The 71,930-nt window shown below is 46.8% G+C and overlaps 2 protein-coding genes, 1 long non-coding RNA gene, 1 other non-coding gene and 1 pseudogene across 4 annotated transcripts; 2 read left to right on the forward strand and 3 right to left on the reverse strand.

Annotated features, from left to right (window-relative positions):
* The first annotated feature begins 7,847 nt into the window (after nt 1-7,847).
* On the forward strand, nt 7,848-11,662 carry LOC109769080 (uncharacterized). Its single transcript, XM_073495887.1, has 4 exons — nt 7,848-8,093; nt 9,016-9,929; nt 10,043-10,821; nt 11,637-11,662. Exons 1-4 carry the CDS (start codon nt 7,848-7,850, stop codon nt 11,660-11,662), a joined length of 1,965 nt encoding a protein of 654 aa, XP_073351988.1.
* Nucleotides 11,663-14,836: 3,174 nt separating this feature from the next.
* LOC109769082 (uncharacterized) lies at nt 14,837-17,028 on the forward strand (annotated as a pseudogene).
* Nucleotides 17,029-25,529: 8,501 nt separating this feature from the next.
* Nucleotides 25,530-26,688, reverse strand: LOC141042243 (uncharacterized). The gene is made up of 3 exons (XR_012204129.1): nt 26,339-26,688; nt 26,059-26,273; nt 25,530-25,958 (listed from the first exon to the last, which is right to left on the reverse strand). It is a non-coding gene; the product is annotated as an uncharacterized lncRNA (long non-coding RNA).
* Nucleotides 26,689-37,593: 10,905 nt separating this feature from the next.
* On the reverse strand, nt 37,594-40,917 carry LOC109769084 (uncharacterized). The gene is made up of 5 exons (XR_012204128.1): nt 40,515-40,917; nt 39,680-39,753; nt 39,475-39,556; nt 39,232-39,306; nt 37,594-39,150 (listed from the first exon to the last, which is right to left on the reverse strand). It is a non-coding gene; the product is annotated as an uncharacterized protein (transcript).
* Nucleotides 40,918-53,292: 12,375 nt separating this feature from the next.
* LOC109769085 (polyadenylate-binding protein 5-like) lies at nt 53,293-57,367 on the reverse strand. Its single transcript, XM_073495888.1, has 6 exons — nt 57,241-57,367; nt 54,191-54,480; nt 53,707-54,090; nt 53,558-53,635; nt 53,349-53,438; nt 53,293-53,313 (listed from the first exon to the last, which is right to left on the reverse strand). The coding sequence occupies exons 1-6, from the start codon at nt 57,365-57,367 to the stop codon at nt 53,293-53,295; spliced, it is 990 nt and encodes a 329-aa protein (XP_073351989.1).
* Nucleotides 57,368-71,930: the final 14,563 nt, after the last annotated feature.

Below are 71,930 nucleotides of genomic sequence, written 5' to 3' on the forward strand. Positions count from 1 at the left end.
GTGTGCAACACAAACACGCATGCAAAATTTTGGTGCGTTTCGACACTCGATGCATTTACTATGATTTTCTTCGTGGAAATACCAAAACAAGGTCTTCGGACATGACGCAACGTCCGTTCATACTCCGATTCCGTTGAAATTTGGCGTGGGCGGCGGTGGGGGTCACTCACACACGCATGCACAAGTTGGGTGCGTTCCGTCCATGTTGACATGTCTTTGCAGTAGAAACCTGAGGTATCGGTTAGGGGGGACGGGTATCCACGAGATGTTCCCTTTCGCAAAGTCATGAAAAGGCACCTTTTTTCACATGCTACAGTGTGCAACACAAACACGCAGGCAAAATTTTGGTGCGTTTCGACACTCGATGCATTTACTATGATTTTCTCCATGAAAATACCAAAAAACGGTCTCCGGACGTGACGCAACGTCCGTTCGTACTCTGATTCCGTTGAAATTTGGCGTGGGCGACGGTGGGGGTCACTCACACGCGCATGCAAAAGTTGGGTGCGTTTCGTGCATGTCGACATGTAGTTGCAGTCGAAACCTGAGGTATCGGTTAGGGTGGACGGGCATCCACAAGGTGTTCCCTTTTGCACAATCAAGAAACGGCACCATTTTTTTTTCCACATGCTAAAGTGTGCAATACAAACACGCATGCAAATTTTCGGTGCGTTTCGACACTCGATCATTTACTATGATTTTCTCCGTGAAAATACCAAAAAACGGTCTCCGGACGTGACGCAACGTCCGTCCGTACTCCGATTGCGCTAAAATTTGGCGTGGGCGATGGTGGGGGTCACTCACACGCCCATGCAAAAGTTGGGTGCGTTCCGTGCATGTCGACATGTAGTTGCAGTAGAAACCTGAGGTATCGGTTAGGGGGACAGGCATCCACGAGGTCTTCCCTTTCGCACAGTCATGAAATGGCACCATTTTTTTCTACATGCTACAGTGTGCAACAAAAACACACATGCAAAATTTTGGTGCGTTTTGACACTACATGCATTTACTATGATCTTCTCTATGAAAATACCAAAAAACGGTCTCCGGACATGACGCAATGTCCATTCGTACTCCGATTTCGTTGAAATTTGGTATGGGCGACGGTGGGGTGCGTTTCGACATTACATTAATTTTATACGAATTTCTTCATGAAAGAACGCAAAAACGGAATACATTAGTTTGTTTGCCAACGATATTATTTTAACTGCCCGCACGCGCGGCGCACACGGCCGGGCCCGGAAAGGCAACCCACCGTGTCCACTTGGGTGCCGTTTGCGGCGCACACGTGAGGGCCCACTAAGAAAAAGCCACGGCGGTCATCACTCAACCTGCTAATTGTTTAGTCCCACATTGCTTTTGTCACGCTTAATTACCTGTTTAAATACCGTTCTCTGCATACAATGTTGAATTCTTTAGTGTGGCGGCCTTTCCTCGATAGGCTATTGTAAATGATGCTCTGGCACTCCAAAATCATGGAGTGTCACAGCAAAAATTTACATTAGTCTTATGAGGTAAATCGGTCCACAATACAAGATTTTTTATTCTTGTGTTTTTTTAATCCTGTCTGCAGTTCCAGAATAGTCAAATATCATGTCTAATCTATATGACTTGACTTTACACTCAACCCGGACTGGCTGTGGGTGCCGGCAGATCATCGTCACTCAACCCGAACAGAAAATTTAATATCCTGATCGTCTCAAAGAAGTTAGCCTGCAGTGGCGACAAAAGGCATTGCGGGGCGGCCCACGGCGTGCACGGGCCATGGTGGAGTGGGCCTTCGTATGTGCACCGCCAATTGTGCGCTGCTAGGGGCGCCAACCGCCGACAGTGCTCTATTTTTAGTCCCACATTGCTAATTTTGCCGAGGAATTATGAATTTAAATACCTGCATCCATATATGACATCAAGTCCTCTATCGTGGTAGCCATACCTCACTATGCTTATGCAGGTTTTGCTCTGTCATTTCACAATTGTTGTGGAGTGATACAACATGACCTGCATCAGTATTGCAAGGTATGACTATCCACGCTGAAAGACTTTTTTACATGTCCGACGGAGTTTGTTTTCGACATCCTTTGAATGTACCCTATTTTTTTCATACGTTTGTACATTCATGGCAAGCAAGAATGTCAGGTTTCGGGCTATTTCGAACCTCCAAGAATTTTCTACGATTTTTCCGCTCTGAAACCAAAACACACTCCCCGGACGTGACGCAACATGAGTGTGTGCTCGGAACATGATGAAATTTTGCGTGGGGTCCTACGGTGGGCATGCCTACCCTGTCGCAAAACTTGGGGTCGTTCTTAAGATGGCCAAAAAATGACCTTCCTCTGCAAACACCATTCTGGTAGGAGCGAAGGCCCCGTCCCGATGGAGGTTTTTTTTCGACATCCTTCAACTGGACCCAATTTTTTTCATACGTTTGTACAGTCATGGCAAGCAAGCATGTCAAGTTTCGGGGCATTTCCGACCTCAGAGAATTTTCTACGATTTTCCCCGCTCTGAAACCAAAACACACTCCCCGGACGTGACGTGACATGAGTGTGCGCTCGGAACACGACAAAATTTTGCGTGGGGTCCTACGGCGGGCATGCCTACCCTGTCGCAAAACTTGGGGTCATTCTGAAGATGGCCAAAAAATGACCTTCCTCTGCGCACGCCATTCTGGTAGGAGCGAAGGCCCCGTCCCGATGGAGGTTTTTTTTTCGACCTTCTTCAAATGGACCCAATTTTTTCATACGTTTGTACACTCATGGCAAGCAAGCATGTCAAGTTTCGGGGCATTTCCGACCTCCAAGAATTTTCTACGATTTTCCCGCTCTGAAACCGAAACACACTCCCCAGACATGACGCGACATGAGTGTGTGCTCAGAACACGATAAAATTTTGTGTGGGGTCCTACGGTGGGCATGCCTACCCTGTCGCAAAACTTGGGTTCATTATGAAGATGGCCAGAAAATGACCTTCCTCTGCGCACGCCATTCTGGTAGGAGCGAAGGCCCCGTCCCAACGGAGGTTTTTTTTTTTACATCCTTAAGATGGACCCAATTTTTTTCATACGTTTGTACACTCATGGGAAGAAAGCATGTCAAGTTTCGGGGCATCTCCGACTTCCAAGAATTTTGTACGATTTTCCCCACTCTGAAACCAAAACACACTCCCAGGATGTGACGCGACATGAGTGTGTGCTCAGAACACGATGAAATTTTGCGTGGGGTCCTACGGTGGGCATGCCTACCCTGTCACAAAACTTGGGGTCGTTCTGGTAGGAGTTAAGGCCCCGTCCCGGCGGAGGGTTTTTTTCGACATCCTTCAAATGGATTCAATTTTTTTATACGTTTGTACACTCATGGCAAGCAAGCATGTCAAGTTTCGGGGCATTCCCAACCTCCGAAAATTTTCTACGATTTTCCCCGCTTTGAAAACGAAACACACTCCCAGGACGTGACGCGACATGAGTAAACTTGCGTAGACTGGCAAACGGTCAAAAATAATATAGGTACTAATGATGTGATATGAATGAGGTGTGGCAAATATTAAAAAATAATATAGATACTAATGATGTAATTTGAGTGAGGTGAGAAAAGTTGCGTAGAGTGGCAAACTTTCAAAAATAAGATAGATACTAATGATATGATTTGAGTTTACAATGCCCTAGCAGCACTGCCGTTGTTGCCCGGGCAGTGCAACATCCGTTTGAACTTTACACTGCCCGGGCAGCAACGGCAGAGCTGCCCGTAAAGTGTAAAGTCAAATCAAATTATTACTAAGTATCTTATCTGCCAGGGTGCAAGAGCGCGGCTATTTAAGTCGGTCGGGATGTCCTTCGGTGGGCGAGGTGGGACTAAACGAGTGCGCACATCCCATAGAGCCCATCGCCGTCGTCGCTGTCGTTGCTGCTGCTGCTGTCGTCGAGGGGCACCACGGGCGCTGCGGGCGTGACCGGCGTAGCCATCGAGTCCTCGGTCGTGGTGTGGTAGCCGGGGAAGTCCGTCGGGTCCTTCGGGTGGACGGCGACAGGGGCGAGCTGCATGTACTCCTGGACGAGCGGGGGTGGCTGCGGCACGCTCTACGACTCCCGGATCGCCGTCAGGTAACCCGACATGTCGTCCGGGTCGCCGGCCTCCGCCGCCAGCCGCCTGTACTCCGCCACCAACGCCGGCTCTGGCTGCTGCTTGGGCTCGGGCGGAGGGGCGTGGCTGGACCTAGCGACGTTCCTGCCGGCGGTGCGGCGATCGCCGGGGCCGAGGCGGACAGCGTCGCGGTCACCGCCTAGGCCGGCGCGAGGCGCGCGCGCGTCGAAATCGACGCGGGCGTGGGTGGAGTGCGCCTCGCCGGGGTGGAAGAACTCGTAGCTGTAGCTCGGCAAGGCGGGCAGGGCGCCGGCGGCCGCCTGCGTGCGGTACGGCGCGACGACCTCCTCGAAGGTGCGCCCATCCCAGAGCTGGTGCCGCCGTGCGCGGTTGTGCTTCACGGGCAGGCGCGGGCCGGTGTAGGTGTGGAGGCGGCGCTCGTAGTCATCGGCGAGCCGGTCCGCCCACCCGGGGTCGTTGGGGGCGTACTGGGGGTCGGCGAGCTCCTCCGGCGACAGGCTGGCTCCTCCGAAGTCGACGCGGGCGCGGGTGGAGCGCGCCTCGCCGCGGCGGAAGAGCTCGTAGCCGTAGCTCGGCGGGCGGGCATGGCGCCGGCGGCCGCCTGCGCGCGATATGGCACGACGACCTCCTCGAAGGTGCGCCCATCCCAGAGCTGGTGCCGCCGTGCGCGGCTGTGCTTCACGAGCGGGTGCGGGCCGGCGTAGGCGTGGAGGCGGCGCTCGTGGTCGTCGGCGAGCCGGTCCGCCCACCTGGGGTGGTTGGGGGTATACTGGGGGTCGGCGAACTCCTCCGGCGACAGGCGAGCCCAGTATAGGCGGACGGCGCAGGCGAAGATGTGGGTGCCGACCTCGGGCACCAGCGCCACCGGCACGCCATCGACGCTCAGGCGCCACCTCACCGGAAGGCGCACGTCGAGCGCGGCGGGGATGACGAAGTGGGCGAGCTCCTCCGCCTCCTCGAGCTTCAGGTTGGGGCGCGCCATCGCCGGCGAGAGGGAGAGGAAGGGCGCGAGAGGCGACGCCGACGACAGAGGGAGAAGGAGAGGGGAGGCGAGAGTGGTGCGAGCGACGGTGGGCGGGGGCGGCTTTTATAGGGCATCTGGAGGGGGCCGGGGGTGGGTCCCAGAGATTAATGCCGGCAGGCGAGGGGGCGGCATGCGCAGGGCGGTCAAAGCGACGCAGAAGTTCAGGCGTTGGTGTCGGAATTGACGCCGGCAATTAATGCCGGCAGGCGAGGGGGCGGCGTGCGCAGGCGGTCAAATGGGTGGCGTGTGCAGGCGAGCGGTCGGCGAGGGGCAGGCGGTCAGGCGGTGGGGTGCGAATCGGCGCCGCTCGCAGACCGACGCCGGCGATGGGACATGCCACTGCACCGACGTTAATGGCCTTCGCGTAGTCCGCGCCGGATTAATGCGGTAGCGCGGTGGTGGTTAGGGTTAAGTACGCGTGGGCCCGCCCTCCTCCTCACGCGGCGTACAGCGGACCGTACAGCCGCGCGCCTCGCTGCGCCGCGCTCACCTGGATTTCCCTTCCTACCCTTCCTCATGAAGGGGTATCTTCTAATCTGGGCCATTGATGTGTCTAGGGGGTTGTACCGAAGACGAAGTGTTCGAATGCTTAAAAGTACTCTCATAATTGAAATAATTTCATGTTCTTTAAAAATACATGTGATCTAAAAAAATGTTTACGTGTTTAAAAATGAATGTTGATGCATTTTGAAGCACAAATACACAATTTAAATGTGTGCGGGTGTATCCGCGGTAGTGTATGAACTAGGTGTAGGACGTAGCTCGGGAAACGCGGTCGTGATGTCAAGCTCGACGAGATTAGTTTTAAAACTGTTAGGCGTTCACTTGTGATGACGTGGTTCAATGACAGGTGTGCCGTGTGCGTGCGGTGCAAGATCATCACCTTTAGAATTGACCACGTTCAAACGCATTGTGATCATGTGGACACCGTGACCATGGTCCCTGGAGGTGGGAGGAAGGATAAGCCACAACACAAATGAGACGCTATATTTAAATAGATAATATGGACCTATGGAGGGATCTTGAGTCGCGCTTATTGTACTAGGAAAAAAATAGCATGTGATTTTTTGTTTCGTTGTAACACACGAGTATGTTTGCTAGTATATCATCATGTATTCATCTATATCTATACTAATATAAAAAGACCCAAAGGGGCAGATCCAAACCATCTCAACCGTCAAATCATGTTATCTAGCGGTTCAAATCGCTCCAATGTTAAGCATCAAACACGTTTAACGCTCTAATTACCCACCACTGCCATTGGTTATAAACACGTTTTGACTCAACGCTATCTCATAAAATCTGCCATGTAATTAATATCCTATCATTCCCGCAAAAAAAGTAATTAATATCTTACCAAGTACCACGTGCAATAAATATTTCTTACCTAATATAACATGTAACTAATATCCTACCTAATATAAACGTGCATTGCACGTACATTATTACTAGTAAAAGAAAGAGCCCATGATCCTATTAAGAAAAAAATAACACGCACGTGGGCTCGAAGAAAGAAAGACATGTACAAATAATGAATCCTGATGCTTCACGTTAGAGTATAAGACTATGACAGATTTTTTTTTTTTTGAGGGTGACTATGACAAATTGAACTAAAATAATTTTCCAACCGGTCATAAAAAAGAAAGCAGCCAAAATAAAAAAAAACCGATGTGAACATACAAAAATTCTTACTAATGGCTTTCAGATATATCTACGGCTATGCCCATTAATTTAATATTTGAAATCACCTAATTTTACTACAAGTTAGAAAATTTACGAAAATTGCCACACATAAAAAAATTATATATGAACATCAACCTATTAATAATAAATATCAATTGAAGGAATACCATTGTTTTTCTTATATGGATTGGCAAGGCAGACTATTGTGCATATCAAACACGGATAATTCGGAACCACATCCATTAAATTTATTTTTAGGATCGAAATAGTTTCCAAGTATTACGAAATAATCTACCATTTAATTTGATGCTAGGGTACATCATCAGTTCCCACGCTAAAGTAAGAATCTGAATTGCAATTCCCACAAAAACAAAATCACTTGCATGTCCTCTTGGACAAAATAAAATGACCCATAGAAACAAGATGTCTGCAAGCCTCACACTGAAAGAATAGCTGATGTCGATTGGAAAAGAAATTTCAATTCTAATGTACAAAAGAATACCTAGCCAAGATAAAATATAGCAAACACGAACATACAAAAATCTCTCCCTGATCCCTCCCTGATATCACTACTACAAAGATCATTCGTTCAATATAGGTCAAACCACCTAACTGTAACACAAGTAAGAAAATATCCATGCATTACAATGCATAAAAAAACATATATTAACAAAAAACTATTAGTAAATATCAATTGAAGGAATAGCATTGACATATGAGCTAAGGTTGGCAAGGCACACTGCTGAGTATTTCAAATAGGGATATTTCACAATCACATCCATTGAATTTTATAATTTTATTAATAATTATATATCATTCTACTATATAGGGGTTGATGACTAGTGACGTCAAGTTGTACAGTCCACTTATATTTAGGCGTGGTTGTTAATTTGCTTCCGGTGTTTCCGCCTCCGAAGTCACGTGTTGCGGTAGGAGTCCTGCAATTTTGGCAAGTTTTGCATCAAATCAGCGTGTATATATATATGCGTTCGTTTCTGGTGGGCTTCTCCCGAGCGGCTGCATCCTCTCATCGATCTCTAGCCATGGCGTCTGCGCCGCAACGCACGGCGTCGACGCACAGGTCGGCGGTCGTCCGTGGCACGCACGAGTTTCACATCGTCGGCTACAGCGAGCGTAAGCCGTTCGCCCGTCTCACCAACAAGGCGGCATCATATTTCGACCCCCTCTATGCCGACGGCCCCGGGAGTGACCCCTTGATCAAGTCTGCCGCCTTTCAGGTCGGCAACTACACATGGGACCTCGTCTGCATCTTCGGTGTTCAAGGTCAGGCCCGTTGACAAGGGAGGCCAAATTGGCCGACCGCACAGGGCCCCCAAATTTTAGGGGCCTCAGTCTAGAAAATATTATATGTATATATGAGAAAAGGGCCCAGTAAACCAGCACTTAGGCAGCCCATTCTAGCAACCAAATATATGCACGCACGCAGCCTCGTGCCTGCCTGTTGGTTTGCCGTAACTCCCGATCGCATCGCCAGTTTTATCCCTGATTTAGCTATCCCTAGATCGAGGAGAGGTCTCTAGCAGCACAAGGGGCGGCTGGCGACGGCAGCCGGCAGGCGAGGTCGGCAGGAGTAGGAGACGTGCGTACGCGGCCGCCGGCCGGCTATGCTCCACGGCGCCGTATTAGGTATTACAGCCGCTACGGCGCATCGTCCCTGCCGGCATAAATCCTTTTATAAGAAGCCCTATTTTATTTTACTAGAGTAGACTCGTTTTTGTTAAACAATTTTTTACAATGTTACATCAAGGTGAAGTATGTTTTATACAAGGTGGAATATTACATAGAATTCGAAATGATTCATATTATTTTTGTCTGTTTTGTAAAACAGAAAGAATCATGCATAGAAGGAACTATGATTCTGGTGCTGAAAAGCATATGAAGAAAACAAAACTATAAGTTGATGCTCGATCCCAAAAAGGTACTCTTGATAAATGTCATGAAAGAATCTGATTGCAAAAAGGAGAAGATTAATTATGAAGATATCATCAAAGATTATACTTCTTTTAGTACAAATGAGGCCAGTTTATTGCTGCAGTACCATCTTCACTATTTTACCATTAGTATTCGGTATATTTTCTAAATATTGTATCAAATAACACATATTTGAAGTTATATAATTAAATTAAAATTAGAGTATGCTTTACTTACATTAGTTCTTTAGGTATAGGTATATGATTTAAAAAAATTCAGGGCCCTACTTTGATCCTCGTCCCGGGCCCCCAAATTTCTGGAGACGGCCCTGTTCAAGGTCACCTCACATCCATCACCCTGGAGCTGCTCACCAAAACCATTACCAAGGATGTCATCGCCACGGCCAGCCTTCAGATCGACGACCCGCTTGGCCGGTGGCCGCCCGCCGTGTGGCGAAGCGACGCCGCCCACAGATTCTGCAGGAGAATATTTGCCGGTATGAGCTGGAAGCTGTCGCTACCGGATGCGTTCCGTGGGCACGAGGAGCGCTACGTCACCGATGATGACCGCCTCACCATCATCTGCACCGTCGACATTCTCCAAGAGGATACCCAGACCGCCGCGGAGACCAGGAAGTGCTTGGTCTCTGTGGTGCCGGCGCCGACCATCCCACGGGATTTTCAGCAGCTTCTGCTACTTCTGGAGAAGTACCCCAAGTTATCCGACGTCACCTTCCTCGTAGAGGATACCGAGTTCCGTGCGCACAGGCTTGTGCTTGCTATGCGGTCACCGGTCTTTGCCACGGAGCTCTTTGGTGACGCGAAGGAGAGCACCACAAGCCGAATAAGGATAGACGACATGGATGCCTCCACATTTAGGGCCATGATCCGGTTCATCTACACTGACGAGCTTCCCATGAAGCCAATCAACCATGTGGAATCAAGAAGCCCCCTTAATAATAATTTTAAAGAGGAATACATGTCCCTCGCCCGCAAACTCCTTGTGGCAGCTGATCGGTATGATCTCGAGAGGCTGAGGCTCATGTGCGAGAACATACTGTCGGAGTGCATCAATGTGGCCACTGTCATGAAGACGTTACTGCTGGTGCGAGGCCGCCAAAGGTGCTATCAGCTCCAGGATTCCTGCATCAAGTACATGTCGTCTGATCCTGATGTGTACAACGCGGTGACTCGGTGAGGGCGACCAAGGAGTATGAGGAGCTCAAAGAAACATGCAGCTCTTTTATAATTGAGGTCAGTGAGAGAGTAGCCACACACATCATGGCCAACCACCCTTCTTCCTCCAGTAGCACTCGACCACCAGCACAAGAGAAGAGCACATCCAGATATAATTTGTCGGATGTAGTCCGCGGTACGCATGAGTTCAGAATCCCCATCTTTAGCTCTTTGCAAACGAGCTACCGTGTTAGTCAAGTAATGACTTCCGATGTATTCAAGGTAGGCGGTTACGACTGGAAGATAAATGTGTACCCGTCTGGATATGATGTTGAAGAGCACATATCCGTCTACCTCTGTCTATGCACTGATCCTGGAACTGCTACAGTCAAGTCGTCGAACAGGTTCCGGATCGATGACCCTAACGGCAAATCACCGTCGATGGTGCTTGGTTCAGAAGACACTTTTACAAAGTTGCATCGAACCTCGGGATTTCAGAAGTTCATCGCCGTGAATTCTGCAAAGTCACAGTACGTAGGACACGATGGCTCCCTTACCATACATTGTGACCTTGACGTCCACAAGGAGGCATGCACTACTAGTACTAGCACCACCATCGCTAAATCCATGATAGTTGTGCCGCCGTCCAACATTGCGTGGCACCTCGAGCAACTGATGGTGAGTGGGCAATGGTCGAACGTGACGTTCATGGTTGAGGAGAGCAAGATTCACGCACACTGGCTCATCATTGCCATGCGGTCACCAGTTCTGTTCGAAACGGTAGCGGTGGAGACGTCCAATTGGGTCATACGGATCGACGATATGAAGGCCGCTGTCCTCAGGGCAGTGCTCCACTTTGTCTATACCGACGAGCTGCTTCCTGTGGATGATGCGGTAGCAGCCGAAGAAGGTCTTGCGGCGGCATGCCGGTTTCGCCTGGAGAGGATGAGGGCCATGTGCGAGAACTTGCTCGCCCATCTCATTACGAAAGACAATGTCTTAAGCATGCTGGAGCTGGCATGGCGTCACCAATGCGAGGACCTCAAGCTTTACTGCATCGAGTTCACCTCGCTTGCAATGAAGTGATGAAAACACTTCCCTATTCTTTGGTGTTTTTATGTTTAGAAAATGTTTCGTCATCGAATCGCTACACCTCCTTTACACAGATGTACTTATTTTCAAATTTTTACGCATCTTTGTTGAAGTCCTGTTCTCGTGCACTTGTTCCTTGTTTAGGATGAGTGATTAGTAGATGAGGAAAACTGAGAAATTATGTGCGTTGGTGTTGGTCATTTTCCTTTGGAGTTGTAAACTTGAAGCTAGCAGGTTTCTCATCGCGTAGGGTAGTTTTTCTTTAGTTGAATCGCGTAGGGTAGCTTGGTGTTGGTCATTATGTTTTCATTTTGATTGGCCTGTTCTGTTTGCATTGTTCCGGCCCAACCAAGCTAATTAGCAAGCGAGGGATTTGTTGGGTTTGTTGTGTGCCGGCTAGGCTAGCGAGCTTGCCAAGGGTAAGGCTATGAATCTATATGAGCCACCATTGCTTTACTAGCAAAAAAGCTTGTGCGTTGCAACGGTAGCATACATATCCTAGTGATTTAACATCAGTCTGTTCCACATATACCTTACATAAATCATATTCTAGATTTTGGCACACTCTCATATCTATATTAATTGTCGATGATTTAATATAAAATTGTACTAAATAAGTGACAATTAATATAGATCGGAGGGAGAAATATTTAATTTGATTTGAGTATGGGTAGAGAAAGGCAAGGCAAATTTTGTAGTTGAGTTTTTTTATAAGATTGATTTGATTTAAATGAGTTAAGCATTACATGGTTTTGGGAAAGTATCGATTTGGTTTATATTATTCCAAGTTAGTACATCAGTTGGGGTTAATAAAAAACCCAATAGAAACCCAAAGGGTGGAGGGAAGGCGACGTAAATAACTTCCCTTTAATTGTAGAGTTTACTAGTTGTTTCTTTTCTAATTTCCTAAAGTTAAATTCATGTAAAGAGGGGTTTCTTTTTTTTCAGACCATCCATCATAGGCAAAGTTGAAGCTGTACTTGCTTTTCAATCATCTTGTCGAGGTTGGATAGGTTTTTGCTCCATTGCTTTAATTTAATTCTCTTATAGTGTCTTTAAATCTAGCCACTAGATCTTTAGCAGAGTTGCTGAAAAGAGTAGTGTTGTTCCAAGCAAGTTCAACCACATCCAAGAATCCCTCAAAATCAGTCCAGAATTCCTCAAATCCACTTTTAGTTCAAGGGATTTTATTATCAATTTTGCACTTTCATGGATACATAATCAGAAGTAACTCTAAAAGGCGAAATAGCCATAGTATTGGGATATGAAGTGGTCCAGGATGGAGCGGTAAAGACCCAATCCAGTTTATTTAAGAAGGGGGTTACCCTACATATTACTCGAGGTAAAAGTCCTACCTTTAAAGGGTATCTCAACCAAATCATGTTGTTGAATAATAGAGTTGAAAAGAAGCATATTATTGTCATCACGTCCATGTCTGTTTCAGTTCTGGGGGCCCCTTATATAGTCTCCCATGATAATCCATGGTTCAATATTACTAGTATCCGGGTTATATATCCAGTTGGAAAATTTAATCTTGCCATCAGTACTACTTGGTCCATACACATTGGTCAGATACCATGCCACATTACTCATTTACTAGTAAATTCAATAGTAATCCGAAAGTATGACTGAGTGTATGAGTATTAGAGAGGAGAGAATTGGTGTAAGATGGTGCATGTTGTATTGAGCCTATAGAGCCCAAGGCATGGAGGGCAAGAAGGCTCTGCTAGAGATAAGGAAGGAGATGTTTACAAATCATAGTCTACCAAATATAGAGATATGCCTATATACTCTTGCATCCCCCCGAAGTCATAGCGGTAGCATCCCAGACAACAAAAGCATCATAGACGGTCAAACTAGAGAGAAACCGAAGGTAGAAGCCGACAGGCTGACATCCCCCCGCAATCATAGCGGGAGCATCGTGGACAGTGTCGCATCTTGGACGTGTTGAATATAGAGAAATCCACTGAGGTGCTCAAGCGAGGTGATAACCCTTTGTGTGGAAGTCGAGGTAGCTGAGAGCATGGGTGGTGGAGCCATGGTTGAGGTAGCCATGCAAGGGACGCCATGGTCGATATCGAGGTCGGGGGTAGCTGGTGTCAAGGTAGTCGAAGGTGGGGCCGGGGGTGAAAGGAAGCACCGACGAGCCAGGGACGCAGTGTTGCGCCAGGAAGAAGATGGTGACGTGATTGAGGTAGTCGTCGTGGAGGGCGTCGATGCCAAAGACAACCTTGTCAAAGCCATCGTAGATAAGGTGTCGCACCAGGTTTGCCAAGCCCGGGACACGTCGGGGGCGAAGGCACGCATCAGTGTTGCCAATATTGGGCATGCGTAGACGGGACCGGCACAGGATATACGCCATGCCGGAGGGACTAGTAGGGGAGGACTCGACAACAATTGCGGCGCAAATCCACGTGGGGTAGAAGGTGCTGATGGTGACCACGATTGTTGGAGTAGACGAAGTGGTCGGGAAGACGATGGCGACGCTGGCGATGAGGTGGTGTTGGAAGAAGACGAAGATGTGGTTGGCGGAACCAGAGGTAACTTGAGACTGGGCCACGTCGGATGCCTGTAGAAGCGCGTCGACAGTGCTCGAACTAGTCCAGGAAGAACTCAACAGCGTGACGAAGACCATGCACGGACGGTGGTGTTCCTGCGCCTAGGGAAGCGGCACGGCACATACCATGTAGACGTCAACGCGCTGGAAACGGCGAAGTAGACTGTGTGCCGCGACGCTAATGTCCGAAGGGGTGACGCAGTGGCAGCGTGCATGATGGTGCAACGGTGGGAAGATTTCCGCGTGGCGGTGTGGACTATATGATACGGCGCTACGACCCGAAAAGGCGACGCAGTAGCAACATGTGTGTCGTTGCAACCTCGTAAAGACCTCGGGCGGGGGCGCTGCATTCCGAAGGGATGTCACAACGGCAACCCGTTGCTCGATCAATAGAGAAGCTGCCATGCGGCCCAGCAAAAAGTAGTTGTTGCGTTCAGTGCTCTTACCAAACATGCAAGCTCGGTCCACTTCTAATGGCTATATTCCATCAAGCTGCCTCATGTTGTTTGTACAAGGGAGGATTCGTTCTTCTACTAAATAGTCCCATCTCGCTTTTTTCAAACATCATCTCTCTAATTTTTATACGTCTGTTTTTTTTGCGGGGTAATTTTTATACGTCTGATAAGCCACCATATTAAGAAATAAAAAACGGAGGGTGAGGAGTCGATCAGTTTGCCCACAAATATGAGCAGGAAGAAGGAAAGAAACTAAAGCATACCTTCATTTAAATTGTTTGTGCAATTTTAAGAAAAGTGTTCATGTATTAAAATAATGTTCATCTAATTTTAAAAATAGTCACCCTTTTCTGGAAAAAAAATCATGTAATTCTAAAAAATGTTCACGTGCTTAAAAATATATTCGTAATTTTATAAATATTCATGCTCTTTAGAAAATTTCATCTAATTTAGAAAGTGTGTTTATGTGTATTTTAGAAAGAAGGTTGATGCATTTTGAAAAATAAAATTTAAAAGTGAGTGGGTGTATGAGGGGTGGTGTATGGACTAGGTGTAGATCCTAGCTCTCCGTCATGTCCAGCTCCACGATAATGGAGTAGTTTTGAAATTTCAGACGCATAAACACATCTGTTTGCAATACATTATAATTAGGCGTGGTAGTTAGTTTGCTTCCGAAGTTTCCGCCTCCTAAGTCACGTGTTACGACAGGAGTCCCGCATTTTTTGGCAAGTTTTGCAATCATTGCTAAATCAAATCTGAATATACCGGTTAGTTTCTGGTGGGCTTCTCCCGAGCAGTTGCATCCTCATCGATCTCTAGCCATGGCGTCCGCGCTGCAAAACACGGCGTCGACGCACGGGTCGGCGGTCGTCCGAGGCATGCACGAGTTTCTCATCGTCGGCTACAGCGAGCGTAAGCCTTTCGCCCGCCTCACCAGCGACCCCGCCCGCGTCCTCCACGACCTCATGCACGGCAATGCCCACGTTAGGTACCACTCCATCAACTCCGGTGCCTTCCAGGTCAGCAACTGCACCTGGGATATCGTCTGCACCTTCGACGACCAAGACCACCTCACATCTATCAGCCTCGACCTGCTCGGCACCGACATAACCAAGGACGTGATCGTCACGGCCAGCATTCAGATCGACGACCCGCGCGGCCAGTGGCCGCCCGCTGTGTGGCGAAGCGACGCCGCCTATAGATTCTCAACCAATTTTATTTCCAAGAGTATGAGCTGGAAGCTGTCGCTCCCAGATGCGTTCTGTGGGCACGAGGAGCGCTACGTCACCGACGACGACCGCCTCACCATCCTCTGCACCCTCGGTATTCTCCAAGAGGATGCCCAGACCGCCGCAGAGGCAAGGAAGTGCTTGGTCTCCTTGGTGCCGGCGCCCACCATTCCGCCGGGATTTCCAGCAGTTTCTACTACGTCCCTCAAGGATACCCCCGTCATCGAAAGTGACCTTCCTGGTTGAGGATACCAAGTTCCGCGCCCACACGCTTTGTGCTTGCTATGCGGTCGCCGGTCTTCGCCGCGGAGCTCTTTGGTCACATGATGGAGAGCACCACGCAACGTGTTAGGATCGAGGACATGCGTGCCTCCACATTCAGGGCCATGCTCCAGTTCATCTATACTGACGAGCTTCCCATCAAGCCAAACAACGACGAGGAATCAGGAAGCAGTCGTAATAACTTCAAAAAAGAATTCATGGCGAGGGGCCGTGAAGCCATGGTACACAAGCTGCTTGTGGCAGCTGATCGGTACGATCTCGAGAGGCTCAGTCTCATGTGCGAGAACATACTATGCGAGAGCATCGATGTGGAAACTGTCATGATGACTTTGCTGCTAGTGCGGGGCCGCCAAAGGTGTTGTCTGCTTGAGGATTGCTGCATCAAGTACATAACATCTAATCCTGATGTGTACGACGCGGTGAGGGCGACCAAGGATTATGAGGAACTTAAGGAAACATGTAGTTCTTTTATAATTGAGGTCAACGAAAGAGTAGCCACACACAACATGGCCCGCCACACTAGCTCCCCTTCTTCCTCCTCCATTATCCGTCGGCCAACAGAAGAGAAGAGCACATCCAGGTACAAGTTGGAGGTGGTCCGCGGCACACATGAGTTTATGATCCCCAACTTTAGCTCCGTGCAAAGGAGCCATGGTGTTGGCCAAGTAATCACTTCAGACATATTCAACATAGGCGGTTACGATTGGACAGTCAATGTGTACCCGTCTGGGTACTCCGCGGAGGAGGGTGGGGAGCACATATCTATCTACCTCCGTTTACAGACTGATCCTGGAATTGCTAGGGTCAAATTGTCCAAGGTGTTCCGGATCGGTGATCCTAATGGCAAATCACCATCGATTGTGCTTGGTTCAAAAGATATTTTTACCAAGGTACGTGAAACCTGGGGGTTTCAAAAGTTCATTACAGTGAATTCTGCAAAGTCACGATACATAGGGCACAATGGTTCCCTTACCATACGTTGCGACCTTGAAGTCCACACGAAGGCGTGTACTGCTAGTACTAGCACCACCATCGCCAAACCTATGATCGTCGTGCCGCCATCGAACATTGTCAGGCACCTCGAGCAGCTGATGGTTAGCAAGCAATGGTCAGACGTGACGTTCCTGGTCCAGGAGAGTGAGATTCACGTGCACTGGCTCATCATCGCCATGCGGTCGCCGCTTCTATACGAAACGTTGGTGGCATTGACAACCAAAAGTGTCGAACGGATCGGTGATATGAAGGCCGTTGTGCTCAGGGCCATACTCCACTTTGTCTATACCGACGAGCTGCTTCCTGTGGATGACACGGTGGTAGCCAGAGAAATGCTGGAGGCGGCATGCCGGTTCCGCTTGGAGAGGATGAAGGCCATGTGCGAGAATTTGCTCGTTCATCTCCTGTCGAAAGACAACGCGATGAGCACTCTGGAGCTGGCGTTGCGACACCACTACGAGGGGCTCAAGATTTACTGCAACGACTTCATCAAACGTGCAATGAAGTGATGAAAAAACTTTTTAATCTTATATATTTACTGTACAGAAAAGGTTTCATCATGAGTAGCATATATACATTCCATAGCTTTAGTATTTCCAAAAAATTAAGGATCATTATTTTTGTCATTTGAAGTTGTAGAACTGAAACTTGCATATTCGAAACTGTATGCCTAAGAATTCTTTACTAGTTTCGTCCATGCATCTATCGACAAGTTATACTATAATGCATGTACAGTCTACATCACGAGCTGTTTTATGGTGATTGGCGAGTTACGAGTTGTAATTTCATGTAACTCCAGCTTCGATTTTTCCTAACCATTAGATCTGAGAAATTCATTAGAAGGTTTATTTTTGTGTAGAAAGGGTACGGTAGTAAATTAACATGTCAATCCCCTCGCACGTCCTTCCCTCGCGAGGGTTGTTCTCTTCTCATCTGCCTCGTCAGTCCCTCGCACAGCCACCGCCGCCGACCCTCCTCTTGATCGTGCCGTCGCCGCCGTCCCTCCTGTCGCTCGTGCCGCCGCTGCCGACCCTCGCAGAGCCGCCGCCGCCTGCTCTCCTCTGCTGCCCCACCGGCTCCAGCATCTTCTCGTCCGTCGAGCAGGCCCTCCCCACAGCAGCGCCTCCTATCTGGATCAGCTGCTGACGGCCATCAACGCCGGCTACCCAGTCCATAGGCAGGTAAACAGCAGCACCCCCTTCCCCTCCCTCTTCCCTCAGCAGCACCCCCAGGGGCTGAATCTTCCACCGCCGCCGCCTAGAGAGGATGCCATGTTTTCTCACGGGAAGCATTGGTCAGGCACAACTCGATAGATTTCTCTGATGTCCCTACTTAGTATTTTGAATCACTCTATCAGTCGCTTTGCTTATCTATGCTATCCAGTTCATGCAACCTTTTGATATCAGTTCAGTTCGGCCAGTTTAATCTGCTGCTGATATTTATGTTTAATTTTGGGAGAACTTGTTAGGTTGATCTCTTTCCGTGTGGGCCCAACGGCCCACCGGGCCCCTGATACGCGCCCTGATCGGGGGCGCCCAACCACAATATGGTTGACGGGCCCCTGTCACGCAGCGCTACATAAAGAGGTGGGGGCCGGCGGCACGCAGTACGAGGTTCACCGCGTTGCCAGTCTCCCACCGAAAACCCCGACCCGATCTAGGTCTAGCGCTGACAGTGACGGGAAGCTCCGCCGCCGCCACTGCCTACACATCGCCGCCACCTCCACCTTGCCCACTCTCCGCCATCGCCGTGCGCCCCAGCACCACGATGGCCTCCTCGAGTTCATCCTCTGCTGCACAAGGTAGGTGGTTTACCGGATCTACTAGCCTACTCCGATCTAAAGACCTATCAATGGTATCAGCCAGATCGGGCTAGTTGATTTTGGTACAAAGAAACAACAACAGAAAAAGAAAAAGAAAAGAGATCCTCTTCCTCAAAGAACCCTAGAAGGGCAAAGAAGAAAAGAGCGCCGCCGTAAGGCCGCGCCTGTTCCTCTCGATCCCGTCGCGCATCGGCAAGCCGAGGCGACAGGGACGAGGAACCAACCCCCCACAGGGGCAAAGTACAGGCACCACCACTGAGCCGTTTGACGGCGGCGCGTTCACCATCGAGGTGCTCGCGCACGCCGGCAAAGGGGACAGGGAGGGCGCCGCCGTATCTCGCACCGCAGCTCACCTCTCTCTCTCTATGACAAGGAGGTGGTGGATGGGTGAAAAAGAGAAAGAGAAAGAGAAAGGAAGGGGGAAAGGGAAGGCTCGCACAGCGCGGCTCGACGCCGTTGCCGGTGGCCGGCGTGGCTCGACCCGCCGCATCGGGAAGGCCGGCTGCGACTCTCTGCTCTCTCTCACGCTCTCTGTTGAAGGAGATGGGGAGAAACAGAGAAAGGGGAAGGAAGAGCACACCCGCGCGACGCGGTGGCGCGGTGGCGCGATGGCTTTCGTCGCCGGCGACCGGCGCGACCGGACCGACAGGCAGAGCCGCCGCGGCGGAGAGAACGAGGCGAGCGGTGCGAGCGATGGGGGAACGAGCTAGGTTTCCTCCCCCCCCCCCCCCCCCGACGGGGGCTGCCCATTTTGTTCCGCCGATCGGCGCGCGTGGCCGTTCGATAGGAATTGACGTCTGAGATGCAAACCCTAGCGCGCCGCTGGGCTTCTGGGTCGAAAGTGGACGAGGCCGGCGGCAGCGGTGCGCGCATAGGCGCTGGGCCCAGGCCACAGTCGCGGCCAGCGCGTAGGCCAAGCCGTGGGCCGGCTTTTTCCGCTACGGGCCGCGCGCGTTGGTTTCTGCTGCAGCTATTTTTTTTACAGAGAATAGAAAAAATTCCAAAAAAAAGAAAAGTTTATGTATTTTACAAAGTAAAAGTTCCTGTAGAACCAAAAAAGTTCTTGATTTTTTATTCGGTCATAGAAAAGTTTCTGTAAAAATTAAAAAGTTCGTGAATTTTTATTCATGATTTTCCGCTGCGTAAATAATTAATGCTCTTTTACAAAGAAAATAAAAGTTTCCATAGTATTAAGTTTTTTAAGAGCATGTTAAAGTGATTATTAAAATGAATATGATTATGTTATTTTTATGACCAACGTTGTTAATAACATGATCATGTTTTATTTAAAGGTGCATTTATTTCTAATTTTTGCCCAACGGTAATATAGATTTAATTGCATAGACAATTATATGTTTAATTTGACCAACGTTAGATTAATACATATGATTGTTATATTAATGTCACTTAAATTGTAATTTCAGGATGCTTTCATTTGATGAGTTGCCTAAAAAAAGTTCCGACACTCAGAGGTGACAACCACACTGAGTGGAGGAAGAAAGTTGAACTGGCGTTTGTTTGTGCTGATCTTGACTGGGTTGTGGAGAAACCACAGCCGGTCAGACCCACAGAGCCAGTAAGAGAGGCTACTGACGATGATGCTGCATGGGCTAAAAAGAAAGGGGACTATGCTCCTTTGGAGCAGTCCTACCTCATAGATAATCAAAAGTGGGTCAATGCAAATAAAAAATGCATGGCTTTTATAAAGAACACCATTGAGAGCGCCATTGTTGGCTCCATTGCAGAGTGCACTTCCGCAGGGGAGTTGCTCTCAAAGATAAAGAGCCAGTTCACTGGCTCTTCAAAGATATATGCCACCCAGGTGTTAGAGCAACTGGTGACAGAAAAATACACAGGTGGCAGTCATGGCATAAGAGAGCACATCCTCAGGATGAGCAATATGGCAGCAAAGCTCAAACCCATGGATGCGGATCTGGAGATCAAACCAGCGCTCCTGGTCCACCTTGTCATGGCTTCATTGCCGAAGGAGTTTGAAGCTTTTGTAGTGAACTATAATATGTCACCTGGAACATGGGACGTAGAAAAGACAATAGCAATGTGTGTTCAAGAAGAGGAGAGACTAAAAGCCGCACATGGTGGTACACTCAACTATGTGCATGGTCACAAAAGAAAGAATTATAATGTAAACAACAAAAGTTCTCCTTCAAAGCCACAAGGAAAAGTTTCCTATCAGCATCAGCGTCAGCAACAGCCTTTCTCAGTGGACAAAGACACTTGTCTCCACTGTAAGAAGACCGGGCATTACAAGAAAGACTGTCTCGTTTGGCTAAAGTCGATCATGGCAAAAAGAGGTAACAGTATAGTTTCATTTGTAAATGAATCCCTGTATTCACAGTTTTCAAAATCCACTTGGTGGATTGACTCTGGAGCAACTGTTCATGTTGCAAATTCTTTACAGGGATTCCATTCGACGCGGACTACGCTAAGAAGCGAAAGACGCATTGAAGTGGCGAACGGAATCGAAGCAGAAGTTGAAGCTGTCGGTGATATCTCCTTGGAGTTAGCTGATGGATTCAATCTTCTACTTAGAGATGTTTTATTTGTTCCATCATGTAATAGAAACTTAATAAGTGTTTCTTGCTTGGACAAAGATAATTATGAGTGTTATTTTGGACATGGCAAGTGTGCCATTTGGTTAAATAATGCTTATGTGGGTGATGCTTTACTACATGATGAGCTTTATTTGTTATCACTTCGTGAAAAAGTTTATTCCGTTTGCAATGTGAAAGAACATGTTTCTGCGTCGAATAAAGAACAAAAGAAAAGAAAAAGAACATTTGACTCATCGAAATTATGGCACTGTCGCTTGGGCCATATTTCGAAGGGGAGAATAGAAAGATTAGTCAAAAGTGAAATTCTTCCTCCATTAGAATTTTCAGACTTAGAACAATGCATAGATTGCATTAAAGGAAAGTACGTAAAACAAATCAAAAAAGGTGCAATCCATAGCACAGGCACACTAGAAATCATTCACACTGATATTTGTGGACCATTTCCGGTGAAAAGTGTGGATGGATATGACTCGTTCATAACATTCACAGATGATTACTCTCGCTATGGTTATATTTATCCAATCAAAGAAAGATCGGAAGCGTTGGATAAATTTAAAATATTCAAAGCTGAAGTTGAAAATCAGCACGATAAAAGAATAAAGATAGTAAGGTCCGACCGTGGGGGAGAGTACTACGGTCGACACACTCCATATGGCCAAGTCCCTGGACATTTTGCGAAGTTCTTGCAGGAGACTGGCATAGTAGCCCAGTATTCAATGCCGGGCGAGCCTCAGCAAAATGGAGTAGCTGAAAGGCGCAACCGTACCCTTATGGATATGGTGCGCAGCATGATGAGTTATTCCAACTTGCCATTGGGATTATGGATGGAGGCGCTTAAAACCGCCATTCACATTCTCAATAGAGTACCAAGCAAGTCGGTGCCCAAAACACCGTACGAGCTATGGACAGGAAGGATGCCCTCCCTACAACACTTCAGGGTGTGGGGGTGCCCTGCTGAGGCCAAAATGTTTAATCCAAACATTGCAAAGTTAGATCCCAAAACAGTAAGTTGCCACTTCATTGGCTATCCAGACAGATCAAAAGGTTTTCGTTTCTACTGCCCTGACAGATATACAAAGTTTATAGAAACGAGACATGCAGTCTTCTTAGAGGACGAAATGATGAGGGGGAGCTTGGTAGCTCGGAAAATTGATCTTGAGGAGAAGAGGGTGCATGCACCTAATCCGATGATTCAGGAGCCATTTTTCTCACTACCAGTTGCAACTCCACCCATGACAACTGTGGGGAAAGACCCGGAACCTGTCCGTCAGGAGCCGACTGAACCCGTTGTTGAGCATGAAAGGGAGGTGCAACAGCAAAATTTAGAAGAAGTGCCAGAAGTTGAGGCACAAAATGTGCCAGAAACTGAGGCCGTTAGAAGGTCTACAAGACCAAGAAAGTCAGCTATTTCAACTGACTTTAAAGTTTATAACACAGAAATGGTTCATATGGAAAAAGATCCCACCTCATATGAAGAAGCCATGAGAAGCCCTCATTCATCGATGTGGATGAAGGCAATGGAAGATGAGATGAAATCGATGAGTTCCAAAGATGTTTGGGACTTAGAGGAAATTCCCAAAGGAGCCAAAACAGTAGGCTGTAAATGGGTCTACAAAATTAAGTATGACTCTAAAGGGAATATAGAAAAGTATAAAGCACGACTCGTGGCAAAAGGATTTACACAAAGAGAAGGGATAGATTACAATGAGACATTTTCTCCAGTCTCATGTAAGGATTCCTTCAGAATCATAATGGCATTAGTTGCTCATTTTGATTTAGAGTTACATCAAATGGATGTTAAGACGGCATTTCTGAATGGTGATTTAAAAGAAAAGGTCTACATGAAACAACCCAAGGGTTTTATCATGGAAGGCAAGGAAAATATGGGGTGCCGCCTGAAGAAATCCATTTATGGATTAAGACAAGCCTCTCGGCAGTGGTATCTAAAGTTTAATCAAACGATTAAAAGTTTTGGATTTAAAGAAAATATTAAGGATAATTGCATTTATGCAATGTTTAAAAGTGGGAAATATATTTTCCTAATCTTGTATGTGGATGATATCCTGCTTGCTAGTAGTGATGTTAGTCTACTGCAAGAAACAAAGAAATACTTATCCTCAAATTTTGACATAACAGATCTTGGTGAAACATCATATGTTTTGGGCATAGAAATTCACCCAGATAGGAAAAATGGAGTCTTAGGACTATCTCAGCAAGCATATTTAGAAAAGGTTCTTAAAAAGTATAATATGCATGCGAGTAAAGCCATACCTGCTCCAATAGTTAAGGGCGATAGTTTTGGGAAATTTCAATGTCCCAAGAACCAGTATGAGATCGATCAAATGAAAGCAGTACCATATGCTTCGGCAGTTGGCAGCTTACAGTATGCACAAGTGTGCACTCGCCCTGACTTAGCTTTTATCACCGGGGTACTCGGTAGATATCAAGAGAATCCAGGCCTAGAGCACTGGAAGATGGTAAAGAAAGCATTGCGTTATGCGCAAGGCACGAAGGACTACATGCTAATATACAGGAGAAGTGATGCCCTAGAGATAAAAGGGTATTCAGACGCAGATTTTGCGGGGGACAGAGATGATAGAAAATCCACGTCAGGATACATATTCACCCTCGCTGGGGGAGCTATTTCATGGAAAAGCTCCAAACAGTCGATAGTTGCATCATCCACGATGTATGCAGAATTCATAGCATGCTTTGAAGCCACGGGGCAGGCGATATGGCTAAAGAAATTTGTACCCGACTTGAAAGTGGTAGATTGTATTCACAAACCACTAAAGATGTACTGTGACAACCAGCCCGCAGTATTTTACGCTCACAACAACAAGTCGAGTAATGCTGCCAAAACAATAGAGATAAGGTATTATGTTGTGAAAGATAAAATCCAGGATCAAACTATAAGTCTTGAGCATATAAGGACAAAGGATATGCTTGCGGATCCGCTAACGAAAGGCTTACCACCCAATGTGTTCAAGGAACACTTAGCCGTCATGGGTTTAAGGGAAAGCCTTATGATTCCTGGATAGGCCCAAAAGGAACAGAATTTGTTTCTGAACATAAAGTATGTTGTAGCTGTATGATTCTAACGGCAATTAAGCCGTGACGATGAAACATGCTCTATGTATCAATATGTGATGAAACAGATAAACTAGAAAGTGTAAAGTTAAAAGTAAAGTTGAGATCAAGGGGGAGAATGTTAGGTTGATCTCTTTCCGTGTGGGCCCACCGGGCCCCTGATCCGCGCCCTGATCGGGGGCGCCCAACCACAATATGATTGACGGGCCCCTGTCACGCAGCGCTACATAAAGAGGTGGGGGCCGGCGGCACGCAGTACGAGGTTCACCGCGTTGCCAGTCTCCCACCGAAAACCCCGACCCGATCTAGGTCTAGCGCTGACAGTGACAGGAAGCTCCGCCGCCGCCACTGCCTACACATCGCCGCCACCTCCACCTTGCCCACTCTCCGCCATCGCCGTGCGCCCCAGCACCACGATGGCCTCCTCGAGTTCATCCTCTGCTGCACAAGGTAGGTGGTTTACCGGATTTAATCTAGCCTAGTGATCCAGAGGGTCTATCAGAACTATGTCTATCTTAATTAGCTTCGTAAGGGGTAATGTTGATATGCATCTTATCTGGGATTTTGAACATGCTACAACCATGTGTTTAATCATTTTTCTGGGATGACTTTTGCTTTGATCATAGGGTACTAATCTGGATTAATGATGCGTGCATCCTCATTTGTTAGTATTTTTCTTTTCAAATGTTCATTGGTTAATCTTGTTCTGCAAGGCCTAAGAGTTATATATCTGGTATGGTTGTGAATTGTGATAATCGATCCTACATATGCTGGTGTTGGTTGGGAATGGGAGGATGCATCAGGCACATTATGATGTCCCTTTTCCAGCATATCTTTCAGTAATATTTTCGTCATATTGTTTTGTATCTAACCTTCTCCTACGTTCATTTATCATAGCTGCATCTTATTCGTGAACGATCCAATCCAATTGAACATGACAAAATTGGATTTTCAAACGTTGGAGCTCATAGCACTAGTAGAAAAAGGGCCATTTGTCCCGGTTCATAAGGCCCATCTGTCCCGGTTGGGGAACCGGGACTAAAGTGTCGTTACTAATGCCCTACGCCTTTAGTCCCTGTTCTTATACGAACCGGGACAGATGGGCCTCAACGTGGCCTCTCCGGCGAGCCCAGGCAAGAGGGCCTTTGGTGCCGGTTGGTAGCACCAACCGGGACCAATAAGCTTCCACGCGTCAGCATTTCAGGGGCTGGTTTTTTTTTTGAAAGGAGGTGGTTTAGGGGTTTTGGGGGTTAATTTAGGTTGTTATAGGTAGCTATAGAGATATGTGTCCTCTCTTATCTCCGTGCTACTGATACTGCTATGTCTAAACAGGACTTAGATTGAAGTGAGGCAACTTGTGGTGCATGTCGAAAGTAATACTAATCCTAACTTGATCAATTTTGGATTAATTGTACTACTTTCGACATGCACCACATGCATGTTGGCTTCACTTCAATCCAATCCATGTTCATTTCACCCACAGATATATAATAACTCTTGATGCTCTCATCATGCATCATCATAATAACAAGTCATACTAATCATCATCATACAACTTCTACTCGTTATTAATAACAAGTCATACGATCATCATCCTGATAGTCATTGAACCAACCCTACTTAATTGTTCTTAGCACATGATCATCAGTATTAGGCAGGACCTAAATACCCTATTTAAGGTAAAATAGCATAAAACAATATAGACCCTGATTCTCCATTATGGAGAATGGAGATCATCCTGTCTCCAATTCTAGCGCGACGCTTCCTTTTGCTTCCAAGAACCTCCTTACGACTGTCCATACATTTTTTTCCATTCTCTGATTAGCATGTCTCCACTTCTTTTAGAAATCCGGTATGGACAGTTGAGATTTGTAGGATGACCTGGTTGTATGTTCAAAACATGAAGGCTACCATACTCATACATCAAATGAGGCACACAATCCGTCGGGATTCTCTGTTAAAAAACATAGTAATAACTTCATAGTTAGCAATGATGTACTAGTTTTAAAAGTATGCAAAAGATGCAGGAATGTCGTAATAGTAGAAAATCTTACCAGGGTATCTCCATAGTAGTTACCGTAGTTCAACACGTGCACTAGTGGCACGTATTGACCATAATGTTGAGGAGTTTTACAATAGATATTGTAATTCTCAAGATCAGTACAAAATCCAACCAGATGATTTTTCTTCTTATAAGTTAACTCAGAGCCATCGGTGTAGTAGGTTCTGTCTGCCATCTTCCGCACATTCTTTGAACAATCAAAATAAGCTGTCAACTATTTTGAAATGAACAATATAAATTAGTTAATAATTAACTATGTTTGAGAAACTCACATAGCGGTAGAACTGGAGGCGTATCAACAAGGACCCAAATGTCCATATTGTCTTGGTTGATGTCAGGATCACCAAGATCCATGGTGACAAGCATACCCTCATCAAAACCATACATCTTGCAAAATGCTTCCCAATTTTTGCAACCAAAATGGGTTACGCTCTCAGCATTATATAGATTTACTTCAAAATCCACTTCATGATGGGTCCTTAGGTGAATTTTTTTTCGTTTCAAAATTTTCATGGTCTTCAAAATCCATCCTCTCCAAGACAGAGCGTCTTGCATGGCATGGGATAAGCTATACTCGAATTGTAAAAGATTAAAATTACACGTTGAAATAGTTGAAGTCATGCTTAATTACGAAAAAAACACTTGTCGTCGTTGCGTACCGTTTCAACATCGAAGGTCTCCTCGAGCTTAATGCTGAAGCGTCGATCATCGTCCAGGTGAGGCCTGTCGCACAGACCTCGAACGTCGTGGCACCAGCCGCACTCCCCCGGGAGACTTTCGTCGTCCAATGATGACATTTCCTACATTCATAATTCAAAGATTAAACTTGTACAATTAAATATATGTACTACAAAAACTAAATTAGATCATTATTATTCATCACGGGTTGACTATCGGTTTGTCGAGTCTTTTCTTGAAAACTCTCAGCTCATGTGGTGTATACATTCGACCGTTGGTGATGGTCGCTCCTCCATTCGTCCCCGAGTGCATTACACCAAAATGTCTAACACACAGGAACGAAGGAGAAGCGACCCCCACGACAACAGTCGGGATTCTTCGTCCTCTCATATATGGTGGAGACTCGACAGACTTAAAGTCAACCCGAAATATCGTTTAATTATCTTTCTAAAAAAGGATTTGGCTGGTCTCACCTCGAGGTCGGAGTGGGTCGGTGACGGGGACGATGGCGGGGATGATGGAGGGGGGCTCCTAGATTTCTGCGACAACAAAAACCCTATAAGCTATCAACAAATCATATGCATACGCCTTGCATAGTGCTCTCCAATTTTAGCATTCAAAGTAGGAGTAGTTTTCCAATTTGAGCATTCAATAAGCAAAATCAAATCACAAAATAAAGTAGTATTCATATTAGGATGCATTCAATTATAAGCAAAACTACATCATCTCTTGCGTCCGTACATCGTCGAATATTATCAGTAATACACCTCGAATACTATCATACATATAGCATCGCTAATACAGCTAGAACCGTAGCGCCCGACGGGTATCGGCGCGGGCGGTGGACACCCAAAGAGAAGGAACCATCATAGAATCATAGCTCCAGTGAGATCCCTGAAGAAGCTGCCAGGTATTATCGAACCTGCCCTCCAACGCAACCATGTAGCGACGGACGTGCTCGTCCTCCTCGCTGACACGGTGACGTACCACCTCCGCGGTGTCCGGAAGCCTCGGCACCGTCACAGGCCCACGCGACCGCCACCAAACAAGGATCGGGTCAAAGACGGGTTGGCTCCTCACCAACCTACGCCCCCCGGAAGGTAGCACCTCCCAATACCACCCCGGCGGAGCCCAGTCCCGGACATGGCCCCTCTGATCAAGCTGGCCTCCTCCGCCAAGTCGACGATGAGGATGCGGGATAGGCATCGTCGACATCGATGCGAGAATAATGGCTTGAACTAAAAAAATAAACTAGTTCTATTAATTTTCTAGCTAAAAATAAACTACTTCTATATATAGTAAAATAAAGTAGTTTTCTTAAATCAACTAGTTCAACTACTACTAAGCACTTAATTACTATAAATAAAATAAAATAGTACTTATTAAAAATAAACTACTTCTATATATAGTAAAATAAAGTAGTTTTATTAAATCAACTAGTTCAACTACTAAGCACTTACTATAAATAAAATAAAGTAGTACTTACTAAAAATAAACTATTTCTATATATAGTAAAATAAAGTAGTTTTATTAAATCAACTAGTTCAACTACTAATTAAGCACGTACTATAAATAAAATAATGTAATACTTACTAAAAATAAGAAGAGGAAGAAGGAAAAGAAGAAAGAAAGAAAAAAAAGAAAAAAAAAGAGGAGAAGAAGAAGGAATAGAGGAGAAGAAAGAAAAATAGAATAATCTATTCTATTTTTTCTTTCTTCTCCTCTATTCCTTCTTCTATTCTATTTTTTTCTTTCTTCTCCTCTATTCCTTCTTCTTCTCCCCTTTTTTTCCTTCTTTTTCCTCTTCTTTTTCCTCTTCATTTTCTTCTTCTTTTTCCTCTTCTTTTTCTTCTAAATATGAACATATACATAAAAGACTTTGATCATGCACAATTTTAATATGAGTTTTAACTTAGTAAATTCTATGAACAAAAAAAATTCCACAAACATCTCATCTCGTCTCCACAAAACACATCACATCTCATCTCATTTCATCCAAAAATAATTCTTTGCACATTCTTTGCATATGAACATACATACATTTACTTTTTTTTCTTGAATGTAACATATGAACATTTTCTTAAATGAGCATATGAACATACATATCACCAAAAAATAGACCTTTTTCTTTGCATATCTACATAAAAAAATCTATACACATCAATCCATCCATCCATCCATATATATAAATACATCAATCCATGCATCTATATATATGAAAAAAAAATTAAAGAAAAAAATTCTATGAACCTAAAAAATTCTAGGAAGCAGAGGCAGGGGCGGCGGCGGCAACGCGTAGGGGCAGGGGCGGTGGCGGCGGCAACTCGCAGGGCAGGGGCGGCGGCGGTGGCAGCGCAGGGCAGGGGCGGCAGCGCGCGGCGGAGGCGTAGGGGGGAGGGGAGCGGAGCTCACTGGGGGGCGGCGACGGCAGCGCGCAGGGGCAGCGGCGGCGGCGGCGGCGCGCAAGGCAGGGCAGGGGTGGCGGCGGCAGCGCAGGGCAGGGGCGGCGGCGTAGGGCAGGGGAAGAGGGGGCAGAGCTCACTAGGGGGAGCGTGCAGGCTCGGGGAAGGGCGGCGCAGCAGTAGCCTGGCGGCGTCGGCGTCGATCGGTGTCGGGGCAGGGCGTCGAGAGGAGAATGGGAGGTGGGGTTAAATTTCCTAAGTGCTGTATATATAGACAGAGCATTGGTCCCGGTTCGTGGCACCAACCTGGACCAATGCCCCCCTTTAGTCCCGGTTGGTGCCACCAACCGGGACCAAAGGTCTTTTTTCAGCAGACGAAAGGGCGGGAAGCAGAGGCCTTTGGTCCCGGTTGGTGGCACCAACCGGGACTAAAGAGGGGGCATTTGTCCCGGTTGTTACCAAGAACCGGTTTTAATACACCTCTTTAGTCCCGGTTGGTGGCATGCCCTTGCACAGCGGCGTGGTGGTGGGAGTTTAGTCCCACCTCGGTAGTTTAGAGGGGCGCGCAGTGGTTTATAAGCCCCACTGCCGCACCCCTCTCAACCTCCTCTCCATTGCAGGCTTACGGGCCTACTTGTTACTGCTATGCCTGATGGGCCTGCTGGCCCTGCTGCGGGCCTGAATCCTGGCCCATGGATGGGTTTCTAGTCGTATTCAGGCCGTGGTGGCCCAGTAGGTGGCAATTTTTTTCCTAGTTTTTTGTTTTCTTTTTTGCTTTATTTATTTTGTTTTGTTTTGTTTCTACTTACAACAAAATACTTATTTATTTTATTTTATTTTTTTTCTAATTACTTATTTATTTTATTTTATGATAATTCTTTATGCTACTAAAGTTTCTAACAAAAAAAGTTCTTTATGAAAATTCTTTTTGCTTTTAATGATTTTGAACAGAAAATACTTTGATAATTTTAGTTGCATCAATTTTATATAATTTTAGTTTCAATAATACTAGAGGTTGCTTATAACGTTTTGAACAGAAAATACGTTGATAATTTTAGTTTCATAAATTTAAGTTATGTTATTAAAGTTTATTTTATTTTATCATATTTTGTTTCTACTTATATATTTTATTAAAGTTTATTTTATTCTGTTTCTAATTACTTATTTATTTTATTTTATGATAATTGTTATTTTCCATGCATTTACTGATTATTTTGAGCTATAAGACCCTGAAATTGAAAAGCACTACAAATGAACTCTGAAAAGGTTGAAAGTTGGCATGGTATCATCATTTCACCCACATGGCATGTGCAAGAAAGTAGAGAGGGTTACGACAAAAACTGGATGCACTTTGCGTACAAAACGGACAATCTCTTTCGAAGTATCAGGGTTTCATACGCAAACCCGTCTGTTACAAAGGGATTTCATTTTTTAGAACTTATTTGAACTCCATAGTTTTTCTGTGTTCAAAATGCACCATTCAAAGCCACATCATCAATCTTCAACCCTTTTTGACTTCATTTGTTATTTTCCATGTATTTACTGATTATTTTGAGCTATAAGACCCTGAAATTGAAAAGCACTACAAATGAACTCGAAAAGGTTGAAAGTTGGCATGGTATCATCATTTCACCCACACAGCATGTGCAAGAAAGTTGATAGAGTTACGGAAAAAACTGGATGCACTTCGTATACAAAACGGACAATCTGTTTCGAAGTATCAGGATTTCATATGGAAACTCGTCTTTTACAACAGACATTTAAAATGAACTACGAAAAGGTTGAAAGTTGGCATGGTATCATCATAATAATTGTGGAGAGAAAGTCTTCATTTTTTTTGCTTGTGTGCTTTGCTTATTGCGCCGTAACCATGGATAATCTTCGTCGTTTATCAGGATGCTTGAGTCAGCCTTGACTTTGAAGGGAGGAATTTCATGAAACTTTTCATAATCTTCAGACATGTCTGTCTTGCCCTCCACTCCCACGATGTCCCTTTTCTTGAAAGAACTATGTGGCGCTTTGGCTCATCGTATGATGTATTTGCTTCCTTATCTTTTCTTTTTCTCGGTTTGGTAGACATGTCCTTCACATAGATAACCTATGCCACATCATTGGCCAGGACGAACGGTTCGTCAGTGTACCCAAGATTGTTCAGATCCAAAGATTGTCATTCCGTACTGTGGGTCTACCTATACCCCGCCTCCTGACAGATTGACCCATTTGCACTTAAACAAAGGGACCTTAAAATCATGTCCGTAGTCAAGTTCCCATATATCCACTATGTAACCATAATATGTGTCCTTTCCCCTCTCAATTGCTGCATCAAAGCGGACACCGCTGTTTTGGTTGGTGCTTTTTTGATCTTGGGCGATCGTGTAAAATGTATTCCCATTTATCTCGCACCCTTTGTAAGTCAATACAGTCGAAGATGGTCCCCTGGACAACGAGTACAGCTCATCACAAACAGTGTTGTCACCTCTGAGACGTGTTTCCAACCAACTGCTGAAAGTCCTGATGTGTTCACATGTAATCCAGTCGTCACACTGCTCCGGGTGTTTGGAGCGCAGACTGTTCTTGTGTTCATCGACATACGGGGTCACCAAGGTAGAGTTCTGTAGAACTGTGTAGTGTGCTTGAGACCAAGAATGCCCGTCCCTGCATATTATTGAGTCCGCTCCTAGCGTGCCTTTTCCAGTCAGTCTCCCGTCATACCGCGATTTAGGGAGACCTATCTTCTTAAGGCCAGGAATGAAGTCAACACAAAACCCAATGACATCCTCTGTTTGATGGCCCATCGAGATGCTTCCTTCTAGCCTAGCACGGTTACGGACATATTTCTTTAGGACTCCCATGAACCTCTGAAAGGGGAACATATTGTGTAGAAATACAGGGCCCAGAATAACAATCTCGTTGACTAGATGAACTAGGACGTGTGTCATGATATTGAAGAAGGATGGTGGGAACACCAGCTCGAAAATGACAAGACATTGCACCACATCACTCCTTAGCCTTGGTATGATTTCTGGATCGATCACCTTCTAAGAGATTGCATTGAGGAATGCACATAGCTTCACAATGGCTAATCGCACGTTTTCCGGTAGAAGCCCCCTCAATGCAACTGGAAGCAGTTGCGTCATAATCACGTGGCAATCATGAGACTTTAGGTTCTGGAACTTTTTCTCTGGAATATTTATTATTTCCTTTATATTCGATGAGAAGCCAGTCGGGGCCTTCATACTGAGCAGGCATTCAAAAAAGATTTCCTTCTCTTCTTTGGTAAGAGCGTAGCTGGCAGGACCTTCATATTGCTTTGGAGGCATGCCGTCTTTTTCGTGCAATCGTTGCAGGTCCTCCCGTGCCTCAGGTGTATCTTTTGTCTTCCCATACACGCCCAAGAAGCCTAACAGGTTCACGCAAAGGTTCTTCGTCACGTGCATCACGTCGATTGAAGAGCGTACCTCTAGGTCTTTCCAGTAGGGTAGGTCCCAAAATATAGATTTCTTCTTCCACATGGGTGCGCGTCCCTCAGCGTCATTCGGAACAGCTAGTCCGCCGGGACCCTTTCCAAAGATTACGTGTAAATCAGATACCATAGCAAGTACGTGATCACCGGTACGCATGGCGGGCTTCTTCCGGTGATCTGCCTCGCCTTTGAAATGCTTGCCTTTCTTTCGACATTGATGGTTGGTCGGGAGAAATCGACGATGGCCCAGGTACACATTCTTCTTGCATCTGTCCAGGTATATACTTTCGGTGTCAGCTAAACAGTGCGTGCATGCGTGGTATCCCTTGTTTGTCTGTCCTGAAAGGTTACTGAGAGCGGGCCAATCGTTGATGGTTACAAACAGCAACGCATGCAGATTAAATTCCTCCTGTTTGTGCTCATCCCACGCACGTACACCGTTTCCATTCCACAGCTGTAAAAGTTCTTCAACTAATGGCCTTAGGTACACATCAATGTCGTTGCCGGGTTGCTTAGGGCCTTGGATGAGAATTGGCATCATAATGAACTTCCGCTTGATGCACATCCAAGGAGGAAGGTTATACATACATAGAGTCACGGGCCAGGCGCTGTGATTGCTGCTCTGCTCCCCGAAAGGATTAATGCCATCCGCGCTTAAAGCAAACCATACGTTCCTTGGGTCACCTGCAAACTCAGCCCAGTACTTTGTCTCGATTCTTCTCCACTGCGACCCGTCAGCGGGTGCTCTCAACTTCCCGTCTTTCTTACGGTCCTCACTGTGCCATCGCATCAACTTGGCATGCTCTTTGTTTCTGAACAGTCATTTCAACCGTGGTATTATAGGAGCATACCACATCACCTTCGCACGAACCCTCTTCCTGCGGGGCTTGCTGTCAACATCACCAGGGTCATCTCGTCTGATCTTATACCGCAATGCACCGCATACCGGGCATGCGTTCAAATCCTTGTACGCACCATGGTAGAGGATGCAGTCATTAGGGCATGCATGTATCTTCTCCACCTCCAATCCTAGAGGGCATACGACCTTCTTTGCTGCGTACGTACTGTCGGGCAATTCGTTATCCTTTGGAAGCTTCTTCTTCAATATCACTACACCACAGCACCACATCCGTAACAAACAAGTTGGTCGGGAAAACAAGGTCTGACGACATACACTCGGTCGGGAAAGAGTATTGCCGACCGACAACGTTTGTTGGGGAAAGTCCAGACGGGAAAGCCTTTTCCCGACCGACAGTTGGACGCATATGAAGAGAATTGCCGGCTGACTTTCTGATGGCCCTACTCGGAATCTTTCCCGATCGACTACCCGATGGTAACATGTTTGCCGACCGATTTTCAGTTAGCGCTGCTGTTGAAGTTTTCCTGACCGACTGTTTGATAGTATAATCTTTGCCGACCGACTTTCTGTTGCCTTGTCCTGAAGCTTTCCCGACCAACTGTGCGATGGTATCCTTTTTGCCGACCAACTTTGTGACAGCATCAGCAATAATTTGTAAACCATCATATTCATAAGGCACGGTAGCATCCCTTCTAATAGCAACATTGACAAGAACCTCATAAGTTCCTGGTCCAAGGGTCTCTCCGCCCACAATAGTGTCTGGGTCAACTGAGATAATTGTTGCCTTGGCAACAGGAGTTTCAGGACCAGTCCATGCATATAGAAGCACATCCATACCAATCTGAATCAATGATTATTTTAGAAACATGAAAACAAAATAGAATTTCAACATATAGGTAAGGATGTGAAGATTACAAGGCTTTCATCTTCATACACTACTGGAATCAGCTAATTTGCCATCTGCCAGCTCTTTGCCGTCTGCTAGCTGACGGCAAAGAAGCTCTTTGCCATCAGCTACCCAGAAGCTGACGGCAAAGAAGCTCTTTGCCATCTGCGGGCTCTTTGCCGTCCGCGATTCTTTGCCGTCCGCTGGCAGACGGCAAAGAGAGAGGTGGCCCCCACCCCCCGCCCGTTTGGAAAAACTTAACGCCCCACCTCAGCAGACGGCAAAGAGGCAAAAGGGCGGACGGCAAATAGTGGCGGACGGCAAAGAGGAGACTACCTAACGGCCCGTACCCCCCCGCCCGTTACTCTCTGTTCTCTCCCTCTCTCTCCTCGCCGACGCGCCCCGCCACCACACATCCCACCCCACCGCCGCCGCCGCCGCCCCCAGCACTCGCCGCCGCCCGCCGCCCCGACCCCACCGCCCCGTCGCCCCCCCCCCCCCCCCCCCCGCCCAGGCCCCCCGCCGCCCCGGCGCCCCGGGCCCGGCGCCACCGCCCCAGGCCGCCCCGCACCTCTCCTCCACCGGCCACCTCCTCCACCGCCCCGCCCCCCTCCTCCACCGGCGACCTCCACCGGCCCTGCCCCAGGTGAGATCTACCCCCTTTTTTCCTTTTTTCTGTTTTTTTAGTTTTAGGTTTAGTTTTATTTTAGTTTTAGGTCCGCAAACAACACACTAAAAAAAATTCGTACATAAATACTAAAAAAACTACTCGGCGTCGCTATCGAGGTCAATCACGGCCGGGCCGTTGCCGCCGTCATCGTCGCTGCTGGACCGGTTCGCGACGTCGTCCCAGTCCACCGGGACGTCGTCCGAATCCTCTTCCTCCTCCGCCGCCGGCGCCTGCTGCCACTCCTGCTGCCACTCCGGCGGCGCCATCGCCGCCTGCTGCGCCGCCTCCTCCTGGGCCTCCAGCGCCGCCGCCGCGGCGGCCTCCTCCGCTGACTACGCCAGGATCGCGAGGAGCCCAGGCGTGTTCTCCGGGTCGCCGTCCTGCTGGAGCGCCGCCTGCTCCGGCGGGATCACAACGTCGGCCGGGGCTGCTGGGGCGGGGGTGGGAGCGGGTATGCACCCGCGCGGCTGGGAGGGCCCGGCTCCACCAGAGAGATCGCCGACAGGGAGCCCTCGGGCGGCGCGCTTGAAGGCGCCGATGACGTCGTCAAACCGCTTGCCCTTCCAAAAATGGCGGCGGCCCTTCCGGTTGTAGCGTCACCCGGGGTGCGCGCGAAGCTCTACCTTGGTCGCCGGTACGCCCTGCGTGGGGAATCCGTCCGCGGAGATCCTCCACGGCCGCGGCACCTTCACCGCCGGCGGCACGTAGAGGCAGAACCGAGCGAGGTCCTCCGTCTGCCCCAACGTGAGGCTCGACGGCCAGTGGCCGCCCGGTGCCGCGCCGTCGGAGTCCGAGTCGCTGGACGCCATCCCGCGAAGAGAACGCGCGTGTGAAGAGGGAGAGGAGGGATGGACGGGCGGTGTGACCAAACTCGCCGCGCAGGGCGGGTTTTATAGCACCGGGAATTAATGCGCGGCAGATGAGGCGCCGTGGCGGGGCGGGGCATTAAACTGCGGCAGGGAGGCGCCGGGCCGCGGAAGACGAGATGGCAGCGCGCGGAAGACGAGATGGCGGCGTGCGGAAGACGAGATGGCAACGCGCGGAAGACGAGATGGCGGCGTGCGGAAGACGAGATGACAGCGCGCGGAAGACGAGATGGCGGCGTGCGAAAGACGAGATGGCAGCGCGCGGAAGACGAGATGGCGGCGTGCGGAAGACGAGATGGCGGCGTGCGGAAGACGAGATGGCGGCGTGCGGAAGACGAGGTGACAGCACGCGGAAGACGAGATGGCGGCGTGCGAAAGACGAGATGGCGGCGTGCGGAAGACGAGATGGCGGCGTGCGGAAGACGAGATGGCGGCGTTGACCGCGAGGCATCGGGGCACGCGGGGCAGGCGAGGCGGCAGCCGGCAGCGCGGCAGCGGGAAGCGGGGGGCAGGAGGCGTCGGGGCAGGCGAGGCGGCAGCGGGCAGCGGGGGGCAGGCGGCAGCGCCTCAGCGGGGGCGGCCGACGCGACGCGACGCGGCGGCCGAGGCGGAAGCGGGGGCGGCCGATGCGGCGGGCGAGGTGGAAGCGGGCGAGGCGGAAGCGCACGGCAAAGGCACTAGAAAGTTTGCCGTCCGCGGCGGACGGCAAAGGCCTGCCGTTAGCCACTTAACGGACTGAGAGCACAATTATTGCCGTCTGCTCTCTTTGCCGTCCGCGGCAGACGGCAAAGGGCCTTTGCCGTCAGCCGCCAGGAAGCAGACGGCAAAGTAGCTGTTTACCGTAGCCTACTTTGCCGAAGCCTTTTGCCGTCCGCGGTTGACGGCAAAGGCTTTTGCCGTCCGCCGTTCATGCCTTTGCCGTCCGCCATGGCAGACGACAAAATAGCTGATTCCTGTAGTGATAGGTTGATGAGCTTCTTGCAGGGGGCTTTGCAACAACTCTTCTTTGAACAAATGGCTCTTCATCATCCTGTTCAACATCTTCTTCAGCATCATTATGTTCCTCAGCTTCAGCTCCGGAGTTCTACCAGACAACAATATGGAAATAGAGTTAGTGCATGCAAGATGGATTAATGATGCATTGAAAGGATGTGGAAATAGTTCATTACTTGTCGAGAATTGGAACCATGCTGCGAGCTAGGAGTTTCCAGATTATGCCTTCCTTGTGAAGCTAACATCAATTCCATTCGGTTCATTCGTTCTTCCATTTGTTGCACATGCCCCTGGAGCATGTTATAGCGATTTTCAGCTTCTCGACGCCCTTGCATTTCAACTAGAACTCTTGTGCTCAGTTTACCCCGTGTACCCGGTGTGCCCAAATCTTGAGGTGTTCGACCTAGACCTAACACACGGACACGACCCCTGGGCTCCTTCATTCCACATGCGCGTGCAAACAGATCACCTTCTTGAATGCTCTTTTCCTTCCATTCAGGGTGCTTTTCAGCATTCTCTTTGAGTTCTTTCTGCAAAATGATATTTACGAGCTCTGTAAATTCTACTTCTACAAAGAGACATACAATTGTTGTTGCTGCCTGTGGCACATAACTCCCTTTCCTTTCCCCTTTCTTGCATGTATGTGTTTCGATATAAACTCCATCTCTCCGAGGATCATGCCCAAGTTTGACAGCCTACAATAATTTATTTATTTCAATATGCATTAGTCACTGAATCACAGTGGCATATCATTTATAATTGGGGTAATTATTTTTACCATTTCATTGGCAACACGTTCTATGTCATGTAATTGATTGGCCTACCGGAAAGTGGAACGGGTGCTGTCCCACGTTATATGTCACCAAATGTGCGTGTATCATACCTCAAGGGGTCATCTGCACGTAAGAACCTACGATGCCCCGTATAGCAAGTCTTGCTACCATTTTTTAGCCTAAGAGAACATAATTGAGAGTGGCATTCAGGGCAAGCTCCTTCTCCAGAGGAAGCACAGGCAACCAAAGACCCAAGACCCGGTTTATCCGTAATTGTGCATATTATGGCAGCATGCAACTAAAAATACTCTCCGGTTGAAGCATCATAGGTCCTAACACCATCAAGAAACATATCGACCATATCATCAACTAGTGGCTCAAGATAGACATCAATATCACTACCAGGAGAATTTCTGCCAGGAATCAACAGTGATAGGATGAAATTTGATTGCTTCATAATCATCCAGGGTGGAAAGTTATAAGGAATCAATAATACTGGCCAAATGCTATAGCTGAGATTCATGGATCTAAAAGGATTAAAACCATCGGCACATACTACAAGCTTAAGATTTCTGCTGTCTTTTGCAAAATCTTTATTTTTTTCATCAAAATCTTTCCAAAAGAGGGAATCTTTAGGATGCCTAATCAAGCCATCTTGTGTGCGCTCTTCTACATGCCATCTTGTGAGAGCCGCAGTTCTGGAACACACAAACAACCTTTGAAGCCTCTTCTTTATTGGGAAGAAGTAACGAAGAACCTTCTTAGGAACCTTGTGGACATGTTTCCCATCTACACTCTTCCTTTCAGATTTCCATCTTGAAGCCTTACATTCTGGGCATGAATTGGCATTGGCATTGTTCTTCCAAAATAGAATGCAATCATTTTCACATGCATGGATATTAATATACCCAAGTCCTAGGCATTTGACTAGTTTTTTAGCTTCATTGGAGTTTTTGGGTATTGCGGACTGAGGGTAAGCATCTTTTAGTAGATCTAACAGCAGATCAAAACTTCTATCAGACCACCCTCCAAGCAGTTTGGTGTGAAGAAGTCTCACTAGGAAACGAAGCTTTGAGAAATTCTTACGGCCCTGGATATAGCTCTTGTCTAGAATCAACTTCAAGTTTGTGGAGAGATTCTAGAAAAGAATCATCCTGATCTAAACCACAATCATCTTCAAGATCTCCCCATTTATCCAAACCAGCAGCAAGATCTCTTAGCAAATCAGATATATCATCGCCCTCATCCCTATCGTCACCCTCATCTAGATTTGGAGGAATGGAAGAAGAAGAGACACGTTCTCCATGAAACATCCACTGTTTGTAGCCATCTACAAATCCCTCGCATACCAGGTGCTCACGGACATCAGACTCTTCTCTCCAGTACGAGTTCACACAGTTTTTGCAAGGACATAAGATTTTATTCTCAACCGATGATTTATTAAATGCATAGCCTAGGAATTTGGCGAGCCCTTGTAAGTACTTCTCTGTATGCCTACATGCAAGTGTACATGTGTAGTGTGTTATATATAGTTTCAGCATATAAGCAAAACAAAATATATATGCGGCGTTATACCTAGGCGCATCCATCCAACCTTTATCCATGGTATCTTAGCTTCACAACTGGTTACTACCAAGTCAACACTAAATCCTGAACGAATAATATCAAAACCAGAGAATGCAAGGAATCAATTTAAGTACTGTAAATAAATTGGCGCGGAAAAGAAACGAAGAATCATAGAACCAATTCAATGGTAGTACACATAGTAAAGGCAGATACCACCATAAATAAAATGGATCAAAGCTGTGGTTGACTCACCAACTGGTGGAGGATGCAGCGACAAGCAGGGAGGGGGATCGCTGCACCGCTGCTGGAAGCTGAGTCGTTGGCAGCAAGAATCCTAATAACCAAAATAATTAGACAATATAAAAGTCAGTGTCAAACATGAGGAGGCATCTCTACATATTCATGACATCCACACATATGGAGGGCCTCTGGACTTGAGTGGGGAAGAGAAACTCACCTAGTGGTTGCAGCAAATATTCTACAACTTCTCTTTGTCGGCTCAATGTTACCAGGAGTGCTCCTCTATGTTACCTGTAGAAAAAACAAGACAGATGAACAAGTAGACTACAACTTTTGAGATGCTGTGCTTTATATATTTACAGCTCTCTGCCATGTTTTCTTTCACTGCAAAATCTACTTCAGTAAACAAAAGAGAAACTCAAGTTTAAAATTTTTGTTACTGAAATTTAGGTATAACATCAGGTCAGTTAAGTTATATGTTTTCAGAGACTCCAGTTTTTTGGATGTATGTCCGAGTTGCATGTTTTTAAAGGAAACATGATTCTAAAAGTCAAGATGATGCTTTTTAATGAAGTAATACATACTGTTGGAAGGTCAATCCATATGCATGACAATATTTAGCTCCTCAGCGCTCTTTTTGTGTATTAACTTTATAGTTAAACTCTTATTCATTTGTCTTCAGATCATCCAGACAAGAAAACTCGATACCGATGACTACAAATTCCTTTCTATCGGGACGGTGGAATTAAAGGACAGAACTGCAATGGGAAAAAAACAAAATTTGGACACAACAGCTCAACTTCTAGAATTAGTTCATATTGCTACCACCAAGCTTCTACTCTGTACATTGATTAGCACATTTTCTGCCTGCATAGTATCTCACAATCAGACTAGCTGCAGTACACATCAAACTGGAGAAGAAAAGCAAGAGGTGTAGCCGTTCCCTACTGCCGGAGCTCCCCGTTCCCCACCAGCCCACTCTCACAACAAAGCCTAGAGAGAGAGAGGGGGAGGGGGGGAGGGAGGTAAAGACAGAGAGGGAAGAGTTGTACCTCAGCCGCATCGACCATTGCCGCTGCCGCTGCGTGTCTTCGAGAGCTGGACGGTGGAGATGGGGGAGGTCAGTCCAGGGAGGGTGGCTTGCCGCTTCCCAAGATGCTCACACGCCTACTGCTGGTTGGAGAGAGGCGCCCGGAGAGAGAGAGCACTAGGGCATGGGGCCGGCGGTGGAGAGACAAGACGACGTTGGGCGACGTTGACGGGGCAGGACGGCGTGGGGCGGCGCTGCAGAGGGAGGGCGGCGGTGGAGCGGCGCCGCAGAGGGAGGGCGGCGTGGGGCGACGGTGGAGCGGCGCTGCAGAGGGAGGGCGGCGTGGGGCGGCAGTGGGACGGCGTGGGATCGACCAGCGGGAGCACTGGCGGCGTGCGTGGGGAACGAATAGATCGAGCTAGGGATTTGACTGTCCTGTACGTGCACGTGCGAGGGGAACGAAGGAGATTGGGTTTTGGGGGGAAAATGTTCGCGGGTTGGGCCGTTTATTGGCGCTAAAATTTGGCCGTTCGCGCGCGAAGCCCAGTTAGCTTCAGAATGTCGGTCGGCGTTATTTACCGACCGATGGTCCGTGGGCCATAAAGGATTTCCCGACCGACTGTTTGATGATATATGTTATAGCATTCCCGACCGATAGTGTGTAACTGAACAGATGTTTCCGGACCCACAGTCTGTTAGAAATTTTTCTGACGTATTGTCGGTCGGCAATGGTGACTTTTTCCCAATACGGTAGGGAATTTTGGTGCATGTTGTAGTGTATTTTTAGTAGCTTCTCAAATCCTTTGTCAGGCACAGCATTCTCTGCCTTCCACTGCAGCAATTTCAGTACGGTACCGAGCTTTGTGTTGCCATCTTCGCAATTGGGGTACAACCCTTTTTTGTGATCCTCTAACATGCGATCGAACTTCAGCTTCTCCTTTTCACTTTCGCACTTTTCCCTTGCATCAACAATGACTCTGGTTCCTCTTGATCTTCAGCAGCTTCCACCGTTGCAGCATCACCGTATTCAGGGGGCACATAGTTGTCATCGTCCTCTTCTTCTTCGCTGTCTTCCATCATAACCCCTAGTTCTCCGTGCTTGGTCCAAACATTATAGTGTGGCATGAAACCCTTATAAAGCAGGTGGGTGTGAAGGGTTTTCGAGTCAGAGTAAGACCTCGTATTCCCACAGCTAGGGCATGGAGAGCACATAAAACCATTCTGCTTGTTTGCCTGCCACTTCGAGGAAATTATGCACGCCCTTAATGTACTCGGAGGTGTGTCTGTCACCGTACATCCATTGCCAGTTCATCTGCGTGCATTATATATAATTATGTGTGTCAAAAGTAAGAAAATTAGACAAGTATCTATGTAAAGTAAGATTTTTTTTTCAGAAAGAAGATAAGAACAAGAGGCTCACCACGGTGGTCCCGGCGACGAGATCGGCGCGGGCGATCGACGGCGGTGAAGACGGGGACGGGGCGTGACGGACCGCTAATATAAACCTAGACAAATCTCGGGAAAAATGGAGCTCGGAGGTCGAGCTTCGAGAGGAGAAAGCTTAACTAGTGTGGCTCGGACATTTCATCGAACACCTCATGTGCATAGGAGGTGAGCTAGAGCACCCAATGCCCTCCCCCTCGCCGGCCAGCAAAAAACAGAGCACTGTGGAGTGCTCTGCTCGCCGGCAATGGGGTATATATATAGGCAACTCATTTGTCCCGGTTCGTGGATGGAACTGGGACTAAAGGCCTTCCTTCTGTCCCGGTTCCTGCCACGAACCGGGACCAATGGTTGTGGGCCAGGAGCGAGGCCCATTGGTCCCGGTTCGTGCCAGGAACCGGGACAAATGGGCCCAGACGAACCGGGACCAATGCCCACGAGGCCCCGGCCGGCCCCCTGGGCTCTTGAACCGGGACAAATGCCTCCATTGGTCCCGGTTCGTGGCAGAACCAGGACTAATGGGCTGGCCAGGCCCGAACGAAAGCCCCTTTTTCTACTAGTGTAGTCTTCCTGCGGGGTCCCGCATGGGAGATTGCGGCCATTACTATGGCTGCACGGGTGAGCCTGTAGCCGTCGTGCACTTTGGCGGTGGTGAAGATGAGGCCGGCGCAGGCCGCTACACAAGCAAAAGTTGCCTGACCTATGCTTGTAAGGAGCAACTTCGCCTTTCCTTTCATCATTGAACATTTGAATTCTTTGTTTACTTAATTGAAGTTCCTTCTCCGCAATATAAATGTACTTGCTGGCCCTTTCATTATTATTCTGACGTTTTTTCCGTGATTGTGAATGAATAGAATTTTGCATGATTTATATAAGATTAAAGGTTGATGCATCTCTTATGTGTGCAGATGTATTGTATGACTCAAGGTCGCCTACAATGACTGTAAAAGTGTCCCCTACTGATTGATTTTGGGAACCATGTGCTGAATCTTTTGGTGATGTCTGATTGCATCATTCATGCTTTAAACCCTCTGGTGGTTGGTGACTTGTAAAATAGACTATTGGTTTAGTTGGGATAAACTTGATGTTAAATGCATTTTGTGGAGAAGAAAAATCATGTAGTGTCTTTGTTGCGACATCAGAGTTACTTCGTGTGTAATACAGTACATTTTACTTTGTGTGAAAAATCCTGTAATGCATTTTGTGAAAAATCATCTGACCTGTACTACTAGTAGTGGAACTGCCCACCTGTCCGCCATGTGAATGTAGTTCTGGGTTCGGACTACCCATAGTTGGTGGTACTAGTAGAATTAGAGGACTCATGGTGGTAGTGATGTGTCCGCGTGATCATACTCCTCGGAGCCGACTATGACCGGTCTTAGTCGTCCGAACCCACAATGATCATAAATGAACCATACTACTAGTACAGGTGTCACACCCAAACTACTACTCTAGGTCCAAACAAGCCGTAGCGGTGTTCACTGCCAAGACTATCTGCACACTTCTCAGTTTAACTCAATATAGAACTGACAGATCTTAGTGGTCATAGCAGTTCTGAATGTAGTTTTGGGTTTGAAGTAGGTGACAGTCAATTTTTGTCATGAGTACCGGTCTTACTCGTTGTGGACGACTTGTGGATGACCATAGTCTTAGACGTAAAGAACCACAGAGTTAATAGTACCTCTAGAGGATGGCCAGAACTACGGGCCTTGCTTGTTCGGACTCACCACTACAAGTAGTCATTGTCCGAATGACCCACAAGTACCGTTAGTTAGGGCCGAGACGACCCATAGCGGAAGTTGCGTGCCAAGAGTACTTGTACTGCTAATAGTGGGACCGCTCACCTCGACGCCATGTGAACGTAGTTTTAGGTTTGGACTAGCCATACTGGTGGTACTAGTAGAATTAGAGGGCTCATGGTGGTAGTGATGTGTCCGCATGACCCATAGTGTTAGAGCATCTACAGCCACGGCCTGCAAATCCAGGCCCTCAAAAGCTCACAGACGCGCCTGGGCACGTCCGCGGGCACTGACCGGGCACTCCTCAAATCCTGCCGTCCACACATCTGTGTATCTCATTTCCCGTCCCTCATATCCATAGTAGCATGCCGTAGATCGTCACATAAACATAGAATCAGACAGAGGAATGCACATTTCAATCTCCAAAAGATCACCGACGGATGTCCAAAAGATCGCCATAGTTCACATAATTCACATAAAGGACGGACAAATTTAAACTAGATTACTAAAAACATGTAATTGAAGACAGAGACGGCGGAGATTCACCACCCCCTCGCCGGCCCTTTGCCCTTCCCGTCGTCAGCGCAGTAGTAGGCATCGCCGGCTGGTGGCAGATCGTCCGAGCCGTCCGACGAGGAGCCGTGGTGGTCGTCGTCATCGGAGGTGTCTGAGAGGATGACGAGCCCTTTTAGCCGTCGAACCTTCCTGTACTGCTAACGCTTGAGCTTCGCGAGCCGAGCCGCCTCAGCCGCCTCACGCTCGGACTGCTCAATGGCAATCTGGAGCGCCTTGGCATTCTTCCGCCGGAGCCGCCGCGCATCCGTCTCCGCAGTCGTAAGCTACCAGCGGTAGACCCATTCGAGGAGCCGCGCGTCCTCGTCGGGCTCCGCCTCCATCCCCTGGCGAAGGCGCACGGACTACTCCGCCTCCCTCATCTCCCTTTGCCGCTGCCGCTTGCGGCGGGCGGCGCGCGCCTCTGATTCCGGCGTGCGCGTCCGGTGGCCGGCGGGGCGGGCACATGCACCTACCGCTGCCTGCGTGGGGAAGCAGCATCCGGCGGGGGCAGGGGACGGTGTAGGGGAGGCGCGGATTGCGTTGTCCGCCTGTGGGAGCTGCGCACGGGGCGGAAGGGGCCAACGCCGGCGTCCGAGCTGCACCGACGGGGAAGCTATGCTGCGGCGAGGTTGCAGATCCGGAGCTTCCCCCGGTCTCCACCTTGGACCGCTCCAAAGGCGATGCGGAGGGCAAGCTCATAGTACGGATCCAAGTCGGAGTGGCTGCCGGAGCTCGACATTGTGCCAGATTCGATCGGAAACGATGCGGGGAGAGGAGAGGATGGAGCGAGAGAGAAGAATGAGTGAGCTAGGTTTTGGAGCAATGAGCCGAATGGGTTTTTTTAAGGGACAACCGTGGGGTCGGTGGTGGGCCGGGCTTATCAGGCTGACACGCCCGGGCCACCCCATATCGGCCCCATATTTGGGCTAGATATGAGGGTGCCGATCAGCCCGGGCGTTTGAGGCCCGTTTGAGACTTCTGTCTGGGTTAAAAAAAAACGTGACCGTCAGTGTCCGGGCAGGCAGTCTAGGCATTTTAGGCCGATTTGGGGCGCCCAGATGTAGATGCTTTTTATAACCCTCCAATTAATACAAGTTCTTCGTTGGTCCATATAAAATGCTTGGGACACACGTTGAATTAGAAGAGAGAAAATGATTCAGCACAATGCATGCTTTCGGTGCATGCTTTCTTTAGTTTTGGAATAAAAACCAAAGAATATGGAGGAAGCACAAAAAGCTGATCACCTGGCGTGATTTGTGGGGATGGTTTCCATGAAACAAACTGCGTACAAACTGCATAACAGTTGTACTACATCACATGAAACATCTAGCAATCGTGAGATGATCGCAATACTCTTAACGTTCCTGTGGTCGCTCACCACCCTCAGCATTCCCACTGCATATGTTCATGCAGCCACCGTCAACAAGTTCTGCAACCCGCTGGCACACTTACGTTTGGCACGGGCTAGTGGTACACGGTACACCGCGTACACCCTTGGGCGTTGCACGGCATCGAGGGGGCTTAGGATTTTAGTTGTGTCATGGAGGAGTGGGTTTTTTCCCCAGGAAGGTGTGCTGGATATTAATATGCATGAGAGATAAGTTGTAGAGAAGAGAAAAATAAATGCTACTTGTCCAAATTTAATCTTCTACATTTCCTGTTTAGAAAAGACAATTTATTCATTCCACACATTTTAGCAGATCCAGGTAAACGACATCTCCTTTGAAACATGTTCATGCCGCTCACAATATCTTAACTTTCCTATGGTCGCTCACCACCTTCACCAGCCTACTGCACATGTTCATGCCGCTGCCGCGTGCCCCAGAGGGCTTTTTCCCAAGGATACTGTGTTACAAAATATGCAAAGTTCTTTCATAGACCGAGCTCTCGGGTACCTTATATCTGGAGCTCGGCCAACAAAATGTTAGCAGGTAAGTTGTACTCCCTCTGTAAACTAATATAAGAGTGTTTAGATAACTAAAATAGTGATCTAAACACTCTTATATTAGTTTACGGAGGGAGTAGAAGAGAAAAGCAAATGCTACTTGTCCCAGTTTAGCGCCATTTAGCTCATGTTTAGTGCCAATAATCTAGCCGATTTAGAGGCTGCAGCTATTTACCATAGCACCCTATTTTGCACTTTTGGTTGTTGTCGTCCCGATTATTAAACCGATACCATTAAAACTTACCTTGCCGTAAGGGAGAGGACACCGTCTAAAGTTATCCTGAATATTGGTGGAAATGCAGTTGCACTTTAACCTAAGAACAAACAAATAAGAATAAAACTCTTGACTGAAAATATCATGAAGTAACATCAAATCAGGAATCTTCTTAAACATTGTCCAACCATCTAATTTCCAGGTCGATAGAGATGTTAGGAATCAGCATTCAAGCACTCGAGGATGACGATGTGGAAGCATGCTTAGCAGCGTCACCGGAAGCACTCGAGGACGATGGTGCAGAAGTGGGGTGGGTAGCATCGCTCAAAGCACTCAAGGTCAAGGATGATGGTACGGATGCAAGGTCAACAGTATCGCTGGCCTCTTCAACTTTGCTTCTCTGCTGAGCTTCCATTGCTTCACCCAGCATCCCTGTCACCTTCCCTCCTGATAACGGCTCAAGCTGTTCAGCCAGTGGGTACAATTTCTCGCCTTGAGTCTGCAAGGTAAACAAAATATACAACCAAACTGAAAATCACCTTTCATTGACATAAATGGCCAATTTATAAACATGCATGACAAGTAAAACTTGTAACTGTGAAATTAGCACGTCCTAATATAATTCGGTTGTCCTTACGAGATGTTGTTTCTCCGAGTCAGAAGAATCTACAGCAGTGGTAGTGGCGTTCTTGCTTGGAATAAACGGAGCACCAGACAGTATTATCAGTTTGTGCGAAGCCCGGGGGAACCATCACAGAGTTGGTATTTACATTTATACCATTCGGCAGGTATGTGAAGGCTTGGTTCGCATTTGGGTACACCATTTGCATAGTGAAAGCACCAAAGTCTGGTGAATTGACTACTTGTGACATAATCTGAACATGGGCACGGCTGGATGCACTTTGCAAGAACAGCTGATGCATTAAGGATTAAAAACATTAAGTCAAAAAATGGTCATCTCTCATGCCATAATACCTGTCGGTGTAGATTGATTTCTTGATGCACACCACGCGCAGCATGGTACAGTGGCTTCAGCATGTTATACGTATATGGCGTCATGCCGCTAGGAACCCAAGGAGTGAAATGCTGTTGTGGGAATTGCTGATACCCGAAGCCTGCAGGAACCTGTGGTGGGAACATGCGAGGCACTCCTGAGCCGACGTAGAACTGACGGGGAGCAAAATTTTGTGGTACCACGGTTGCTAGTGTCAGAGTTATATATATAGAGCCATGTAACCTTTCGTATTTACCCTATTGTATAAGGGGTTTCCTGCATATATTCCACACCTGTACATGTATATATACTGGCCTATGGCCATCTGGAAATACAAGTTGCATATTCCTATCATGGTATTAGAGCTAGGTCAATTTTATAGCACGCGCAACTCGTGCTGTAGATCCACCTCCGTCGCGACGCCTCCATCCTTGGCTGCGCTGACTCTCCATGGTGGCCAAATCCTCAGGCTGCTACTAGTTTTTTCTCCCTCCCACCCCGATCGAGACTTCCTGTCGCCCAGATCAATCTGCTCGACCCGCCCTCGTCCGCCTCTGTCTCGTGAGGCCCGCCATCGCCTGATAGCTGCCACCCCCGATCGAAGACTCCCGCCGTCGCCCCTGATCGCTCGGCCCGACCGCCTCGATCGATTTCCCTGCCCAGATCGAGCAGAGAAGGTCGCGCGCTGCCGCCGATTTCTGGATCGTCCTCTGCTTCCGATCGAGACTCCCGCCTCAGTCGCCACCCGTTTTGGTCTTCGCTGCATCGTTGGTGCTAGAAGTGGTCTTCGCCCGCGTGGACTTGGTCTCCGCTGCTCGCCCTTGCTGCATCGTTGGTGCTGGAAGTAGTGTTCGCCCACGTGGACTTGGTCTCCACTTCTGCTAGCTGTGCGTGTGCGTTGGCTGTTCAGTTTTCCGTCTGCTTCCGTTGAAAAAAGGGTACTATGTCTACATCTACGGGCTATGTCGCAGTTCCTCGTTGTCCGGTGATTTTTGATGGCACTAACTTCATCGAGTTTGTTGGCTTCATGCGCAGTCACATGCGTGGCCTTCGTCTTTGGGGTATTCTTTCTGGCGAGGTCCTCAGTCCGCCGTGTCCAGTTCCTCCTGTGGCTCCTACTCCGCCGATGTCACCGGTTCTTGCTGCTGACGCTGATCAGGCTGCAAAGGATGCAGCTAAGCTGGCTGATGACACTGCCATTCTTGCTTATGATGAGCAGGTTCAGACCTATGAGGACGCATTTCAGACTTATCATGCAGCTCCGTCTGCTTACACTCAGTGGCTTGATGATGATGCTCGTGCTGCAGCTGTTTTGACTGCTAGTGTTATGCCTCGGTTTGCCTCTGAGTTTCTCGGCCTCTCTACTGTATTTGAGATGTGGACTCGCTTCGTCAGCGCTATCAGCCCTCTGGTGATGCCTTATACCTGTCTGTGGTTCGTCAGGAGCATGCTCTTCAGCAGGGTGACTCCACTGTTGATGAGTTCTATGCACAGAGTTCTGCTATCTGGCGTCAGCTTGATTCTCTCCGCACTGCTGGTTGTCATACTTGTCAGTGTTGCCAGGCTGTGCGGGCTGATTTGGAGTTTCATCGTGTCTACAAGTTCTTGTCTCGACTCCGTAAGGAGTTTGAGCCCCGGCGCGCTCAGTTGTTTGCTCGTGGTCGTATCTCCCTCATGGAGGCGCTTTCTGAGATCCGTGCTAAGGAGACTCGCCTCCGTGGCGCTGGTTTACTTGAGGTTCCCTCTGTGCTCGCTACTCGAGTTCCTGCTATGCCTGCTGCACCGACTCCTTCCCACTCGAGTGCTCCGCCGCTCTTGCCTACTCCTACGGGCGGCCAGGGTCGGTCTCGTCCTCACTGCGGCTACTGTAAGATGGATGGTCATGTTGAGTCTCAGTGCTTCCAGAAGAAGAAACACCTGCGTAAGGCGCGATCGTCAGCTTCAGGGACTTCTTCTACTTCGACATCTTCAGCCACCGCCTTGACTGAGCAGGATATTCTGCGACTTAAGCGTCTGCTTGCCGCTTCAGGTTCTCCTTCGACGGGTACTGCAGGTTCTGTGACTGATGCTTCCCGCACTGAGAAACCACCCTCTACACAGTCAGGTACATCCCCGTGGGTTCTGGACTCCGGAGCTTCTTTTCACATGTGTTCTCATTCTTCAGATTTGTCCTCTCTTAAATCGCTTGATTTTCCTGTTCATGTACTCACTAATGATGGTACTCCTCTTTCTGTTGCTAGTCGAGGCAATCTTACCACACCTTGTTACTCTGTTCCTGATGTTGCTCATGTTCCAAGACTTACCATGAATCTTTTTTCTGCCGGTCAACTTACTGATTCTGGTTGTCGCGTCATCCTTGACGTTGACTCTTGTTCTGTTCAGGATCGTCGAACGCACATTTTGGTTGGGGCTGGCCCTCGCCGTCGTGACTCTCAGGGTCTTTGGGAGCTAGACTGGCTTCGTGCTCCTTCCGCTGCCACCACTATCGCCAGTCTACCCGCTTGTGTCGCTTCAGCTACCGGCTCCTTCCAGCAGTGGCATCATCGACTTGGTCATCTTTGTGGGTCTCGCTTGTCGTCATTAGTTCATCGCGGTCTTCTGGGGTCTGTCTCAGGAGATTTCTCTTTAGAGTGTCAGGGATGTAGACTAGGAAAACAGATTCAGTTACCTTACCCTACTAGTGAGTCGGTGTCTCAACGTCCTTTTGATTTGGTCCATTCTGATGTATGGGGTCCGGTACCCTTCGCTTGAAAAGGGGGCCATCGATACTATATTATTTTCATAGATGATTTCTCTCATTACACTTGGCTTTATTTTATGACTTCTCGCAGTGAGGTTCTTTCCATCTATAAGCGTTTTGCTGCCATGGTTCACACTCAGTTCTCTTCACCTATTCGTGTGTTCCGTGCTGACTCCGCCGGCGAGTATATTTCCAAGATGTTGCGTGGTGTTCTTGCTGAGTAGGGCACTCTTCCTCAGTTCTCTTGTCCTGGTGCTCATGCTCAGAATGGCGTGGCTGAGCGAAAGCATCGCCACCTTCTTGAGACGGCTCGTGCGTTGATGATCGCCGCTTCTCTTCCACCTCATTTTTGGGCCGAGGCTATATTCACCTCCACCTATCTCATCATCCTTCAGTCGTCCGCTGCTCTCCAGGGTGGTGTTCCTTTCGAGCGTCTCTTTGATCGTTCTCCTGATTATTCGACGCTTCGCTTGTTTGGCTGTGTTTGCTATGTTCTTCTTGCCCCTCGGGAACGCACCAAACTGACCACTCAGTGTGTTGAGTGTGTTTTCTTAGGCTATAGTGATGAGCATAAGGGTTTTCGTTGTTGGGATCCTATCGGTCGTCGGATGCGTATTTCTCGGGATGTGACTTTTGATGAGTCTCGTCCCTTCTACCCGCGTCCATCTTCCTCGACCTTTTCTGTGGAGGATATCTCTTTCCTCACTTTTCCCAACACACCTATCACTCCAGTTGAGCCCTTGTCTCTTCGTCCTGCTCACTCTACTTCTCCACCTCTTGCCGATTTGCCGCCACCATCTCCCACGGTTTCCTCACCTTGCATGTCACCAGATTCTGCACCTTCATCCCCGGCGATTTCTTCGTCTCCACCTCCTGATTCTTCCTCGGCTATTCCTCCTAGTATTCTTCCATCTTTGCCTCAGTATTACACTCGTCGTTCACGTAATGTGGATGTGTCTGCTGACGTGCCGTCCTCCTCGTCTCAGCCTACCTATGGCTTGCGTCCTTGTCCGCTTCCGCCTGTTGATCGCCTTGGTTTTTCCACCGCTGGTGCTGTTGTTCTTGAGCCGACTTCTTATCGCGAGGCTGTTGTTCATCCTGAATGGCAGTTTGCGATGGCAGAGGAGATTGCTGCTCTTGAACGCACTGGTACATGGGATCTTGTTTCTCTTCCTCCAGGTGTCAGTCCCATTACTTGTAAGTGGGTCTACAAGGTTAAGACTCGCTCCGATGGTTCTCTTGAGCGTTAAAAAGCTCGTCTTGTGGCTCGTGGTTTTCAGCAGGAGCATGGTCGTGATTATGACGAGACATTTGCTCATGTGGCCCATATGACCACTATCCGCACACTTCTTGCCGTGGCCTCTGCACGCCACTGGTCTGTATCTCAGCTTGATGTTAAGAATGCCTTTCTTAACGGTGAGCTGCGTGAGGAGGTATACATGCAGCCACCACCTGGGTATTCTGTTCCTGATTCCATGGTATGTCGTCTTCGTCGCTCTCTCTATGGCCTTAAGCAAGCCCCCGTGCCTAGTTTGAGCGTTTTGCCTCTGTGGTGACTGCCGCTGGTTTTTCAGTGAGTGCTCATGATCCAGCATTATTTGTCCACCTTTCTCCTCGTGGTCGGACTCTTCTTCTTCTCTATGTTGATGACATGATCATCACTGGTGACGACCCCGAGTATATTGCCTTTGTAAAGGCCCATCTTAGTGAGCAGTTTCTTATGTCCGATCTTGGACCTCTTCGCTACTTTCTTGGGATTGAAGTCTCTTCTACCTCTGATGGCTTTTTTATATCCCAGGAAAAGTATATACATGATCTTCTTGTTCGTGCTGCTCTTACCGATGAGCGCATTGTTGAGACTCCAATGGAGCTCAATGTTCACCTCCGTGATACTGATGGTGACCCCTTGCCTGACCCGACGCGTTATCGTCATCTTGTTGGGAGTCTTGTCTATCTAGCTGTCACTCGTCCGGATATCTCTTATCCGGTTCATATTCTGAGTCAGTTTGTCTCCGCTCCCACTTCGGTTCACTATAGTCACCTCCTTCGTGTTCTTCGATATCTTCGGGGCACGATCTCTCACCGTCTATTCTTTCCTCGCTCTAGTTCTTTACAGCTTTAGGCCTATTCGGATGCTACGTGGGCTAGTGATCCCTCTGATCACCGTTCACTTTTTGCTTACTGTGTTTTTCTTGGCGGTTCTCTCATTGCCTGGAAGACGACGAAACAGACTGCAGTTTCCCGTTCGAGTGCAGAGGCTCAGTTACGAGCTATGGCTCTTTTGACGGCAGAGGTGACTTGGTTACGGTGGTTACTTCAGGATTTAGGTGTTTCTGTTACTACACCTACTCCGCTCTTGTCTGACAGTACAGGTGCTATTAGCATTGCGTGTGATCCTGTGAAGCATGAGCTCACCAAGCATATTGGTGTTGATGCTTTCTATGTGCGCGCTGGTGTGCAGGATCAGGTTATTGCTCTTCAGTATGTGCCTTCCGAGTTACAGTTGGCAGATTTTCTGACGAAGGCCCAAACTAGAGCGCAACATGGCTTCTATCTCTCCAAACTCAATGTTGTTAATCCACCATGAGTTTGAGGGGGGTGTTAGAGTTATATATATATATAGAGCCATGTAACCTTTCGTATTTACCCTATTGTATAAGGGGTTTCCTGCATATATTCCACACCTGTACATGTATATATACTGGCCTATGGCCACCTGGAAATACAAGTTGCATATTCCTATCAGCTAGAACTCCTTCGTTCTGAGTACGGGCAAAGTGTGCCTAGAAACAATGTCAGTAGCATTAAGCTTGTGCTGTGTCCCTTGTATATATTCTTGAAACAGTTGCAGATCTAATGTTCAAATATTCAATGACACACAGGTGACAAGAGAGAACTTCTTTTACTTAACTTTATTTGGACGGTAAAAAAATAACTATTTTGTTAACACACATCCACATTGATTCTCAGTCTATGTTATTCTTAGGATGGGACAATATACAACTTATTTATAACTGAACATATTTTCTTTTAGTTCATCAGCTATGTGTAAAAATGAAACAAATAATACGTAAATAATTGGACATGTAGTAGACATGGACACATAGCAATATTAGAACTCAAACATCACTTATCAGCATATAAGATTAATTAAAAGAAGTCACTACTTATCACTTATCAGCAGAAGGCACCTAATGTACAAAATGATCACTTGGGAAAGACTTACCACTAGCATCGCTCGTCTTTCCTCTTTGCGTTGAGCTACACCAACATACAATGGCTTTTTGCCAACTATCTTCCTGTTCATCCCGTCAATCTATCACATTGATCATAGTAAAAAAAATCTATCACATTGATTAAAGATGATTTAATAATCTAAACTAGTCAACTGGATGCATTGGGCACGTTTGCATACAACTAAACCATGTTACTTACAGCCTTGTGGACAGCTTCAATAGTTGTAAATGACACAAAGTCATCACCCTGGCTCCTTCCTTGTGAATCAACCATAACCTAAAAAATGTTAAGAAGGTGAGCTATAATACTAAGAAACAAAATTAGCTAGCAAATAAAGAGAGAAGTACCTTGCATGATCCTATCTCACCAAAAAATTCAAATAACCCTCTAAGATTTAGACCATCAATACTATCATCTAGATTCTTCACGTATAGACAGAGCCCTTCAAACTTTTTGAATTTCTTATTTCTCGCACGCTCAAAGTTTTCTTTCAGCTCTGCTTCTCTTTCTGACTTTTTCTGAGCTCTTCCAACATACAAAATTGTATCCTTAATCATCTTCCCATTAAGACTTTTCATAGCTTCTGCAGCACATTCTAATTCCCCATAGTTAACGAATCCGAAGCATTTGGATATTCCATCATTATCTCTCATGATTACAACGCTAGTAATTGTACCGAATGGACCAAACTCTTGCAGAAGGTCACTGTGAGTGAATTCCTTTGGCAAGTTCTTCACATATACATTTGTATAATTAATTACTCAAGCTGATATTTGGATGCCTCTCCGGACGACGAATGAAGAGACCTCCAAAAATTTGTTTGCCATTCACCAACTTGCCATTCAAGTTGTCGATGGCATCATTGGCAGATGTCTCCTCTGCAAACTGAACAAATCCGTACCCTTTTGATTGACCGTTAAAGTGAGTGGCCACTTTGCATGATAGTATAGTGCCATAGCGACCAAACATATCACTCAAGCTCTTGCCATCAATATTTGGCACAAGATTTTTTATGAATATATTGGCCTTTCCACTCAATCGCAGCGTTGGGTCCCTATTCGAGAACATAACTCGGATATGCTTCCTGTTGGCAGGGGTAAAAGAGTCTAATGCACGTTTGGCTGCAAAACAATCACATACAAAATTATTAGAGGTAATTGTAGTATTAAACTCAAATCATCTAGTAGGGCAAGCAAACATACAAAGAAAAAGAACTCAGGTTAAGATAAAAACAATAGTGTAGGTATGTATGTATATGTATAATTGCCACGATACAACATGGTGTATTATATATGACAGGATGCTCATCGAACAGACAATTATCGGATGTCCGATATGCAAAGCTAATATCCAATTTGAACTATGTACAATTTCGCTCTTCACTAATTTGGCAGCGTGGAGCATGAATAAACTCATGAAAATTTGACTAGGTTAACTATGAAATCCATGGGGCCATCGTGATCATACTACCTAGTGTAATGTAGCACACTTCAACACCATGGTGCACAAACTAGAAAAATTCTTAACGAACTTTTAATCCACATTCAGTTCCCTCCTGTATATATTTTCCAAATTGCCACACCAACTTATGAAGGCATCAATGGAAACAACAATGAATATTGGTTAAACTAGAAAACAAACTGCATGGACTAAACTTAAAAAAAATAGCTCACTAACCAAGTCAACTCCCAAATGTTACACCATAAAAAAGATAGACAACACCAATAACAGAAACATGTCCTTCTGTTTAGATAGAAAGAAATAAGAACATAGACACACATTAATTGTGACCAAATTCTAGCTATTTGTTTTTTCCTAACCATATGCACATCCGAGTCTGAGTCGGATTGTGACAATGTTAACTTCCAGGATGATGTTTTACACCATGCATGGTGCACAATCTACAATGAAATCATAAGGAAATTTAAGCTCTACTTCCATTCTCTTATGTTCTTAATTCCCGTGTGCAATCTACGAATCTTGGCTATCTTATAAATAAACTGTGTGGCCCAATCTTACAAAGAGCTAAATTTTCTCTCGCTAACCAATTCAACTCCCAAAAGTTAGACCGTAAGTAAGATAGATGACGCCAATAATATGAAAATAACATTTTGACAGAATCCCACAAGTAGAAAAAATGCATTAATTGAAATAATTGTGTGTGCCTACTTGTTTTTTCAAAATAATATATCCAATTTTGAGTCGGATGCCGACATATTCGGCGACATTATTTTCCTCATCGAATTTTACACCATGGTGCACAATCTACGCCGAAATCTTAATAGGATTTTAACCCAAATTCTATTCTTTTCTATTCGTAATAACTAGAAGAAATCTATGAAGCCATAAACTCAGATGGAATCAACAATTAATGTAGCTAACTTGAAACAATCCAACCCAAAGTTCACAAAAAGCTACAATTCCTCTCGCTGACGATTCAATCCAAGTATTACAGCGTAAGTAAGATAGACATCAACAATAACAGGAACATTTAGTTTGTGAAAAAAATATATAGGTAGATAAAAACACATTAATTACAACCGGTGTGTGTGCCTACTTGACTTTTCTGAATCATACATCTGACTCTGAGTCGTATTTCAACCGCATTTGTTTCCACGAAGATTTTTTGCCATATCGGAAACCCGAATCGGTTACGGATTCCAACACTGATGTCAGTGCTCGGCAACATGTTCTACAAACTGCTGATTCCATTCTCTTCCTAACCTACAGTGCCTTGAAGTTATATTTCTTGTTGTGATCTATCGAAGCGTGGGTCTTGGTTTTTTTATGGAATGTGCATAAACCCAATCTATAAAGAAGTCTTACCGAGATTTAGTCAAAATTCCATTCTCTTCCTAATCTCTAAATGCAATCTATGAAGTCATTCCCTCATTGGTAACAATGATGAACCTTGGCTGACTTGAGAACAAATCATGTGACCTAATTTAATAAAAACTACAATTCCTCTCGCTAACAATTCAACTCCCAAATGTTAAACCATAAATAAGATAGACAACCACCACTAATATGAACATGTCATTTTGTTTCCGGCATAACTCAGCGAACAGATAAACACATATTAATTGGAACAATTGCGTGTGTCTACTTAGTTTTCCCAAATCATACATATGGTTCTGAGTCGGATTGACAACACTATTTTCTACGGCGTTTTTCTACCCCATGGTGCACAAGCTATGGAGAACTCTTAACAGAATTTTAGCCCAAATTCCTATTCTCTTCTGTTCATAATAAACACAAGCAATCTATGAAGCCTTTCACTCAGACACAAACACCAATTAATGTTGGCTAATTTGAAAACAACCAACCCAACTTAACAACAAACTACAATTCAACTTGCCAATCGATTCAATTCCATAGTGTTACGACCTGAATAAGATAGACATCATCAATAATAGGAACATGTCAGTTTCTTTACGACAGAAATATATGGTATGTAGGTAAACACACATTTAATTGCAACCACTGTGTGTGTCCATTTGCCCTTGCCAATCATATATCCTATTCCGATAGCTTCAGATTCCGCAAACCCGAATCGGTTACGGATTCCAACACTACTTATGTTAGTGACACATTGTTCTACAAACTGCAGGTCAACACACTATCTACGCACGTTCCATCAAAAGACCCTCGCCTCGGTTGACTAGAACAAGAAAATGCCAAAATAGAACTTCAACCGATGGTGTGCCACATCTTCTACGGGAAATCAAGTAAATCACAGACTTCACAACCAAATAGATCTAAAGCCACGCAACCTCATAAGTTCTTTGTAACCCCGATCCAAGCCTGAGTAGATGAACATGCAAAGAGACGAAGACAACCCCGCAAAAAAAAAGAAAAAAAAGAGATGAAGACAAACTCACCGTCCTCCCTACTGTAGAAATTCACGTAGGCGTACCCAAGTGACCTGCCAGTGACGTCCCGGCAGATACGGAGGGACGCCACGGGCGCCACCTGGCAGAAAAGGGCGTAGAGCTGCCCCTCCGCCATGCCATCGTCTAGGTCGCCGACGTATCGCGAGGCCCTCGAGCCCAACGCCGGTCAAGGAGGACACAGCGTCACGGCCGGGGCCAACAACGGGCGACCTTCCATTGCTTAAGATGCCCACCAACCAGTGGCCGGGCACAGCATCGGTCGATCAATCGAGCAAGAGTGCCGGCTCTCAAGGCAACGGAAGGCACAGGATCGATTCTTCGAGCAGGGGCTTTTATCAGTGAATGCTCTAGGATAGATATGCTCTCGAGTCCTATAGTCAGCTTCTCATTAATTTATGCATTAATTACTTCCTTTCTTTGTATGATGATAAGTGTTGGACATTAATTTTGGTAAGTGTTTGGGGACGGTGCGCCGGCCGAAGCGCTCGGCAGGTCGCTTCCTTTTTTCACGCGCGGGACACGCTGGCACGCGCGCGTTTAGTTGACCCAACCGTTTTCACTTTTTTCTTTCTTTTTCTTTGCTTCTTCTTCCTTCCGCCTCCATTTGACCCAATCTCGTCTCCCCCATTGTAGCGCGTGGAGCAGCTCGCCGTCAGCCATGGATATAGGTTGCAGCGCTGCTCGCCTTCCCACCTCCTTTTTCTTCCTTCTCCCTCTCTTCCCTTTTCCTCCTCCTCACTTCCCCTTTTGTTGCAACCAGCGACAGGCAAAACGCCGGGAGGACCGAGGTGCCCGTGCTACAACCATGGCCACAGGGAGGAGCTGCAACCGCGGTACTGGGAGAGTTGAAAACGGCATTTTCCCGTGCTACAACCATGGACACAAAAAGATACATCCAATAGATAAACAAGTTTCAACCAGACAACAAAATACAGGAAAAGTTACAACCGTTTGACAAAAAGCTTCAACCCGCAGATGAAAAAGCTTCAACCAGAGATTGAGAAATCTTCCTCGACGACGGCCATGGCGTGTCTCTGTGATTTTGCTGCAACCGAACGATAGAGGAAGATTTCACCCAAACGCTGCTCAAAACGAAAAAAGTTTCAATCGTTTACAGAAAAGCTTCCTCCGGGGGAAAGCTTCAACCATTGGGAGAAAAGCTATAACCGTGTCAATTTTTTGCTACTACCGTTTGTGTGTTTTGCTACATCCAATCATGCGGCCATGGCGCTCTTTTACGACCGAGCTGTGACCGGCGACAACGAGGACGGCATTTTTGTTGCAATAACCTCGTTTTTGTGCTGCCAGTGGCGATGTGTTTTGCTACATCCATTCACGAGGCCATGGTGCTTCAAGTGCGGCGGCGAGTTCCGGCAGCGTTCACGGATTAGCTACAACTGCGGCGAGTGTTGCATGTGTCGATGGCCGGCAGCGACGGAGTTGGGACGAACTACATCGCCAAGTTGCGGCTGACAGCGGAGGTGGCTAGCTGCCATCCGCGGGGGGAGGGGGGGTGGGGGATGGGTGCTGCGAGGTCAACGGCCGGCGTTGGATGGCCCGCGGTGCGGTGCAGCGAGGGGCGGGGGTCTGGCGAGGTGCAGCCTGCGGCGGGGGGCGGGGGCGCAGCAAAGTGCAGCCTGCTGCGGTGCGGCAAGGGACGGGGGCGGTGCGGCAAGGGACGGGTGCGGTGCGGTAGGATTTTTTCAGAGGGATCTCGATTGCGCAAATCTGATGACCCCGTCTCACGCATCGAATGGCTGGTGCTGGACCGGCCCAACAGTTGGGCCGGCGCACCGGCGCAGATCTGCGCCCACTAATTTTGGGGTCGAGGAGACGAGTGTGTTTTTGATGGAGATATATTCACGCTGGAGACTGATTGTGTCCACATATTATAGGAATTAGTTCGTTCGATCAGTTTCAGGGCCATATATCACTAAACTGGATCAAGCGTAGACAGCGTGTGCTGATGGCTTAGACTCCTTCCAGTTGTCGGCTCAGCATTTTGAAGATGGCGTTCAAAAAATTTCAAAGAGCAAAATAGACAAAGATTAGAGTTTAGCACTACGATACTATGAGTGTGGCGTTTGAAGGGAGCATAAGTTTCCCCTAGCAGCTCTTCCGGCAGTGACTACTGACTAGGAGGGTCGGGTCAGATACAGTGCAATTCTACATGTAAGATGTGCGGTCAGCTGACCCCATAACCTTTTTGATTGAAAGCGTAATTTTATTCATATGTATACAAGAAAATAAGACATTTCAAAAAGATTACTGCATTTGAACGCACAGCCTCCTGGTGCTGGCACCGCCACTGGTCAGATCATGTCCCCTTGTTGTCATACAGGGAAACTAGTCCTCGGCCGCCGCCATAGTTCCATTTTGAGTTTGGCTATGCCAGCCCGGTTTTGCCGAGGCGGTCAAGTCCAAGTGGTTCGAGGCGCTCGACTCCCCCACCGATCGATGTCGGTGTTATACACTTGGCATCACTATACCAAGTTATCTAGCCTCGGTACAGGCACTAGAAAGGATTGAGGCCTTATCGGATCATGCTCCATTGCTAACTGATTTTGGACAAACAACTGCAAGTTCTAACCGTCATCAGGTTAAATTTGAATTGGGATGGCCCACAAGAGAGGGATTCCTCGACATGGTCAAGAAAGTGTGGGTGCGTCAACCTCGCGGCAACACGCCCATTCAACGATGGAACAATCGAATTCGCGCCTTGCGCTGATTTCTTCGTGGATGGGCTAAACACACTGCTGGCATTTACAAAAAAGAAAAGTTGCGGCTATCTACTTTAATCAATACCCTCGATAAAATTGCGGAGGTGAGGCCTCTTTCTGCTGCTGAGATTGAGCAAAAAAGCCATCTTAATGAGCAGATTGCACGCCTGCTTCGTGAGGAAGAGATTAAATGGTACCAACGTTGCAAGGCCGATTCGCTCGTTCAAGGTGATGATAATACGAAATACTTCCAAATGATGGCCAATGGCAGACATAGAAAGAAACGTATCTTTGCTCTTGACCAGGAGGAAGGCCGTATTGAGGGGGAAGCACCGCTCAGAGACTTTATTACTAAATACTACAAAGAGCTTTTTGGCCCTTCCACTGAAACACCTTTTGAGCTAGACGAGTCTATCACTCATGACATCCCTCAAGTTTCAGAAGCGGAAAATGAATTCTTAACCTCTCCGTTTTCTGAAGAGGAAATTCGAACCGCGGTGTTTCAAATGGAACACAACAAGGCTCCAGGACCGGATGGTTTTCCGGCAGAGTTTTATCAATGCTTTTGGGACGTAATTAAGGCGGACTTGGTTCGGTTGTTTAACCAACTGCATACCGAAGACCTTGATATTTCCCGCTTAAAATTTGGGGAGATTATCCTACTGCCTAAGATTAAGGAGGCTAGTCGTATTCAACAATATCGACCGATTTGCCTTCTCAATGGAAGCTTCAAAATCTTTACGAAGGTCGCAACTAACCGGTTGAACGGGGTGGCTGACCATGTCGTCAAGCCCACTCAAAATGCATTCATGCAAGGACGCAACATACTAGATGGTGTGGTTGTGCTGCATGAAACGGTACATGAGCTTCACCACAAAATTTTGAATGGAGTGATCTTTAAAATAGATTTCGAAAAAGCCTATGATAAAGTTAAATGGCCCTTTATGTTGAAAACTTTACGCATCAAGGGGTTTTCACCAAAATGGCGTTGATGGGTTGAGAGTTTTGTTCCTGGAGGTAGTGTGGCCATCAAAGTTAACAATGAGGTTGGCTACTATTTTCAGACAAGGAAGGGGCTTCGCCAAGGGGACCCCGCATCACCCATTTTGTTTAACATTGTGGCTGACATGTTAGCTACCCTTGTTGAGCGGGCTAAGGTGGCCGGTCAGGTTAGCGGCGTCATTCCTCATTTGGTAGAAGAGGGTTTATCTATCCTACAATATGCGGATTACACGATACTTTTCTTGGATCATGATCTAGATAAAGCAAGAAATCTCAAGCTGCTTTTATGTGCATTTGAGGAACTTTCTGGACTCAAAATCAATTTTCATAAGAGCGAACTTTTTTGCTTCAGGGATGCTGCAGAATATGCACCTGAGTATGCTGACATTTTTTGATGCCAGCTCGGGCAGTTCCCGATTCGGTATCTGGGAATCCCTATACACTATCGGCGTTTAACTATTGCTGAGTGGAAGCACGTGGAAGAGAGACTTGAGAAACGGCTAGCCAGTTGGAAAGCCAAACTCTTGTCATATGGGGGGCGATTGATCTTGATCAATTCCGTCCTAGGCAACATGGTTTTATATATGTTGTCATTCTTCCATCTACCGAAAGGGGTTCTTCAGCGTCTCGATTGCTTTAGATCCAGGTTTTTTTTGGCAGTGTGATAATGAATCAAAGAAATATCGACTGGCTAGGTGGACGGTATTATGTCGACCTAAAAGTCAAGGGGGACTTGGAATTCAGGACCTTGAGATTAAAAATATTGCTCTTCTCAGCAAATGGGTTTATAAACTACTCACTGAGAATGGAGTATGGCAGGAAATCATTCGTAACAAGTACGTGGAATCCAAAGCCATTTCTCAAGTCCATTGGAAACCCGGTGACTCACATTTTTGGTCTGGAGTCATGAAGGCCAAGGAATTCTTTTTCCAATTTGGGACTTCCTCGGTTAGGGACGGCTCCCAGGTTCGATTCTGGGAAGACACCTGGCTAGGGACCATACCACTCATGGTGCAATACCTGAGTTTGTATAGGATTATTAGACATAAATTTGTCACCATCAAACAAGTTTTGGGACAAGAAAACCCTGATATTTCTTTCCGTAGGGACCTTTTAGGACCTCGCCTGGCAGCTTGGAATGAGCTACTCATACGTCTAGAGGCTATCCAGCTGTCAGATGAACCGGACATCTTTCGATGGAATTTGCATCAGAATGGCAAGTTTACAGTCAAATCCATGTATGATGCAATGGTTCATTGTGATGTTCTGGTTGATAACAGGAATTTGTGGAAGCTTAAAATCCCTCTAAGAGTGAAGATATTCCTCTGGTTCCTAAATAGGGGGGTCATCTTAACTAGAGATAATTTGGCACGACGCAACTGGCAAGGCACCAAGGCGTGTGTCTTTTGCCAACATGACGAGTCTATTAAGCACTTATTTTTTGAGTGTAAGTTCGCTCGGGCGGTTTGGGCCATAGTTCAAGTAGCTTCAAATTTATACCCACCATGTAGTGCTCGTAACATGTTCGGCAACTGGTTGAAGGGTATTGATAAACAACTTTCTGCACATATTCTTGTGGGGGCGGCTGCCTTATGCTGGGCATTGGGGCTTACCAGGAATGATGTGGTTTTTTAATAAAAAATGTGTTTCATCTCCTATGCAGGTTATTCATGTATGTACGCGATGGCTCCGTATTTGGTCTATCCTGCAGAGGCCAGAGGACAGGGACCTTTTTATGATGGCGTCTACGCGGCTGGAGCGTACGACCAGGGAGGTTTTCTTCCCCCATGGATGGCGGTGTGATCTCCGGATAGGATCCGCCACATCATAGGCTTGGACTAATTTATCTTTTTAAGTTGTAAAACAATTTTATTTTTTGGGTCGGTTGGAATTTTTGGCTGTGTGCATCGAGTTATGTAGAGGCTGGGAATTCTTTAAATGCGATTGTATCACCTCGATATATCAATTCAATGAAATGTCCTTTATCAAAGAAAAAAAACCAAGTTATGTAGGAAATTCATGCGGGGTTGGGGGGCCAACCTGGGCGAGACTTGAGGATCCGCAAGGCAGAGCTCCTTGGCCATCCAGTCCTTTGATGATCGGCCATCCACGGCGGGTCTAGATCCGGAGGAATGGATGGAGAGATATGCTCTCGAGGATAGCCTCTTGACGTTGTTCCGGAACGAGAAGATTTACTGTCGTCTTCGAGGCCGTTTAAATTTGACATTTAGGGGTGACTCCAACACGGCATACTTCCAGGCTATTGCCAACGGCCGTCATCGTCGATCCTCAATTGTGGTCCTTTGGGATGGTCCCACAATGCTTCAGGACAAGGTGGAGATCCGCTCTCACGTTGGTGGTTTTTATAAAGACCTTTTCAACGGTCAACAATGGGCTAGGGAGAATCTTCGGGAGGATGTATGGCCCTTCAAGATGCGGATCTCTGAGGGGGAGGAATATGAGGCTCATGGAGCCCTTTTCTGAGGCAGAAGTTGAAGCAACAATGAACTCGATGAAAGCCAACTCTGTCATGGTCCTGGTTGGGCTTCCTGTTTGATTTTTTTTAATGAAATTCTGGAAGGTCATCAAAGGGGTGGTGAAGGTTATATTCCGGGACTTTTATAAAGGAGTGCTCGACACATCCCGCCTTAACTATGGAGTGGTTATGTTGATCTCCAAAGTAGTTGGGCCGATGGACATTCACCAGTTCCGGCCGATCATAGTTATTAACGTGATCTTCCACGTCCTAGCCAAGGCGCACGCCATTAAGGAGGCACCTATAGTGGCTAGAATTACCCATCAAAACTAGTTGGCCTTCATTAAGGGTGATCTAATTCATGATGAGCTACTGGCACTACCTGAAATAATTCACGAGGTTAATACTAATTGTCAAAAGGCGGTCTTTTTCAAGATTGTTTTCAATAAGGCTTATGATACGCTTAGTTGGGATTTCCGCAGAGATTCCCTTTAGCGCAAAGGGTTCAACAATATAGATGAGTTACGCGCATTATGCAACTTGTCAGGAGTGAGCACACTTTCATCAACATTAATAGGGAGGCGGGCCCATTTTTAAGCACTCAAAAAGGGGGTGAGGCAATATGATCCACTCTCTTCGTTCTTGTTTAATCTTGTTATCGATGGCCTAGTAGCCATTATGGATAAAGCGAGATGTGCTGGCCATCTGTGTGGGGTGGTTGCCCACTTGATTGTTGTATGTGGAGTCTTGCGCCTCCAATATGCAGACGACACCATCCTTATGTGGAGGGAACTCCAATGGATATAATGAATTTGAAGTTCCTTCTTATTTTCTTCCAAGAGATATTGGGTTTGACGATTAATTTCGCAAAAAGTGATGTGATGGTACTGCGTTATTCGGAGCAAGAGCGATCCTCCGCAGCCAACATCCTAGTTTGCTTCTGGGGTCATCCCCTATTTGGACCTCAGTGTATCGGTTAGTGACCCGATGGTACGTATGAAAAATCTGCGACTGGTGATGGAGAGGGTGAGATACTCGGTAGATCCGTGGCAAAGGAAGATTGGCTTCTAAAGCCGGGAAATCGGCTCTCATTATATCTTCCTTGGCTAGCCATCCTATGTTTGCGATGGGGCTATACCTTTTTCCTGAAGGAGCCCATGCGGAGATGGACAAATATCAATCCATATTCTTCTGGCAAGGTGAGGCGAACAAGCAAAAATAACATATGGTCAAATGATAGGACATTTGCATGACAAAGGACCAGGGGGGGTCTGGTCATCACTTCTACTCGTTGTATGAACCTATGCTTGATGAGAAAATGGATCTAATTAGGGACAAATATCTCAACGGGCGGTCCTTCGCTCTTTGCTCCATGACCATAGGCTCATGATTTTGGCAAGCCATTCATCTATCAAACCGGTTTTCCGTCTGGGATTTGGTGATGATCGAGAGAGGAATGGACACCCATTTTTGGTTGAATAGTTTAGCTTGATGACCAACCACTCCTCCCAGTGATCCTCGCCATTCCGAATCAACCTTCTATTTTGGTGGGCTTGGCGGTTGTGGATGCGGAGAGGAACCTCTCATTCCGCCACTCTTTCTGTCCCCCTGAATCCACCGTGTGATTAGCGCTCTCCTCCATTGTGACAAGTGTTACCTTGTCCGTGGCTTCGAATATCACGTCATGGAAATTGGGCCCTTGGGAAAATTCTCAACTAAGTCATTATACAATCGCCTTGCGGCGGGATTTGGGCATGACGAGTTGACTAGACTTTGGAAGGTGCTTCTGCAACATTGGATCAAAATATTATTGTGGCAGCTTAATAGGGGTAGATTGCCCTTGGGTGACCAAGTGCTCAGGCAAAACGGCCCTGGGAATGGCAGTGCCCGTTGTGTGGGGTAGACGAGGACCTGAACCATATTTTCTTCTACTGTGTGTCGGCCCAGTTCATTTGAGTTGCTTTAGGGAGGTTTGGGGCAATAGTTAGTTAAAGTGCAATCTTGCCCTTAAATATATTTTGATGTTGATGACAAACTACATATAGGGGACTAATTATGTTTGCTGAGTATGTACACATGATATTAGTTCCCTTGGCAGTATAAAGTGGGATCATGGACACATCAAATGAGATATGGCTCAAGCAGAGGACCATCAATAAAAGAAGTGTTCGTTTCTTTTATGCATTTCTTGAGTAATAGGGATCCCGCACTATTAAGAGGGGATCCAAGTGGTATGTTCAAGTTTTACTCAAGTCTCATCATTAGGTCACTATCTCTTGGTGCACACACTGCTTCATGAAGTGTTTCAAAAGGACAAAATATTCCTAGGAAAATCCTAACCAAAACCTACAACTTTTGTGTCCGACATTCTGGGTCCTAGCCAGATCATCCGGACCTTAGTCCCGGAACATCCGGGCAATGCCCGGATCATCCGGATCCAGTACCAGATCATCTGGCTAACCTCTCCAATGGCATCAGCAGCCCTCTGGTCAGAGCCAGATCGTCCGGACATACCTCCAGATCATCCGGGCAGTGCCCAGATCATCCGGACATGGTCTCGGATCATCCGGCCGTTTCGCAGTATCCTTCTCACAAACGTTGTCCGGGGTTCCTCCCGGACATCTGGACCCCTTTCTGCTCTGGTTGTTTTTCGAGCTAGCCAGATCCTCCAGGTCCTTACCCAGGTCATCCGGACGTTATCCGGATCATCCGGGTTGGCATCCGAATCATCCGGACAGGTCAAATTCTGCTCCAAATGACTCTAAACACTACAAAAAATACACTTCCTGATGATACGTGTTTGTCACAGTAGGTCACGTTTTTTGTCATGCATGTACATCCATGACGATTTTGTGACAGAATCAAGATAGTCATACCTGTGCTGTCATAGAAGTGTTCCATGACATTACCAAAATTATCATCACGGAAGTGTCCACTTAAATGAAGATAAATCTCACGTCACAGAAGTGCTTTCGTCAAGGGTGACCGACACATGGCATCCACCGTGTCGGAACGCCGTTAAGCTATCGGGTCGGGTTTTGGATCCGGTAACCCATTAACAGCCCCGACCAATGGGAAATTTCCATGTGTAAAATTCTTATTGGCCGAACGAAACATGTGTCAGCTCGTCAGTGGGTCAGATAGGCGCCTATGATATGTCGACATGTGCCACGGCCCACCACTGGCCCATTTAGCTTACAAAGCCGGCCCGTTTGGCTTGGTCAAAAGTTAACGGGCTGGCCCATGAAAAGCCTGTTAACGGTCTCTTTGCAAATAGCCCATTTTACGGCCCGTTAACTCACGGCCTGTTAGGCCCTAAAGGAAATCGGCCCAACGACGTCATGTGGGCCGTCGAATATAACACCAACCCATTTCACTTTCGGCCCATGTATGGCCCACGACGTCTTTCGGCCCATATGAGGCCTTCGTATCTTTCGGCCCTTTACAGGCCCACGGTGACTAGCCCATAATGACCTGTAATTTTCTTTATACCCGTTAACGGCCCGTGATTTACATGGGCCGTTTCCAGCCCATGTTAGCTTTCGGCCTATTGACGGCCCATACGTTCTTGGGCTCCTTTTCGGCCCTCGATTACTTCCGGCCCGTTACTGGCCTGTTCCCCTAATGGGCCAAATTCGTCCCATGGCAGGAGTCGGCCCGTTATTGGCCTGTTCCCCTAATGGGCCAAATTCGGCCCATGGCAAGAGTCGGCCCGTTACTGGCCTGTTACCCTAATGGGCCAAATTCGGCCCATGGCAAGAGTCGGCCCGTTTCTGGCCTGTTAACCCGTTGCGCCGTTTCCAGCCCGTCCTATATTCTGGCCCATTAACGACCCGTTATGCCTGTGACAGAATTAAGCCTTTGCTGTCCTACGGCCTGTTAACGGCCTGTTACCGTGCTGGGCCGATACCAATTACGCCCGATTATGGCCCATGTAGACCCATTTATCTGACGGCCCGAGGCCCACCGATTACAGGCCCATTTATCGACGACCCGTAGGAGAGACCCATGGATCCTATGGCCCGTAGGAGACCCATGAATCCTACGGCCCGTATATGGCCCATGGTAGTTGCGGCCACTAGCAAACCAGGGAAAAAGAAGACTAGGAAATAAATAAGGCCGAAACTAACGCTAGGCTATTAGGGCGATTGCACAGATTACATCCACTCGGCATCAAAGATCGCCACCAGCAAATATAGGGAACACCCTACACTATACAAAAATGGCTTGCTGTTTTCTTCAGCCGGTGGCTGCACGTTAAGAATAAATTTTGTATCGCACCAAAACAAATTACAACTATATAACAAAAGGAAGGTTGGCATAAAACTTAACAGTCTAGCAGATAAATGCACCACCAGAAGTTCAGAAGCTCAGTTCATTTGACCTGACTGTTACGTTTTCATGCTGTATTGTCCAATGGAGCACCATAACCCTCGCCTTCATTTCCCCTAGGCTCCTAAACAACATAGCAAATGTCTAATAGTCTGGTTTCAAAACCATGCATATCTTGACGACATTGAGCAATGTTTCTCCTTGTTTCACAAAGGGTCTCTGTTAGGGAATGGACTTGTGTCTGGAGCGCAGATACAACATTGCTTTGAGCTTGCATATCTTGATCATGAGGCAGTTTGGACGATATTGCCTTAACAACCAACCCAGTATTACGCAGGAACGTGCTTTTGGCACTGTTAGTGGATAGGTACTGACCCACTACAGCAAGAGCTGACATTGCGGTTATAGTTGCCTCGCCACCTTCAGAAGGTGGCGGTTCCACCATTTTTTCCATAGCTTGCTGAAAAGTTAAGGTTTTACATTAGTAGTACCAGAACAGAAGATATTAAGGAGGTAGCAAAACCAAACAAAATAGCTTTGGTCTATATACAGAACTTATTCTAGTGAACCCATGTAAAATATTAGTTGTATTTTATTGCAAAGTACATAATAAAACCAGGTTCCAAACATATGACCATGTACCATCGCTAATGTATTGTCTATTTCTTCACATTGTATTGAGGGCTAAGGATAAAGAGACGAAGTTTATAATACGGTAAGCATAGTACGACATCATTCATATCACAAAACAACTGAGAACAGACAAACATGCAATTGTAACGTTGTGTGGGCAAGTCCAGCACGGAACTAGATTACGGGTCAAGATCAAAGGAACATCACTCCTCTCTTTTAAACCTTGTAAGGTGCAATGATACGCTAAGACAACTGTGTATAAAATTGAAAAGATTAATAGACATTGGCTGCAAACCATGCAGTTCAAGGCACAAGTCAGAGTAAGTAGTAGTTAAAAGGCATGAGGATTAAGGACTTACAACAACGGCTTTGACTGGTGTAGTCATGCCCTTCTTCTTGCTGGTGTGACAGTCCTTGAAGATTTCCACAACATTTGGTTCAGGTACTTTTTGGTCCTTGCGGGCTTTCCTCTGCATTTCGAACAAGTCAATATAGATCTGATAATATGGTACAGCGAAAAGAGTGAAACAACAGCTAATTACAAGAGCCTCGCAGTGTGCAATATAGCTACGAGATCCTGTCGTCTGTTGGAATTTCACTTTCGTACGGTTGGCCTTGTTCTTTGAATAGTTCACCATAAGAAGATAAATTTGTGTGGCACATGTGTAAATAGGACTTCAACATGTGATCTGATCACATATATATAATGTACCTGATACTTCGGATCAGACCAGTGTTTAACAAGGCCCCTCCACTCTTCATCCGATATATTTTCCACTGGAGATGTTTGGGAAAGTTCACTATTAGCCTTGCCTTCAAAGTGAGTTTTCCTCAAGTTATACCGATACTGTCGCAGAGAAGACTTGAAAACATGGGTGCAAGCTTGTCTGGTTGCATCATCTTGGCTATCCAACTTGAACCTCATCTGTTGAAAATTATGGGAGTCTCATTATCAGCAACCTAGAAAGTATGGGACAGAGCAAGACGATATTACTAGTTTCCATACATAACCATACTTACAGATAAATGGTCGAGGAAGGTGTTGAACTGGGTTTTGTCTTTGTCATTCCTGTATTGAATCCATGTTGGGAGGATACGTACATGACACCTAACGGCAACCGCTGCCTCTGATACTAACTTGGCTGACTCTGTAGCATCACGTGGCCTTTTTAAACCTGCCTCAAAACGGATCTCCATTCCTCCTCCTCTAGATTTAGTTAACCTATCGAGCATTATCCCTGATGTTTGTTTCCTCTTGCGCCTAGGTGCTAGTCCAACAACGAACATAGGAAGTGTTAGTGTACATCAAACTGTGAGACTACATATAAAGAAGCATGCAACTGTAACTTGACTCCAGCAACTACCTTCTTGCTGTTGAAGCTCACAAGGTTCATCTGATATTGCCAACTCGTCTTGTGTCAAGAGTGCTTGGGAAGTAGTGTCAGGTGGCAAGGGAGCTTGGGAACGTGCTGCTAGCTCAGTTGACGCACGAGTAAGTCGTGCAGCTGGTAGTACTATGGTAGGTGTTGCAAGAACTAGGGCTGTCTCTGCTTGTTTGGTGGCAGCTATTTGTTTCTGTTTGGCTTTTTTTGCAACTCATGTAGCATGGGATGCCGTGTTTGTAGAATTTTCCGCTGGACTTTGACCTTCTATTGCACCATCAATACCAGCAGAATCTGCAGGATTCATCCGCTTCTCATTCCTTGCCATTCTGTGTTTCTTCCTCTTTCTCTGTGCCATGTTAAGTCAAGCCAACAAGAAAAATGAATAACAATTTAGTTCTTCAGAACAAATTGATGCGTGATGCAGACGAACTGAACTTTGATGTTAGACAACCACATGATAGGAGGATGTAATATGTATGAAAAACAGGACGGAAGAGATAACCAGAACTATGATGTGTAAACTAAGAAAAAGACATTTCACCAAATTAGAAGCAATGCAATGGAAGGTAGACACCATATGAAAGGTGCTACAAATATCGCTCTGCCAAATTAACAGTGTCTCATCATAAATGGCGTTTAAACAAATGTGAAGCAGTACAAGAAATAAATCATATGCAAGATGCAAACAACATCACACTACCATGTTAGAGGTCTCTCGTCATTAGTGCCATTGCATATTCACAGCATTGCATATTCACAGCTTATGATGTGTAACTAAGGAGAAGGCATTTCAACAAATTAGAAGCAATGACAGCTAGACACCATATGAAAGATGCAACGAATATCACTCTACCAAGTTAAAACTGTCTCGTCATAAGTGCCATTTCAACAAATTAGTAGAACAAGCTAGAAAAGAATGTGAGATGTAACCTATATCATACTCCGAGGTCAAACGTGTCTTATGATAAGTGATTGTTGCAGGTTACACAACAGTAGTAATTTGATGTAAGAACATGGTGTGATAGACAGATATTGTATGTTCTAGAAATGGGAACACGTGTCTTATTCAAGTATAATGTGTAAAGTAAGCAGATGGAATTCAATAAAATTAGAAGCAATACAGGCTAGACATCACACATAACATGCAACCACATATAACAGTGCCAAGTTAGAGGGAGCACCGGTGATGCTGCACTAGGGGAGACGTGCTCATCATAAACACAACTTTGTTGAGTGTCTATGCATGTGTTGTCTTTGAAATCATCTTGGGGGTGTGGAGGAGTAGAAACTGTAGAGGCCCTCCGTTCGGAAGGAGCACCTTTATCCGCTGCCTTGCTAACTTCCTTCCGCTTTATTGATTTTGAATTGTCAAGTAAAACCGACAAGAAAAAGCAATAAAATTCTCTCTTCAGAACTCATTCATGCGTGATACTGACAATCGCTACTTTGATGTAAGGCAAACACATGATACCAGGATGGAATATGTAAGAAAAACAGGACGACATGGCATGTTCACAACTGTTTCTGTAAACTAAGCAGAAACCATTCCAGCAAATAAGAAGCAATGCAAGCTAGACACCACATGAAAGATGCAACCAATATGACTCTGCCAAGTTAAAAGCGTCCCATCATAAATGGAATTTCAACAAATTAGAAGCAGCGCATGCTATAAATCATATGAAACATGCAACTAATATCGCACTTCATATACTAAAGGTGTCTCGTCATGTTGATTGATGCGGGATACAAAAAAAAATAGTTTTATGTAAGGACATGCTTAATAGACAGATGTACTACGTACTAAATACAGGAAGGCATGTCACATTAACAGGTATAATGTATAAGCTAAGCAGACTAGCACATGCAGTTTAACCAGATTGGAAGAATTACAATCTAGACACCATATGCAACATGCAAGCACATATCACGCTGCCAAGTTAGAGCAAGCACCTGCAATGCTAGTGTAGGGGAAATGCTGTAATCAACTACAGAGCTACGTTCACTATCTTCATTTAGCATTTCTGTTTCTTGAGAATCATGTCGGGAGGCTGACGCTGCATTCTTTAAATGAGGAGTAGTCCCCTTGCCTGCCTGCCTCGTCATACGTGATTGATGAGGGATACACAAGAA

The sequence above is a fragment of the Aegilops tauschii genome, chromosome 3 (assembly GCF_002575655.3).
Source record: "Aegilops tauschii subsp. strangulata cultivar AL8/78 chromosome 3, Aet v6.0, whole genome shotgun sequence".
Taxonomy (NCBI): Eukaryota; Viridiplantae; Streptophyta; class Magnoliopsida; order Poales; family Poaceae; genus Aegilops; species Aegilops tauschii.

Coding starts and splice junctions, on each gene's coding strand:
- LOC109769085 (XM_073495888.1), bottom strand. CDS start 57,367: ATGGCGGAGGGGCAGCTCTACGCCCTTTTCTGCCAGGTGGCGCCCGTG. Junction 53,636..53,706: donor GTGAGATAGGATCATGCAAG/GTACTTCTCTCT, acceptor AACATTTTTTAG/GTTATGGTTGATTCACAAGG. Junction 53,439..53,557: donor TTGAAGCTGTCCACAAGGCT/GTAAGTAACATG, acceptor TCAATGTGATAG/ATTGACGGGATGAACAGGAA.
- LOC109769080 (XM_073495887.1), top strand. CDS start 7,848: ATGGCGTCTGCGCCGCAACGCACGGCGTCGACGCACAGGTCGGCGGTC. Junction 8,094..9,015: donor TCTTCGGTGTTCAAGGTCAG/GCCCGTTGACAA, acceptor AAAAAAATTCAG/GGCCCTACTTTGATCCTCGT. Junction 9,930..10,042: donor GTGTACAACGCGGTGACTCG/GTGAGGGCGACC, acceptor TTCTTCCTCCAG/TAGCACTCGACCACCAGCAC.